The sequence below is a fragment of the Pongo pygmaeus genome, chromosome 3 (genome assembly GCF_028885625.2).
Source record: "Pongo pygmaeus isolate AG05252 chromosome 3, NHGRI_mPonPyg2-v2.0_pri, whole genome shotgun sequence".
NCBI classification, from domain to species: domain Eukaryota; kingdom Metazoa; phylum Chordata; class Mammalia; order Primates; family Hominidae; genus Pongo; species Pongo pygmaeus.
In genome coordinates this window covers 39,717,975-39,789,864 of record NC_072376.2, presented here as the reverse complement: position 1 = coordinate 39,789,864, position 71,890 = coordinate 39,717,975, and the positions used below count along the sequence as shown (strand labels likewise).

Sequence of the window (71,890 nt, the reverse complement as noted above, 5' to 3'; positions counted from 1 at the left end):
GTGTCTCTGGGATTAGTCACTTGTGTCTTATTTAGTTCATTTGGTAAAGTCATGTTTTCCTGGATGATCTTGATGCCTGTAGATGTTCATTAATGTTTGGGCATTGAAGAGTGAGGTATGTATTGTAGTCTTCACAGTCTGGGCTTATTTGTACCCATCCTTCTTCAGAAGGCTTTCCAGGTATGTGAAGGGTCTTGGGTGTTGTGATCCAAGTCTTTGGTCACTGCAGCCTTATCTGCTTTAGTGTGCAGTCCACACTCAGTAATGCTATGGCTCTTGCAGACTAATTGAGGTACACCTTGGTGGTCTTGGGTAAGATCCGGGAGAATTCCCTGGATTACTAGGCAGACATTCTTGTTCTCTTCTCTTACCTTCCTCCAAAAAAATGGAGTCTTTTTCTCTGTGCTGAGTTGCCTGGAGATGGGGGAGGTATGATACAAGCGCCCCTGTGTCCACCACCACTGGGGCTGTGCTGGGTCAGACTCAAAGCCAGCACAGCACTGGGTCTTGCCCAAGGCCTGCAGTGACCACTGCCTGGCTACTGCCTCTGTTCTTCAAGGCCCAAGGGCTCTACAATCAGAATATGGCAAATCCAGCAAGGCTTGTGTTCTTCCCTTCAAGGTGGCGAGTTCCCCTCGGCCCCAGGTGGATCCAGAGGTGCTATCTAAGAGCCAGGCCTGGAGTTGGGAACCTGAGGAATCTACCTGGTACTCTATTTTACTGCAGCTGAGGTATTAACCAAGCCACAGGATAAAGTCCTTCTCACTCTTCCCTTCCCTTTCCTCAAGCAGAGGTGTCTCTCCCCATGGCTGCCGCCTCCCCCGACCCATGGCAAGTACTGCCTGGCTACCACCAATGTTCACTCAAGGCCCAAGGGTTCTTTTTTTTTTTTTGAGATGGAGTCTTGCTCTGTCACCTAGGCTGGAGGGTAGTGGCGTGATCTTGGCTCACTGCAGCCTCCACCTCCCGCGTTCAAGCAATTCTCCTGCCTCAGCCTCCCATAGTGCTGGGATTATAGGTGTGAGCCAACATGCCTGGTCGGCCCAAGGGTTCTTTAGGCAGCTTGTGGTGAATGCTGCCAGTCCTGAGTCTCTCCTTTCAGTTCAGTGGGTTCCCCTCTGGCCCAAGGCAGGTCCGTAAGTGCTACCCAGGAGCCAAGGCCTGGAACTGGGGCCTAGAAGCACCTACTTGGTGCTCTATTCTCCTGTGGCTGAGCTGGTACTTAAGCTTCAAGACAAAGTCACTTTTACATTTCCCCCTCCTTTCCTGAAGCAGAAGGGGTCTCTCCCTGTGGCTACCACAGTTGGGAATGAGCTGGGTTTCACCTGAAGCCAGAATGGCTCTGAGTCTCCCCCCAGGCCTGTGAAGAGTCCTGTCTGGCTACCATTGCTGATTACTCAGGGCCCAAGGGCTCTGTAGCCAGCAGGTGATGAATTCTGCCAGAACTGAGTCCTTGCATTCAAGGTAGTGGGTTCCCTTCTGGCCCAGGGTGTGTCTAGAAATGTTGTCCGGGGGTTAGGGCCTGGAATGGGGGCCTCAGGACTCTGCCTGGTGTCCTACTGGACTGTGGCTGAGCTGGTATCCAACTGGCAAGATGAAGTCCTCTTTACTCTCCCCTCTCCTCAAGCAAGGGGAAGGATCCCTCTTGAATCTGTGAGCTGTGCTACTGGGGCTGGGGGAGGGGTGATAGAAGCACTACCTTGGCTGCCCCAGCTGGTGTCTCACTAGGTTATGTGCATCCCACGTTCACTGGCTCCAAGCCCTGCACAGCAGGAGGACTTGCCCAGGAATTGCAGTCCCTGTGGCCTGCACTGCAAGTTTATTTAGAACCCCAGGGCACTTTAGCCCAGGGTGGCAGGGTTTGCTGGAGCTCAGGTTCCTACCACTGGGATAGATGATTTGCCTCTGCCTAGGGCTAGTCTAAATGCTCCCCTGTGGGCACTAGCAGAGTTCTGCCCCTTGTTTCTTTTTGCTGTGACAGGGCAGCAATGAGTGCCAAAGCAACGTCCCATAATCACTGCACTGTCCTCCCCCAAGCACAGATTCTCTGCACCAAGCAGCTGCTGCCAGCAGATGGGGGTGGGTGGTATAAGTGATTCAAGAATGTCTTTCCTACCGTCTTCAGTCCCTCTTTCCTTAACATGATGTGATTTCCTTAACATATGATTGCTCACCTGATTTTTGGTTCTTATGAAGGTCCTTTTTTGTGTGGATAGTTGTTCAATTTGGTGTTCCTGCCAAGGGGATGATCACTGGAAGCTTCTTTTTGGCCACCTTGCTGCAAGGTTCATTTTATGAGTACATTTTTAGGCACTTAAGAATGCTTCAGAGATCATGATGATGATGATGATGGTAGTGATGTCATTGCTCTGTGCAGCAGTGCCCAACATTGACTGAACATTCCATTCACTCTGCCCAGCCACTGGACACACATGTTATTCTTGTTAGCCCTCACAGCTAGCCTATGGGAGTAGATACCACTATTATACCCATTGCACAGATTAAGGAGATTTATGGGAGGAGGCTTGATTTGGGTCGCTTAATTTGTAAATGTCAGAGCCACACCTAGAGGTCTGTCTGACTCTGAAGATGATGTTCTTAAACCTTCCCCAGTCTTTTCAATGTGTGTGTGCTAAGCATTCCTAACATTTTACTCTTCCAGGCTCACCCATTCCTTTAATAACATAATAATAATGGTAATATCTTGAAACCACATTCTATATATTTGCCGGAAATCTATTTCCCTAACAAAGATTTCTCAAGCTCTTGGGAATGCTGAATCACTGTGACTCCTTGTATAAATGGTGGTTCCCGGTTGCTTCGTGGATTGGTCTTGCCGTCTCATAACTTTTCTCCAGGTGGCGGATTACCCTAAATGCCCGTAACACTGCATCTTTTCAATGTGTACCCAGCTTCACTCTTCCCTCTCACCTTCATGACTCTGCTATACAAAGAGGTGAGTATCAACCTTTCAACCTGTGGTGAGTCATTTATTTCAGCTTTGCTGAAGGCTTAGGAGGAACAGGAAGAGATTCCTCAATGGCACAGGAGAGCTTGAAATTGGCTATCAGGCTTCTCTGCTGTGAAGTCTAGTGATGAGACAGTATAGGGGGATGCATTCAAGAATAGAGGCTGCCAGGCTCCCGGAATAAAGCCTGTTCTTGGTAGCGAAACCATACTGGTCATTCACAGCTGGCCTCTGTTCTGACTGGTTAGAACATACTGGTGTCTGTTCTGATTGGTCAGGCTTTTTTCTTTTTGCTGTGTGTATGTGTGTGTGTCTATTCTGTTTCCTAGCAACATCTTGCTAGTTTTAAGTGTTTTGAATATTGCTCTCTTAATCAGTGTGTAAATTTTAGAACATTGCTTAAACATTTTTGTGCCTGAGTTTCCTCATCTTGTTGCCAGAGGCCAGGAGGTCCAGTGGGATTGGAGTAGAGGAGACTATTAATTTGGTGACTGGCATAGGAGGATAGATGGGAAGCAGCATAGGAAATTAGACAGCCCTGTACATTGCTGCTGAAATAGACCATCAGCCATATAACCCAAGGCCAATCCAGTGGGACTGGGCCCTGGATGGCACCAATAAAACAAATCCTAAACGCACATGACTGTTTGCTGACAATTACAATTTCATGAGGGTAAAATCCATGTGTGGTTACCACTATAAAAACTCACACTCTTTGTGTTACAGCTGTTTTAGAATTTGTCTAGCAGGCTTTCCTGTTTTTACCAGAAAGCCCCCCAAAAATTCTTTAAAAATAAATAAATAAATAAATTGCACTCCGTATAGAAAAACAGCTTACTGTCACCTGTCCCAAGTGAGTGAGTTTCAAATGAACGAGCATCAGAGGAGTCTCTGGAAATAAAATACCGGGAGATTTCTTGGGAAATTGACAGAATTATTAAAAGCTGCTGTTTAAAGACCAACCTCACCTCAGAAAAAGTACTCACAGTAAATTTAACTACATAAAAAATATGAATTATTTTGTTGTAAAAAATCATGAAAAGGCTAACCACAGACTGAAAATATTATGTTATAAAATATGGCAGAGAGAAGGTTTAATCTTTTTAATGCATAACACATACTAGTTAGTAATGTTCTAAGGAGAGGCAGTAGCAATATAGAGAAAGCATTATCTTTGGACCCTAACTTTTTTTTTTTTTTTTTAAGAGACAGGGTCTTGCTCTGCTGCCCAGGCTGGAGTGCAGTGGCACAACTGAACTCCTGGACTCAAGCAATGCTCCAGCCTCAGCCTCCCAAATAGGATTAACAGGCGTATGCCACCACGCTTGGCCAATTTTCTACATTTTTTGTAGAGACGGGGTCTCACTATGTTGCCCAGACTAATCTCTGACTATTGGCCTCAAGCGATCCTCCCACCTCAGTCTCCCAAAAATGCTAGGATTACAGGCGTGAACCACCATGCCTGGCCTGGACCCTAACTTTTAAAATAACTGAAGAACATGAATAGACAAAACCTAGAGTAAAATTACTAAAACATATTTGGAAGAAATGTTCTGCATCATTGATAACTAAATAAATTTAAATTTTCCTGTCAAATCATGTATTCATTTATGCAAAAAAAATTTCAAAGAATTTATTAAAGAACTTCAGCATTAACAAGGAGTGAAGTGAGAAGCCACGGAGGGTTTTTGAGAGACAATGGTATAATCTAATGTACTGGTTTGCTCTGGCTGCCGTAACAAAATACCACATGCTGGGTGGCTTAAACAACAGATATTTGTTTTTTCACAGTTCTGAAATCAAGGTTTCAGAAGGGTCCATTTCTCTGAGGCCTCTCTCTTTGACTTGCAGACTTTACGTACTTTGTGCAAGACACTGTTCAGACCCTGGGACATCTGCAGTGAAAAAGCAGACACAAATCCCACCCTCTTGGAAAAGTCATTCTAGTGCAAGAGACAGACAGTGAAAAATAAATAGTAAAATACATTGTATGTTAGATGGGTGATAGGTGCTAAAAAATGATAATAATAACCAGCCTGGGCAACATAGTGAAACCCGTCTTTACAAAAAAGAATTAGCCGGGCATGGTGGCATAGGCCTGTAGTCTCAGCTAGTTAGGGGCTGAGGTGGGAAGATCACTTGAGCCCAAAAGGTTGAGGCTGCAGTCAGCCATGGTTGTGCCACTGGGCACAATCCAGCCTGGGCAACAAAGTGAGATCCTGCCTCAAAAAAAAAAAAGCCAGAGAGAGGAAGGCATTAGGGTTGGGGAGTGGGGGCGCTCTTTTAGATAGGGTGTCCAGGAATGAGTGAGTGCCTGAAAGAGGTGAGAGAGTGAGCCAGGTGGGTATTTGGGAAAAGGGTATTTGGGAAAAGGTGTCTCTTCTCAGCAGAGACACCAGTGCAAAGGCACTGAGGCAAACATGTGGAGGTTGTGTAAACCAAAAAGTATCTGAGACGGGTCTCAGTCCATTTAGAAATTTATTTTGCCAGGATTAAGTACACGCCTGAAAAAAAGGAACACAAAATCACAGGCACAGTCTGTGGTCCATGCCTTTTTCCAGAGATGATTTTGAGGGCTTCATATTTAAAGGAAATAAGTGGGCTGGAGGGGAAAGAGGATGAGTATGGTCACGTTGCTGAATCCACCTGTTGCAAGAGGAAAGGAGAAGGCAGGGGAATGGCCAATTGTGTATTCATCTCGCCCTCAGTAAATTGGCACTTCAAGGGAAAGTGAGCATACCTGTGGAGATACCTGGCCTTTCATCTGTCGCTATCTGCTTAGGAACAACAGGAAAGGCAGCTTCTTGCATGATTCAACTTTCAGTTTAATTTTTTTCTTTTGGTAGAGTGAGTTGGCGTCCTAAGTTTTATTTTCCTTTCACAGTTGCATGGCTAGTACCGAATGATCCAGAGCAGCAGGAGATAAGGTTAGGGGAAGGGAGTGGGGCTAGATGGCCTAGCGCCCTGAAGGTCATTCAACTTTAACTTCAAAGAACTTATTAAAGAACTTCAAGTTTAGCAAGGAATAAAATGAGAAACCACTGAGGGTTTTTGAGAGAGGATGATGTAATCTAATGTATTAGTTTGCTCTGGCTGCCATAGCAAAATACCACATGCTGGGTGGCTTAAACAGCAGAAATGTATTTTCTCGCAGTTCTGAAGTCTAAGATCAAGATGTCAGAAGGGTCCATTTCTTCTGAGGCCTCTCTCTTTGACTTGCAGACTTTATTTGCCTCCTTGCCGTTCCCTCAAATGGCCTTTCCTCGGTGCACATGAATCCCTGGTTTCCCTTCCTCTTCTTATAAGGACACAAGTCCTCTTGGATTAGGGTCCAACTGCTAGGACCTCGTTTAATTTTTTTTTTTTTTTTTTTTGAGACAGAATCTCACTCTGTCACCCAGACTGGAGTGCAGTGGCGCGATCTCGGCTCATTGCTACTTCCGCCTCCAGGGTTCAAGCGATTCTCCTGCCTCAGGCTCCTGAGTAGCTGGGACTACAGGTGCCAGCCACCACACCCAGCTATTTTTTTTTTTTTTTTTTTTTTTAGTAGAGACAGGGTTTCGCCATGTTGGCCAGGCTGGTCTCAAATTCCTGACCTCAAGTGATCCACCTGCCTCTGTCTCCCAAAGTGCTGGGATTACAGGCACGAGCCCATGCCAGGCCTTCATTTAATCTTAATTACCTCTTTAAAGTTCTTATCTCCAACTATAGTCACATTCTGAGGTACTGGGAGTTAGGGCTTCAACGTAAGAATTTGGGGGAGGGGGTCACAATTTGGTCTCTAACACCTGGTTTACATTTAACAGTATCTCTGGGTTGAGAATAGATTCTAGATTTGCAACAGCAGAAGCCAGGAGACCAGTAACCCCGTAAAGACTTCCAGGTAACAAGAAGCTGAAGGAAGCCTCCAGCCAACAGATAGCAAGGAACTGAAGTCCTCAGTCCAACAACCATGAGGCAAGTGAGCTGGAGCAGCTCCTCTTCTAACTGAGTCTTCAAATTAGACCATGACCCCTGGTGCCTACAGCCTCCTGAGAGCTCAAAAATCAGAGGCATCCAAGCAAGCTGTGCCTGACCCACAGAAATTGTAAGATGATAAATGTTTGTTGATTTAAGCTGCTAAGTTTTAGGATAATTTGTTACTCAGCGATAGAGAACTAACATCACCCAGAACCCAAAATAGTTCTCTGTAAATACTGGTTGAATAAATGAGTGAATAACAAATACATAGAGATATGCAGAGGAAAAAAGAAAGAAGATACTCAAAATCATTGATAGTGATTCTCTCTGGATAGATTCATAGGCACATGACTGATTATTTTTAAGTGTTTATCATTCCCAAATATGGTTCCAGCTTCTTATTGTGAAATATAACAGAGACATAAAATTGCATAAATGAAGAACCTAATGGAATATTACAAAATCAACATCTACATAACCACCATCTGGGTCAAGGAGTAGAGTATTGCCTGCACCCCAGAGTTATGAGATTCTTTATAAAAACACTTTTTTCATATTCTATGCTTCCAAACCCAGGTATTATCTTTCTATTAATTACTTTTTTCATTTTTTATTGTGCTAAAATATACATTGCATAAAATTTACCATTTTAACCTTTTTTTTTTTTTTTTTTTAAGATGCAGTCTCGCTCTGTTGCCCAGGCTGGAGTGCGACGGTGCAATCTCGGCTCACTACAAGCTCCACCTCCCGGGTTCAAGCAATTCTCCCGCCTCAGCCTCCCAAGTAGCTGGGATTGCAGATGCGTGCCACTATACCTAGTTAATTTTTGTAGTTTTAGTAGAGACAGGGTTTCACCTTGTTGGCCAGGCTGGTCTCAAACTCCTGACCTCAGGTGGTCCGCCCACCTCAGCCTCCCAAAGAGCTGGGATTACAGGCGTGAGCCAAAGCGCCTGGCCCATTTTAACCATTTTTAAGTGTACAATTCAGTAGCATTAGGTACATTCACATGGTTGTGCAGCTGTCACCATCATCCATCTCCAGAACTGTTTTCATCTTCTCAAGCTGAAACTCCGCACCCATTAAGCACTAACTCCCCAGCCTCCATTCCCCCAAACCCCAGCAACAACCATTTAACTTTCTGTCTCTATGAAGTTTACTCTAGGTACCACACATAAGTGGAATCACGCGGTATTTATCCTTTCAATGAATTACCTCTTAAATTAAAAAAAAAATTAGTATTTAAAAAATAAGATTAAACTAATGAGAACCAGTTCAGCCTTGTTAAATCCCATGATGCACAACAATAAACAGTTCAGACGTGATTTAAGCAGCTCACTGGATGTCTCGACATGACAAGACTTAGCAATGTCTTGGCAAAGACTTACTTCTTTACATCTTACCATTCCCAAGTTTCCTCAAACCAGTTTGGGTGAGAGTAGAGCAGAAGCTAGAGAACAGGAGGAAGGTTTAGGGATGTCAAAACATCATTCCAGGTGTGCCTGCCACCTCACCCCACTAGCCTTTGCCTGGGAAATGTTTATAGCAGAACAAGAATGACAATGAAACTACTAACGATTAATTATACCAGCTGTCATCTATTAAACACCTTCTGTGGGCTAGGTCCCATTTAAAGTCCATTATGTGTATTATCTCATTCAATCCTCATAGCAGCTCTATGAGTTAGATAGAACTATTACCCTCATTGGGCAGATGGGGAAATTGAGGCACGGGGAAGTTGGATAACTTGCTCAAGTTCACACAGAGAGTGGGAAGGCAAGATGATTTGAACCCTTGGCGGTCTGGTTTATTGCCCATGTTCCTCACCAGTAATTCTCAAACCTGAGTACATGTCAGAATCCCAGGAGGGCCTGTGGAAGCTCTCCCCTCCAGGGTCTCTGATGCAGCGGTCTGAGGTGGAGCCCCAGAATGTGCAGCAGAGCGTTCTCGCTGTGCTGATGCTGCTGGTCCGGGGACCACACATTCAAAACCACTGCTCCTAACAAACTTAAAGTAACTACCATGTCTTGAGGACCTACTACAAATCAAGAACAGAAGGACTCTGAGAGAGGTTGCTTCCATTTTGCAACTGAGGATTTGAGCATTAACAAGACTTAGGACTCGTTCAAGTTCACAGCCTATATTCCAGGCCAGCTTCCTGAATGCCAAAGCCCCTGTCTCTTGCACCCCACTGCCACACTGATAGAACGAGGCTAGGTGCTCTTGGCAGGGTAGCAATAGGGCATCTCTTTAAAGCAATGTTCAGTAAATATTTGTTGTTTATTTTAGTGGAGGCAAGAGAAATTGAATTTCTGTTAAGAAAATTATACATCTCACACATGTATCTTTATGTTCAAAAATAGAATTAGCTGGGAGCAGTGGCACATGCTTGTAGTCCCAGCTACTTGGGAGGCTGAGCAGGAGAGGAATGCTTGAGCCCAGGAGTTTGAGGCCAGCCTGGGCAACATAGTGAGAACCCGTCTGTTAAAAAAAAAAAAAAAGAAAGAAAATAGAACTACTCACTAGCACTCAACATAGCCTAACTTTTTAACCTCTGTAGCAGTGTCTTTTGCTTTATTTTATTTCTGTCACTCATAGTTGAGTAGCATTTGGCCATTCACAGTCACTAAGTTTCAAAGTTTTGTTCAAAATTTACTAAGTTTGCTTTGTCCTTTCTGATTCTGATGTTGGCATAATAGCTCCTTGACTTTTTTTTTTTTCTTTTAGACAGATTCTCTGCCTCCCAGGCTCGAGTGTAGTGGCGCGATCTCGGCTCATTGCAACATCTGCCTCCTGGGTTCAAGAAATTCTCATGCCTCAGCCTCCCAAGAAGCTGGGATTACAGGCGCCCACCACCATGCCCGGCTAATTTTTGTATTTTTTGTAAAGGCGGAGGTTCGCCATGTTTGCCAGGCAGGTCTCAAACTCCTGGCCTCAAGCAATCTGCCTACCTCAGCTTCCCAAAGTGCTGGGATTACAGGCGTGAACCACTGTACCGGCCAACATCTCCTTAATTTCTAAAGTTCTTTTTCTGCCTTCTGTGCTGTTTTACAGTTTATCAAACCAGACAAATTCTGAGGAAAACTAGTAAAAGATTTAAGTTTGAGACTTTCAGCCAGCTCTAGGAACCAACCTTATGTTATTGTTGGCCGCTTGACCTCAGAGTTGATGATGGGGCCTATAATTGTGCTACTTGCAGCATACATGGACCTAGAGAAGAGTTTTTACTCCCCATTCAAGGTTGATGTCTACTTTGGCAAGAGAGGGACAAATTTGCATTTGTCCTGTTACATAAAGAGTCAGGTACAGAGACCTGAATTAAATGATCCCCTATTTTCTGCTTTTTTTTGTTTTTCAGTGTTGTTGGGGTCCATTCTGATGCTACCCATCCAAAGTCTTCCTTGCCTGCAGAGCCCTGCTGTTATTCAGGTATTGGGAGTGCAGCAATGTGATAAGGGAAAGCAGAACCCTTCCCCAACTCCAGGGAATCAATCTGATTGTTCTCAAGCGAGTCATGGTAGTCTACACCTTTGTCAGTGATTGATCTAGGAGTGCACATGTGACCAAACTCTGGCCAATGAGATATAGAAGGAATACTGCTGGGGCCTCTGGGGAAGATTTTGCGCCCTGATAAAAGTAACAAAAGTTATTCTACTTCTTTTTTTTTTTTTTTTTTTGTGATGGAATCTCGCTCTGTCACCCAAGCTGGAGTACAGTGGCACAATCTCGGCTCACTGCAAGCTCCGCCTCTGGGGTTCACGCCATTCTCCTGCCTCAGCCTCCCGAGTAGCTGGGACTACAGGCGCCCGCCACTACGCCCTTCTAATTTTTTGTATTTTTATTAAAGATGGGGTTTCACCGTGTTAGCCAGGATGGTCTCAATCTCCTGACCTCGTGATTCACCCGTCTCGGCCTCCCAAAGTGCTGCAATTACAGGCGTGAGCCACAACGCCCGGCCCTATTCTACTTCTTAATTCTTCCTTATTGCTGATCTTTTTTTATAGCACTTGTTTCTTTTGCAGAACATTTTTCAGGATACTATAAGTTACTACCTACTTCTCCTAGAAAGGATTGAAACAAATGTTGGAACTGGTTACCATGAAAAGAAAAACTCCTGTAGCTTTGACCCTATAACAGTTGCCCAAGATGGGGCCAGAATTGGAATGCTCAGAGTCCATTCTTGGGGACAAAGAACACCTGGATGTCAGCCATCTCTCTCCTACGAGCTGGTCTCTGGACTTTGGCCCAGTTATCTAATGTGAGAATCTCAATTGCTGTATGTTCTACAGCTATATTACCTATGAAGGCTCAGATAGTCTTAAAGCTTAAATTACTTCCTGCAAAACCACCCATTCAGAATTCAATATAGCTGGTGCAGAACAAGACAAATCCCTTTCTGTAGGTAGGGATTTTCTGGGTTACAGGGACACCTGTGGGCTGTATCTGAGCCTTTGCAACTGTCCAATTATTACCAGTCATGTACCACTTATTAATTGAATTAATTAACAAAACATGGATGATGGCATCAACTATGGTCTGGAATTCATTTCAACCTAGCCCAAGACTCTCAGGGGTAGAGATGGACAGCCCTGCTTCAGATCTCCAAGATCAGAAACCAAGGCCATTTACTCACTTTGGGTTTCTGTATCAACCTTCGAACCTTGGGGCCTGCAAGTAGAGTCACTGTTCTGTAAATGACTAAACCCAGAAGGCTCTAACCATAGTCTTTGGGCCAGAGACGGAGTAAAGAAAATCCTTCTTTGGTTTGTAGCCAGAAAGGGGACCCTCCCACCTCCCAGGCAGTATTTGTCAAAATGCTGTTTTTCCAGACCCAAAGAAGAATCAGCCTTTCATTCTTTCTATGAAAATATTGAATTGTTTTACAGTTCACATTTCTGAATTACACCATTGTCTCTTCTTCTTGACTAGAATTTCTCAATTTTTTAAAAACTCAAGTTCCCTTCAAAGCTTTCTCATATTAAAGTCTATATATTTATATTCCTAACAGTCAAGATTGACGCAGCTTCATTTCCTGCGGTTTGGTCAATGAAAACAATCACTACGTAGAATTTATTTTTTGAACCAAAGGCACTTCTCTGGTCTCCTGGGTCCCCTAGACATAGTGACCTTTCCGTGATCTGAGAATGTGTGCTCTAGTCCTGAATAATCCTAATCTTTTTGCACTTTCAACCTGTGGGGAATCATTTATTTCTAAATGTAATTAAGGTACAAACTGTGTAAAGCAGGAATTTTATTTTATTTGAGTTTCTGTAACCTGGATAAGGAAATGTAAAAAGGAATGAGATCTTCTATTACATCTCTCATAACCCCTATATTTACTTATTTTTTAATTATTAATTAATTAATTAATTAATTTTGAGACAGAGTCTCAGTCTGTCACCCAGGCTGGAGTGCAGTGGCGCGATCTCGGCTCACCTCAACCTCTGCCTCCCGGGTTCAAGCGATTCTCCTGCCTCAGCCTCCCAAGTAGCTGGAATTACAAGTGCCCGCCCCCAAGCCCAGCTAATTTTTTGTATTTTTAGTAGAGACGGAGTTTCACCATGTTGCCCAGGCTGGTCGCAAACCCCTGACCTCAGGTGATCCACCCACCTTGGCCTCCCAAAGTGCTAGGATTACAGGTGTGAGCCACCAGGCCCAGCCTACTTATTTTATTATTATTACTTCACTCCCTGCAATTGACATGAATTGTTGGCTACATATTGATGTACATTTTGCTTTTAGTATACTTTCTCTTAGATCACTAAAATTTTGTAGCTTGTGACAAGTTCTATAAATTTTTCTTTTTTCTTTTCTTTCTTTTTTTTAAATTTTTTATTTTTTTGATACAGGGTCTCCCTCTGTCACTCAGGCTGAGTGCAGTGGCACAACCATGGCTCATTGCAGCCTCAACCTTCCCAGACTCAGGGGATCCTCCCACCTCAGCATCCCAAGTGGCTGGGACTACAGGCTCGTGCCATCACATCCCACTGATTTTTGTATTTTTTGTAGAGACAAGGCTTTGCCATGTTGCCCAGACTGGTCTCACACCCCTGGGCTCAAGCAATCCACCCACCTTGGCCTCTCAAAGTGCTGGAATTACAGGCATGAGCCACCGTGCCTGACCTTAAATTTGCAGGTGTATTCAACTTAAAATGAGATAACGCTGTATTAGGGTGGGCCTTATTCAATCCTAATTAGGATTATTCAGGATTAGAACACACATTCTCAAATCAGGGAAGAGGCACTACATCTAGGGGACCCAGGAGACCAGAGAAGCACCTTTGGTACAAAAAGTAATATTCCACATGGCGATTGTTTTCATTAACCAAACTGCAGGAAATGAAGCTTAGTCCATCTTGATTGGTAGAAATATACAGACTTATGAGAAGAGAGAAATTTGAACACATAGAGAGATGCACACATAGGGAAACCCCATGCAGAGACAGAGGCAGAGATTAGAATGTGGAGGAACACCGAGGATTTCAGGCGTTCCCTAGAAGCTGGAAAAGGCAAGGAGGGATTCTCCTCTAGAACCTTTAGAGAGAACACGTCCCTCCCAACAACTTCATTTTGGATTTCTAACCTCTAGAACTGTGAGGCAACGTGTTTCGGTTGTTTCAAGCCACCTTGTTTGTGGCACTTGGTTGCTACAGCCCTTGGACAATGTCCACCGTGATGATGGAATGTGAAGATAAATAAGACACAATTCCTGTCATCACAGTGGCTGCAATCTAGAAGGCACAGCTGTGGACATTTTTGAATTACAGATTTTTAGTGTGTCATAAGTGTGAATATAAAACTCTGTCCACACTATAGAGACAATGCAAAAAAGGGGGTAACTAACACACTGGAAGTATACAGGAGAAGCTTTGAGAAAAAAGATAATTTTTTTTTTTTTTTTTTAAGATGGAGTCTCCCAGGCTGGACTGCAATAACCCAATCTTGGCTCACTGCAACCTCTGCCTCTCGGGTTCAAGAGATTCTCCTGCCTCAGCCTCCTGAGTAGCTGGGACTACAGGAGTATGCCACCACGCCTGGCTAATTGTTGTATTTTTAGTAGCCCGGGGTTTCGCCATGTTGGCCAGGCTGGTCTCGAACTGCTGACCTCAGCTGATCCACCTGCCTCGGCCTCCCAAAGTGTTGGAATTATAGGCATGAGCCAACGCGCCTGGTCAAAAGATGAATTTTTCCAATTCTTTAATTTTTTTCTTTTATTATTTTTTTTTAAGAAACAGGATCTCACTCTGTCACCCAGGCTGGAGTGCAGTAGTGCCATCATAACTCACTGTAATCTCGAACTCCTGGGCTCAAGTGATTGGAACTACAGGCATGTGCTGTCAGGCCCAGCGAACTTTTTAAAATTTTTTTGTAGAGACGAGGTCTCGCTATGTTGCCCAGACTGGTCTTGAATTACTGGCCTCAAGTGATTCTTCCACCTCAGCCTCCCAAAGTGCCGGGATTACAGGCATGAACCTTCATCTCATTGTGAACTACCTTTTAATACTGTTTGCTAGTTATTCTTGATGGGGTTGTTTACTCTTTTGGATCAGTTTGTAAGAGTGTTTTGAATATTAGCAGTATTTATGGTATATTTAAGTCTATCAATTTTCCTTTGGCTTTTTCATTGACTTTTTATATTTTTTTAAAGAGACAGGGTCTCACCATGTTGGCCAGGCTGGCCTCAAACTCCTGGCCTCAAACGATCCTCCCACCTCAGCCTCCTAAATTGCTGGGATTACAGGCATGAGCCACCAGACCCAACTGACCATTTTTAATTATATCTTTTGTCACATGACATTTTGGAGTTTTATGTAGTCAAATATGTCTATCTCTTTTTTTAATAGTGTCTGGTTTCTAGTATTTGATAAGGGAATCTCGTCTGCCTCTTACATGTAGTTTCCTAGATTTTCTCATAGAATTTATATATATTATTTTGTTTTTTACATTGAAGTTTTGATCTATCTTGAATTAATTTTTATATCTTATATAAAACAGGCACCTGAAATTATTTTATTTTTTAATAGACAGCCTTTCCTCACTGATTTCAGCTACTCTCATGACCATATATTAAATTCTCACATGCACTATGAGCCATTTCTGGGTTCTCTGTTTTCTCTATTCATTTCCACTGTTTTTTCTCTTTTTTTTCTTTTCTTTCTTTCTTTCTTTTTTTTTTCTTTTCATGGTAATGGTGAGTCTATTCCTAGCTCTGTCCCAACTTGATTTGCTTACCATGACCTCCAATTTCCTCTCAAGCAAGAACCCCTCACAGCCTTCTTTTGCATATTTTTCTTGGCTATTGGCATTTGGTATTCATCTTTCCATATAAACCATATAAGGCTTAGGGCCTCAGGTGAAGGTCCATGTCTAGCTCAGCAGGAGTTGAGTCACATGCTCAGAGAGGCAAGTCAGCTTTGCTTCTCCTTTTTAAACCATTAAACACCAAAGTTCTTATTTCCATACCCGCTTCCATGCTGAATACCCTGACTGCTCTCAGGGCGTCTCAGACCCTCACAACAGAACAGGTCTGATTACTTTGCCTGAAAGAGATTGAAGGGTGATTGCTCTCTAAGCCAAGGACACGATTTACACTCCTGGGGTCAACAGGGAGTGAAATATGCAAAGGCATCCTAGAACAGCAGAAAAGAAAACACACACACACACACATTTTTAATCTCTGCTGTATCATATTAAGGAAGTTGGATTTTATCCTGTAGGTATTTAGCCATTTTAAAAGTTTTAGGCAAAGGAGTCACAAGATCAGTTTGACTAGGATGGAGTCAAGGGGGAAGCAGCTGGAGGCCCAGTTAGGCTGGCGCTGCAACAGGCCAGGCAAAGAGGATAAAGATCTAGAATAAGGCAATTGTCAGAGAGAAAAGCGGACAGATTTGAAAACCTCTTAGCAAGTAAAATTGTCAGGATCGGTGAGAGGTTTGATTTTAGGTTAGATAATAATCTAGGAAGACTACCCAATTTCTAGGCTGGTTGATGGAGGTGACAGTAATACAGCTAAATGACACAGAAAACACAGCAGGAGGAGGAGACCTGGGTGGCAATATAGATAATAAACTTAGTTTGGGATGTGTTGAGTTTGAAGGTCTGTGAGAAGTGGAGATACTCAGAGGACATGAAGATTCTGTTGGGTTTGGAGCTAAGGGGAGCTCAAGATTGGACAAGCGTTTTTGAGAACCTTCAGGACATACATAATCATCAGGAGAGCTGAGGATGCAACACAGAGGGACGCCAACCTTGACCAGAAGAGGAGGAGTTGGAGCCAGCCAGGGGTTCTGAGAATGTGCCACTTAAGAAGCAGAAAGGGGTAACACAGGCCGGGCGAGTGGCTCTTGCCTATGCCTCTGCGGTGGCAGAGGCGGGTGGAACACTGGCGGTCAGGAGTTCCAGACCATCCTGGCCAACATGGTGAAACCCCATCTTTATTAAAAATACAAAAATTAGCCAGACGTGGTGGCAGGCACCTGTAATCCCAGCTACTCGGGAGGCTAAGTCAGGAGAATTGCTTGAACCCAGGAGGCGGAGATTGCAGTGAGCCAAGATCGTGTCACTGTATTCCAGCTTGGGCGACAGAGTGAGACTCTGTCTCAAACAAAAAAAAAGTAGGGAGGGGGGTAACACAGAAGATAAGACAGAAGTGTTCCAGGAAAGAGAAAGCAGTCAGCTGTGCTGAAGGCAGCAGAGAGGCCTCAGAGGTATCCAGTGGATTTGCAGTTACCAAGTCCATGGTGAATTTGGTCAGAGCAGTTCCAGTTGACTGTGGAGAAAATAAATCGGGTTTTAAACACAGAGTGAGGACAAAGAATGAGGGAATGTGCCAGATGTCTCCCTTTGGTCCTTCCAGATTCATACTCAATGCTTTGCCACTCTGCTGTCTTTCCTGGGCACACAGGCAGCACCAACAGATTCCCATGACTGTTGAGTTTGGCCAACGGCGAGCCCTAGGAGGAGACTGGAGGGAAGGAGTGTGAGATGGGGATATATATATATATCTCCCAACTCCTTCCCTAAGGCTTCTGCCACATTTGCTCAACCAGAAGTCATGGCTTTCCTCCTGGGTCCAGGTAACCACTCCCTCCCACCTCCTCTCAGACCTAGAGTGGTAACAGCTCTGCTTTTCTAGGCCTGGGATTTTCTACTGCCCCTGGTGTTTCTCTGCAACCTGCCCACACCTTTGCAGACAGTCTTTTATTACACCTTCCTCAAATTGTCTTCATATGAACACACCATCTGTGTCCTGCTGGAACCCTGAATGATCCAGGAGGGAAATTTGACTGACAAGAGTAGAGAGACAGAAATACACAAAGGCAAAAGAGGTTTTGTCATGGGGTTTTATTTTTTAAGGGTTGGAGTGGCTTGGATATATTGATAAGCTCATGAAGTTTTAACAGTCAGGTCTTATTTCAAAGGTGTAATCTGAGAGGAAGGAAGAAATAGTCAGAGAGCTCTTTGCTCTCTGGAGTTGGTGACATGTCAAGTGGCCTCACCACAATTGCTTAAGATGTTCTAGAACTTGTGTTACCAGTTTGTCCAAGACAGTCCAGTTGCCAGGTTTGCCCCTGGCTGCATTGGTAAAGTGTTGGTCTGAGCCCTAAGCTGACGGAAAAGGAGACACAGAGGCTAAAGAAGGAGAAAGAACAAAGGTCAGGACCTCAACAAACCCGGACACACCTCAGCGCACTGAGGCAGTCAGACAATAAACAAAGTAGTTGGTGTTTTCTTAAACTTTGCAAGGCTCTGGATCACCCAGCCCTGCTCACCTTGCCAATCTCGACTCTTAAGTCTCTTGGGTCATTGATTTGATTTCACTGCTCTGCCTCAGGGGCCTCCTCTCCCTTTCTCCAACGTCAGGAGCCCTGTTCTGCCCTTGAGCCTGAGCTCCTACCTGCAACCTGGCACTTTACCCACATCTAACCCCGGCCAGCTCTTTCTCACCCTCAGGTCTCATCTGAACCACCACTTTCTCTGCAGGCTGCCCACCCAACCCAAAGCAGTCCCTTGCTTTATTTCCAGAGCACCCTGGCTCATCTTCCATAGTGGCTACCACTTCTTAAAATGCATGGAGGTGAAGAATTTTATTTAGAAAGTCTAATTTTCGGCCGGATGTTGTGGGTCACACCTGTAATCCCAGCATTTTGGGAGGCTGAGGCAGGCGGATCACCTGAGGTCGAGAGTTCAAGACCAGCCTGACCAACATGGAGAAACCCCCTCTCTACTAAAAATACAAAATTAGCCGGGTATGGTGGCACATGTCTGTAATCCTAGATACTTGGGAGGCTGAGGCAGAAGAATTGCTTGAACTCAGTGGGAGGTGGAGGTGGCGGTGAGCCGAGATCACACCATTGCACTCCAGCCTGGGCAACAAGAGCGAAACTCCATCTCAAAAAAAAGAAAGTCTAATTTTCTTACAAGCTTTTTTTGTTTGTTTGTTTCTTTTTGTTTTGACATCTATGTCTTTAATTTGTCTGAAACTTATTTTTGTATACAGTAGTCTGATTGTCTCAATAGCTATACAACATTTACCTTCCCACTTTGCTGTAGTATTTTGTATTTTGTTTGTGTTTTTACTTGCATTGCTTATCCAGCGAACTCCGTACCAAAGCATTGCTAAGAGCAGTTGAATGAAGCATCTCTTCTATTTTTCCCCTTTTCTGTCTTCTTTTGTGTTGGAAATAGTTTACCTTTCCTCGTGTTTCCTTTTTCAATTTAGAAGACACAACTAATATTTCTATACTTTTAAGGCCTTTCCTTAAATTTTTGGCATCCATTCAAATATGATATATTTTACTAATATTAAAAGTAATTTGTGGCTGGGGACAATGGCTCATGCCTGTAATCCCAGCACTTTGGGAGGCCGAGGCAGGCAGATCACTTGAGGTCAGGAGTTCGAGACCAGCCTGGCCAACATGCCAAAACCCCGTCTCTAGGAAAAATACGAAAATTAGCCAGGCATAATGGTGGGCGCCTATAATCCCAGCTACTAAGGAGGCTGAGGCATGAGAATTTCTTAAACCCAAGCGGCGGAGGTTGCAGTGAGCCAAGATTGCACCACTGCACTCCAGCCTGGGTGACAGAGTAAGACCCTATCTCAAAAAAAAATTAAAAAAAAGTAATTTGTTATCTAGACAAAGACCTTAGTGTGGTTTAGGTTCCGTCTTACCTTCCCCTTCTTAATTTCCACATCATTACATAGAGTTTTTGTTCTACCTTATATGAAACATGTCTTTGTATTATTAATAATACTATTGCAATAATTACACTATACACAATCTAGGCTCACTGCAGCCTCTGCCTCCCGGGTTCAAGCAATTCTCACACCTCAGCCTCTAGGGTAGCTGGGATTACAGGGGCACTCCACCATGCCTGGTTATTTTTTGCATTTTTAGTAGAGACAAGGTTTCATGGTGTTGGCCAGGCTGGTCTCAAACACCTGACCTCAGGTGATCCACCCGCCTTGGCCTCCCAAAGTGCTGGGATTACAGGCATAAGCCACTGTGCCCTGCTACAAATTATATTTTATTGATGTTTTTCTCATTGTTTCTTTCTGTATTTTTCTTCCTTCCATTAAGTTCACTTTTGTTCTTATTGAAGTTATTTAAATTAAGGGTCAAGGGTGAGGGCAAGGTAAGTATTGTTATTTTTTTGTACATCTACATTTTTTCTGCAACTGTGAATAGTTCAGCTGAGTGTTCAAATTTTATGTTGACAGTCACTTTTCTTTGGCATTTTGAAGATATTACTCCATGTTTCTTGGCTTCTGTAGTTGCAGATGAGAAGTCTGTTGCCAACTCAATTGCTGTTATTTTGAAGGCAGTCTGTTGCATAATATAGGAGCCTTTTCATGGTCAGCATTTCTGTAGTGATTTGTTGGACTCTCTAACAGCTCTTCCTTTCACCTGGTCATTCATTTAACAATTGTTTGCCGGCTACTGATCGTGTACTAGGCCTGTTATTGTGCACAATGATGGAGAGAATAATGACAGAGCTTCTGGGCCCCAGGCCTGGAGAGGGTCTGAATATATTTGGGGAAGTAGACATGAAAATAAAGAAATGACCGCATAACAAGATAAAGCTTTAATGATGTAGGCTGATTGTGAATTTCTAGAATTCTGGCAAGGAATGTGTTTTTATTCTATTGAGTTTCTCACAGTTTGTAGCACCATGTCTTACCCACTGAAATCACTTAAAAATACTTTAACAATTAACCTGAGTATAACATCTCTTTAATATTTTTCCTTTTCTTTTTTTTTTTTTTTTTAATTGAGACGGAGTCTTGCTCTGTCGCCCAGGCTGGAGTGCAGTGGCATGATCTTGGCTCACTGCAAGCTCCGTTTCCTGGGTTCACGCCATTCTCCTGCCTCAGCCTCCAGAATAGCTGGGACTACAGGCGCCTGCCACCACGCCTGGCTAATTTTTTGTATTTTTAGTAGAGATGGGGTTTCACCGTGTTAGCCAGGATGGTCTCGATCTCCCGACATCGTGATCCACCTGCCTCAGCCTTCCAAAGTGCTGGGATTACAGGCATGAGCCACCGCACCCCGCCTAATATTTTTCATTTTAAAATTATTTTAGCTTTCACTTTTCTCCAGTTTCAAATGCATGGTCGACTACTTACTAGCTATCTCTGCCAGGATTTCCTATGAGAATTTCCAACTCAAGATGCCCTACAAAGAATTCTTTCCTCCAATACCTGGTTCTCTTTTACTCTTCACCTTGATTGTCTGCATTATTCTCAGTGCTATCCTCTCCCTAAGCCTGTATCCAACTAGCCTGTCTATTCTAGGTCATAAATATTTTGTGATCTGTAATCTTAATGCATTTTCTTATTCCCACCATCTTGGGTCAAGCCTTCATTATCACTTCCCTAAACAGGTTAAAAAAAAAAAAATCCCAGTAGATCTCCCTGCCTCTTACCACTTTTCTCTACAGTCTTTTAATTGCCACCATAGTCTTATTTCTTAAACATTGGATACTGAATTGGTTTTCTATTGCTGCTGTAACAAATTACCATAAATTTCGTGTCTTAACCCACATTTGTTATCTTAGAGTTTGGGAGGGTCAGAAGTCTGGAATGGATCTCACTGGGCTAAAATTAAGATATCAGCAGGGCTGCTTTCCTTTTGGAGGCTCTAGGGGACAATCTGTTGCTTTGACTTTTCTGATTTCTAGAGGCTGCTTCTCACACTGTTAGTTCATAGCTCTTTTCCTCCATTTTTCGAAGTCAGCAACATTGGCTGAGTCCTTCTCATGATACCATCTCTTTGGTTCTCTCTCTTCTGCCTCCCTTTTCTACTTAAAAGGATCTTTATCCACCTGGATAATTTAAAATTATCTCCTCACCTCTAGGTCGGTTGATTGGCGACCTTAACTCCTCATTGCCGGGTAACTTAGCACACTCACCAGTCCTTCACATTAGCACTTGGACATCTTTGGTGGACCATTATTCTGCCTACCACAGGTTCAGTACAAATTGAAGATCTCATACCTATAATTCCAGAGTCTTTGGAAGGCTGAGGTGGGAGGATCACTTGAGGCCAGGAGTTCAAGACCAGCCAGGGCAACAAAATGAGACCCCATCTCTACGAAAAATTATTTAAAAATTGAATGCTGGCTGGACAAGTGGCTCACACCTGTAATCCTAGCACTTTGGGAGACTGAGTGGGAGGATTACTTGAGCCTAGGAGTTTGAGACCAACCTGAGCAACATAGTAAAACCCCATCTCTATAAAAAATAAAAAAATTAGCTGGGTGTGGTGATGCATGCATGTAGTCCCAGCTACTCAGGAGGCTGAGATGGGAGGATGACGTGAGCCCAGGAAGTCCAGGCTTCAGTGAGCCATGATTGTGTTACTGCACTCCAGCCTGGATGACAGAGCAAGACCCCATCTCAAAAATGAAAATAAGGCCAGGTGCGGTGGCTCATGTCTGTAATCCCAGCACTTTGGGAGGCCAAGGCAGCCAGATCACCTGAGGTCAGGAGTTCAAGATCAGCCTGACCAACATGGAGAAACCCCATCTCTACTAAAAATACAAAATTAGCCGGGCGTGGTGGTGCATGCCTGTAATCCCAGCTACTCAGGAGGCTGAGGCAGGAGAATCACTTGAACCCGGGAGGCGGATATTGCAGTAAGCTGAGAGAGAGCCACTGCACTCCAGCCTGGGCAACAGAGCAAGACTCTGTCTCAATAAATAAACAAATAAATAAATATAGCAGGACAAAATAGTAAATACATAATGATTATAATTATAGCAAAGAAACTAGACACAGAAATATGATTGAAGGAAAATAATAGTAAATGAATAGTTGTTATTGCTATGATTGTGGAACTTGAGTAATTGTTATTCTTTTTTTTTTTTGAGACAGAGTTTCACTCTTGTTGCCCAGGCTGGAGTGCAAGGGCACTATCTCGGCTCACCACAACCTCTGCCTCCTGGGTTCAAGCGATTCTCCTGCCTCAGCCTCCCGAGTAGCTGAGATTACAGGCATGTGCCACCACACCCGGCTAATTTTGTATTTTTAGTAGAGACGGGGTTTCTCCATGTTGGTCAGGCTGGTTTTGAACTCCTGACCTCAGGTGATCCACCCGCCTCAACTCCCCAAAGTGCTGGGATTACAAGCATGAGCCACCGTGCCTGGCCTGTTATTCTTTTATATCCTGCCCTTACTATAGTGTGGCTGTATAATTAAGGCAGGAACTGCTTGTTATCTACCCAACATCTACTCTCTCCTTCCTTCTTGTAAAGATAGCATTGATTGTCTTTGGGAAGGTAAAACTATTCCAAGATTTTCTTGCATGTGATTCATTTCTAGCTAATGAGCTACAGAAGAAAGTCATAATGTGCTTCTGCTTCTAGGATTTTTTTCTTTTATTTTATTTTATTTTTGATACATAGTCTTGCTGTGTCGCGGAGGCTGGAGTGGAGTGCAGTGACGTGATCTCAGCTCACTGCAACCTCTGCCTCCTGGGTTCAAGCAATTCTCATGTCTCAGCCTCCCAAGTAGCTGGAATTACAGGCACCCACCACCACGCCTGGCTAATTTTTATATTTTTAGTAGAGCTGGGGTTTTGCCATGTTGGCCAGGCTAGTGTCGAACTCCCAACCTCAAGTTGATCTGCCCACCTCGGCCTCCCGAAGTGCTGCTGGTATTATAGGCATGAGCCATTGCGCCCAGCCTAGAATTTTTTTAAATTTTTATTATTATTTATTTTTTTTTTTTTAAGAGGGAAGTTCGGCTGGTATGTCTCTTTGGCCTTCCATTCTTTTTGCTTCCCATTTGGAATGTGGCTGCAAAGCCTACAGATGCAACCGCCTTTCTGTGACGGCGAAGCATCAAGCCTCAGGCTGTTGGGCTTCACTTCCAAATGGAGGAGAGGAAAGATGGAAAGATCCCTGGGCTTTGCAGCTCTGGATTTATTTTTGTGTGAGATGAGCAACCTCTGTTTGCTTAAGTTATGGCTCATAGGGTTTTCTGTTATTCACAGCCAAATACAACTCTAACTGATAAAATTACTTCTGTAATTAAAATAAAATTAAAGAAGAAAAGTTGTCTGATTCCATTCCATGACTAAACAAGGTTTTTGTTCTTCCTTTTTTGTTTTTGTTTGTTTGTTTTGAGATGGAGTTTAGCTCTTGTTGCCCAGGCTGGAGTGCAATGACGCAATCTTGGCCACTGCAACCTCCGCCTCCCAGGTTCAAGCGATTCTCCCAGCTAATTTTGTATTTTTAGTACAAAAATATTTTTGTATTTTTGAGACAGTCAGGTTGGTCTCAAACTCCTGACCTCAGGTGATCTACCTGCCTCACCCTCCCAAAGGGCTGGGATTACAAGTGTGAGCCACCGCACCCAGCCTGGTTTCTCTTCTTCTAAGCTCTGCCCACACTCTTCTTTCACCAATCCCTTCTAATCCTTACCCTCATTTCTTTCTTTGTCTAGCAAACTCTTACTCAACCTTCAAAACTCAGCTTAAGACCGGAAACAGAGGCTCACGCCTGTAATCCCAGTGCTTTGGGAGGCTGAGGCAGGCAGAACATCTGAGGTCAGGAGTTCGAGACCAGCCTGGGCAACACAGCGAAACCTCATCTCTACAAAAATACAAAAATTAGCCAGGCGAGGTGGCACGTGCCTGTAGTCCCAGCTACTCAGGAGGCTGAGGCAGGAGAATTGCTTGAACCCAAGAGGTGGAGGTTGCAGTGAGCCAAGATTACACAGCCTGGGTGATAGAGTGAGACTCCATCTCAAAAGCAAAACAACAAAAAACCTCAACTCAAATGTTAATGTTATACCCTGCAAAGTCTTTCCTAAGCTTTCCCTCAAACAGATTCATCATCATTGTGCCCATGGTGTTTTGTCCGTGATTCTGTGATAGCACGTTTTACACTTGACTATGTTTGCCTATTTCCTTGGTATCTCCTCCACTGAACTGTGAGCAACATGTGAGCAACTGGAGGGTAGAAGCCACGTTTCATACTTGTTCCCTCCAAGGCAGCTAGCATACATAACACTAAGTATATAGTAGGTGCACAACAAATGTTTTCTGGAATGAGTAAACACAAGAATTAAAAAACAATGCCTGCCAGGCGCTTTGGCTCACACCTGTAATCCCAGCACTTTGGGAGGCTGAGGCGGGCGGATCACGAGGTCAGGAGTTCTAGACCAGCCTGGCCAATATGGTGAAACCCCGTCTCTACTAAAAATACAAAAAATTAGCCGGGCGTGGTGGCACGCATCTGTAGTCTCAGCTACTCAGGAGGCTGAAGCAGGAGAGTCACTTGAAACCAGGAAGCGGAGGTTGCAGTGAGCCGAGATTATGCCACTGAACTCCAGCCTGGGTGACAGAGTGAAACTCCATCTAAAAAAAACAAAAAAACAAAAAACAATGTCTATATGTTTAAACCAAACATCATCTTCCCCTTCCTAGGTTGACTCCTGTTTTCTCTCCACCTCTGTTTAACTAGAAAAAGAATAGTTAATGAGTTGGCAGTTAGGGGATGTCTCACACTGTCACCTAGGCTGGAGTGTAGTGGTGCAATCACAGCTCACTGCAGCCTCAGTCTCCTGGGTTCAAGTGATCCTCCCACCTCAGCCTCCCAAGTAGCTGGGACCACAGTTGTCTGTCACCATGCCTGGCTAATTTTTAACTTTTTTGTAGAGACAGGTTTTCTGCATGTTGCCCAGGCTGCTCTGGAACTCCTGGGCTCAGGCAATCTTCCACCTCAGTCTCCCAAAATATTGAGACTATAGGGCTGGGCACAGTGTCATGCCTGTAATCCCAGCACTTTGGGAGGCCAAGGTGGGCAGATCACTTGAGGCCAGGAGTTCCATACCAGCCTGGCCAACATGGCAAAACCCCGTCTCTACAAAAAATACCAAAAAAATTAGCCGGGTGTGGTGGCACACGCCTGTAGTCCCAGCTACTAGGGAGGCTGAAGCAAGATAATTGCCTAAACCTGGGAGGCAGAGATTGCAGTGAGCTAAGATCGTGCCACTGCACTCCAGTCTGGGTGACAGAGTGAGACTCCGTATCAAACAAACAAACAAAACAGAAAAACAGGATTATAGATGTGAGCCACTGCACCCAGCCTTGGATCATTTTAATCTAGGTGGGAATGGGGGGTGGATTTGAAGTCACATTTTATTGAAAGTAGGAAAGAAGTTGAGACATGTAGGAAGTAAATTAGGGCAGAAAGTTCAGAATTAAGAACAAGAATCTCTCAGTCTCTCCTGTGCTAAATCATAATTTGTCATGGCCAAAAGCAGGGTGGCTTTAGCAGATGTAGCCCAACTCCGAGTCCCAGTGCTGAGGGGGGAGTCCCAGCTCCACTTACACCGTGTTGGATGTTAAGGAGGCAGGTCACTTACACCCACCTTTTAAGCCACAGTTTCTTTCTCTGAGAAAGAATAGTAGCACTCGCCTCCCCAACTCACAGAGTCATTGTGAGGATCAAAGTGATCAGGCTTGTGCATAAGAATTGCTGTGACACCCAATGGAAATGTGAATCATGTCGCTTTTATTACATGTAGGAAAAACATAATCCATGTTTGGTGAAAAGTTCAATGAATGAATGGATGAGCCCAGCTTGCTAATCACCTTATTTTAATACAAGACTAAATGCAGGAACAACTTCATCTATCGTATTTTAATCAAGGGTAAATGCAGGAATGACTTCATCTTTTGGGTTTATATAAAACATAACCAACATATACGACATCACCATTATGAAGAAAGCTCTTTTCCCCGTTAAACAGCTGATGCTTAGACTTTCTTTACATGGGACAAAACCTTTTATTCCACTATTTGAGATATGACTTCAAATGCACTATGCCTGAATAAGGTACCATTGAGACTTAAATCATACTGATATATATATGACTATTTCCTTTTTCAAAAGCATGTTTTAATGGGAACTAAGGGGAAAATGAGTTTGGTTTGTTTTGCCTTTTTTGTTTTAAATTTTACCAGTAAAGTGTATTTTGTTATCTGTACTGCCAAGGAGGTAAGTAATTATATAAACTAGAGGTCAGTCACCCACCACTATGATGGGCTATAAAAGGGCTCTTTCCCTATTTCTTCCATCTTCCTACCCTTGAAATTTTGGATCTTTTGCTTAATTTAACAGAGCAGATAGCTTCGACATTGATTTGAAGCTAAAAATAAAAAGCACAGACAACATAACCCCTAAATTATAGATGAACAAAAATCTTGGAAGAACATTGGAATAGATCACAGGGAATTGTATTAATTTCTACCCAGATAGCAAAGCCAATATCTGTGACTAATCCGCTCTTGCTGTGATCAAAATAGTCATCACAAACACCATAATGAAAAAAATCCACATGAAGAATCGGTCTATGACTTTCGCCACCTTCTTCCACTCACTCCCCTTGGAATTGGTGGCCTTGTGGTCTTTGAGGCACTTGGCGATGTACTCAATATTCCTCGTCAGCACTTTGTACTGTGCACAGTAACTCTCGGCCTCCTGAGGGTTCTTACCCTGGCAGCCCAGGTCGTTCTTTAAGCGTTTGTTCATGTCCTTCTTTCTGGAAAGGTCTTTGTTCCTGGCTATTTTCAGGTTAGACTCTGGGAGTTTGCTATAAACTTTCGTGAGGTGGTCTCGCTCTCTACCGTGGTGCAGGCTGAGGCAGCTTTCACCCACATCATAGACAAACAAGACCCTGGACATGTATTTCAGGATGACCACCCTGGCCCAGTGTGGCACCGGCCGGGCCTCAGCCCCACAGAAGTGGATATTCATCACCATGATGGTCAAGGCAGTGGAGGCTGTGATCAGGGCCATCGTGGCTATGTAGTATTTACCTGGAATTAAAATAGCAACAGTAACTGAATTTGCTTTAAAATGGTCCTCATACAGCCACGAGCCACTTAACAACAGGGATACATTCTGAGAAAGGTATTAGTCATTAGGTGATTTTGCTGTTGTGTGAACATCATAGAGTGTACGTACACAAACCTAGATGGTCTAGCCTTCTACAAACCTAGGTTGAACGGTATAGCCTGTTGCTTCTAGGCTACAAACCTGTGCAGCATGTTACTGTATTGAATACCGCAGGCAATTGTACACATGATTATCAAATGGTAAATATTTGTGTATCTAAACATATCTAAACATAGAAAAGATAAAGAAAAATTGACATTATAATCTTAAGGGACCATTGTTGTATACACGGTCTGTCATTTACCAAAACATTGTTATGAGGCACATGACTGTATTTGGCTTAAAAAGAATCAAACACCCTTTCTAAGGAGGTGTTATACCCTAGTGGTTACTAGTATAAACTTTTTTTTTTTTTTTTTGAGACAGAGTCTCGCTCTGTCGCCCACGCTGGAGTGCAGTGGTGCAATCTCAGCTCACTGCAACCTCTGGCTCCCAGGTTCAAGCGATTCTCCTGCCTCAGCCTCCCAAGTAGCTGGGATTACAGGTGCCCACCACTACGCCCAGCTAATTTTTGTATTTTTAGTAGAGAGAGGGTTTCGCCATCTTGGCCAGGCTGGTCTCGAACTCCTGACCTCGAGTGATCTACCTACCCCGGCCTCCCAAAATGCTAGGATTATAGGCGTGAGCCACCACGCCGGGCTATAGTATAGACTTTTGAATCTGACTTCCTGGATTCAAATCCCAGCTTTATCACTCCCTAGACTTTCGGCTTTCAGCAAGGCATATAATCCTGCTAAGCCTCAGTTTCCTACTCTGTAAAGTGGTGGGTGTAATAATAATATCTAACTCGCAGGAATATGAAGAGGCGTAATTGAGATGATACATGTGAAGTTCTCAGCACTGTTCCTGGCTCAAAATTAAAAAGTTTGGAAATGTTTGCTGAGATCATGAGGTGAAAAATTTTTCCACACTCAAAGAACAAACAATTAATGAACTTGACCAGTTCTCAGAATTTGTCTTCAGACCTCATTAATATGAAAGCCAATTACTATTGGGTAAGAAAGGAGACTGTATCCCTATTAGTCTTCAAAATGTGATTATATAAAGCACATGTTGATGAAAAAGTGAAATTAAGGAAGGAAACAATTAAGATAAAGCTACAAATTTATGAAATATAGAACAAAAAGCCAAGAAGATGAATAAAACCAAAAGCAAACTTTTGAAAAGAGTAATAAAATTAATAAACCTTTGATAAGACCACTTACAGGATAGAGAGAGAAATAGAGAAAGGGAAAGAGAGAGAGAGAAGATGGAAAAGACTTATAAAATAGTATAATATTATAAATAACCGTATAGTCGGGCGCGGTGGCTCACACCTGTTATCCCAGCACTTTGGGAGGCCGAGGTGGGTGGATCACTTGAGGTCAGGAGTTGGAGACCAGCCTGGCCAACATGGTGAAACCCGTCTCTACTAAAAACATAAAAAACATTAGCTGGGTGTGGTGGCACGTGCCTGTAATCCCAGCTACTCGGGAGGCTGAGGCAGAAGAATCACTTGAGTCCAGGAGGCAGAGGTTGCAGTGAGCCGAGATTATGCCACTGCACTCCAGTCTGGGCAACAGAGCTAGACTATGTCTCAAAAAATAAAAATAGCTGTATAATAACATATTTGATAATCTAGATGAAACTGCTGGAAAAATGTTAGATGTCAAAATTAGTGCAAGAATAAAGAACACTTTAATAGAAATGGGAATCAATCAAATACCATCCCCCTACCAAAGGTTCCAGGACCAAAAATAATTTATAGGTGAGTTTTACCAAACTTTCAAGGAACAAATAGTTCCCATCTTATGCAACTTGTTCCAGAAATAGAAAAAGAGGGAAAATGCCCAGTTCATTTTGTGAAGTCGATTTGACCTTAATTCCAAAAGTGACAAGAAAAGAAATATTAAAGCCATTTCACTAATCGACATATTTGAGAAAGCTCTACAAAATATTAGCTAACTGAATCCAACAGTGTCTTAAAAGGATAATGTATCATAAGAAAGGAGTTTGGTCCAGTTATACAAAAGAGTTCAGCATCAGAAAACTTACTGATGTAATTCACGACGTTGATGAGTAAAAGAAAACTCACATGATTATCTTAATAGATGAAGACAAAGTATTTGATAATGTTTATCATCTATTTATTATTTGTCAAAAACTCTGAGTTAATATATGAGACCTTTCTTAAAATGGTAAAGGCCATGGGCCAGAAACCTATATCAAGGGCTACATTTGATGCAGAAAACTTAAACATACTTCTATAATATTGTGAGCACACTCCATGGGTACTATGAATAACAAATTATAATTGTTAAATAAATGTTCTCAAGATCTGTGTGCACTTTTCCTAAAAAGATAAATTTCAGCCAGTTGCAGTGGCTCACACCTGTAATCCCAGCACTTTGGGAGGCCGCAGTGGGAGGATCACTTGAGCCCAGGAGTTCAAGACCAGCCTAGCCAACACAGTGAGACCCTATCTTTCTTATTTTTTTCCTTTTTTTTTTTGAGACAAAGTCTCACACTGTCCCGAGGTTGGAGTGCAGTGGTGCAATCTTGGCTCACTGCAACCTTCACTTCCTGTGTTCAAGTGATTCTCCTGTCTCAGCCTCCTAAGTAGCTGGGATTACAGGCATGCACCACCATGCCCAGCTAATTCTTTTTATAGAGATGGGGTCTCACCATGTTGGCCAGGCTGGTCTTGAACTCCTGACCTCAGGTGATCTGCCTGCCTCGGCCTCCCAAAGTGCTAGGATTACAGGCGTGAGCTACCAAGCCCAGCCTTCATTTTTAAATAATAAAAATAAATTAAAATAAAATGTAAAAATACAAATTTAATTTAATTTTAAAAAGATAAATTTCATATTATCATAAAAACAGAACAAGCAATTCCTGTGAGATATCTGTCTTTAGAAATTGTGCCAGCTTGCTATATAATGTCACTACCCAAGAAGAGAATGGGACTGCCCCATGATCTTTCCTCAAACAGGGCTATGATCGGCTGTCATCACTGCCAATCATTTCTGCCTCAGGAGAGGTAATAAAATGCCAATACATCTCCTTTTTATTAGAGGGGGAAAAGCCTTCTGTGTTTAACTCTGAAAAAGAGGGGTGTGTGTGTGTGTGTGTGTGTGTGTGTGTGTGTGTGTGTATGTATTTTGCAAAGAGAGACATAAAAAGGAAGATATCTCCAAATGGAGAAGCCACTGTAGTATCATCTCAATACTGGGTAATTGGACTCAGTAAAGAGTAAAAGGGCAAGGCAACATCTCTTGATATTGGACTCTAAGTTCGTTGGTGTTCTAAAATTTCTCATTATTGCTTACTTTAAGGAACTCAAACTTAGGTCTAGCTTGATTCTGGTAAGCATCTGTTACAGCAGCAAGTCCTTGATATGGAGGTGTTGGATCTCAAGGGTATCCTTGGAGGCAGAAAGTAGATGTTAAAGGGGATAGGAAAGCCCTCAGAACAAGCTAGGCAAGGATAGGGGAGGCAGGGGTGGTATCCTCAGTCTGCACTCCAACCCTTGGAGGGACATTTCATTACTGCAGATTTTTGAAAATGCAGTCTGCTTTGGAATCACCTCAGATTCCCAAATCTTGGCAAAGTTGCTAAATCAAACTCTGTGGGTGTAGGAACTTGCATTTTAATACACTCTCCCACTGCTATTATACCCAGTAAAGATGAGGTTTTTCTGCTAAGGGTAGACGTCAGGCTTAAAAAGCACATCTTTCTGCCATGTTTGCCACTCTTCCCAAGAAGAAAGCCCTTGTCACATGAAATGATAACAGTAGTCACTGTTTACTCAGTACTTACCATATGCCAGGGTGTGCACTAAGCAATGACACAGAAGGAAGCAATCACACAAATTTTCCAGATGATGAAGCAGAGACTAAGAGAACAAGTAACTTGCCTAAGTTTGATCAAGGAGTGAACAGTGAAGTCAGCGTTCAAATGCAGTTTTCTTTGACTTCAAAATCAGGTCTTAACCTCTGGGTCAGTGGATTTCAGACTTCAACAGAAAATGCATCAGAATCACCCAGAAGGCTTGTTAAAACAGGATGCCAGGGCCTTATCTCCAGAACTTCTGATTCAGTAGGCTTTGGGTGGGCCCTGAGGTTTTCTATAAGTTCCCAGGTGATGCCGATGCTGTACATCTGGGGACCACCACTTTGAGAACTACTGCTCTAAAGCATAATGCCTTTCATTGCTCTTTTGTGCAAACCCAGAGACCATAAGACCAGTTTTGATTCCAAAAGGCTTATCTATATTGAAAGATGCTAACTGCAACCACCAGAAAAATTTGAGACAGTCTGTATTGAGTCAAAATTGGCTCCATTTTTTCAAGTTTAAAGGCACACACACAACCTTAAAGGCATGACCCCAGGCACTACAAAGCTGGGCTTGAAGTGGAAGGCACTTGAACTCACCTATCAGGGGCACATTTTCTGAGGCCGGCATGATTTCTGCCACCATTAGCTGAAATACAGTCATGGCCAACAGGATGGTCACTCCCAGGGAGACCTTTTCTCCAGAGGCTGCTGGGAGATAAAAACTCAGAGGAGCCAGAAAAGATATGAGGACACATGGGATGAGGAGGTTGACGATATAGAACGAGGACCTCCTCTTCAGAAGGAGGATGAATGTGACATCCGGGTAAGGCTCAGAGCAGCAGCCATAGGAGATCACATTCTTCACAGCAGGCATGCCGTGGACCTCCCATTCCACATCTTCAATGAAGTCAGAGAGATCTCCGCTGTCCAAGGCATTGAATATGTCCACCTGATTGCCATTGTAGGTCCAGGAACCAAAAGTCAGGTTGCACTGCTGGTTGTCAAAAGGGAAGTAGGTGACATCCACCACACAGGAGCTTTTGGTGATGGCCGGTGCATCCCAGGTGATCAGCCCATCATACCGCAGGACCACATTGGTGTTCACAGGCTCTGAAGATTCATCATCAGCCCTGAAGGTCAGATGAGGAAAATGAAAGCCGCATGCTAGGAGAACTTGCCACCTTCCTTACCCTAGACAGCTCACTGTGCCCATCACTTCAGTGTTTTGGCAATGGACCACCATTTTCCCTGTCACTGTGGCTCGGAAGTCTGGGATCAACTCTAAATTGTCCTTCTCCTCCATCTCCTGTAACTAGTCAGGGCCAAGTTCTCTTGGATTCTTCCTTTAAAGCATCTCTGCTCTCTATCCCTTCCTGTCTATTCCCAGTGCCACTTTCTTGGTCCAGGTGTAATTATTTGAACACACAGACAAAAAGTAAGCCTGTCAATACTAAAATCTGCTTACTCGATTTGTTAACTTTAGGTACTAGAATATTAAAATAAGCTTTTATTGCTATTATAAAAGCTGTACATGTTTATTTGTAACATTTGGAAAACTCAGAGAAAAAAAAGTCATTCACCCATAACTTTAGAGATAGTCACTTATTCCAGATATATCTTATTTTGCTTTATCAATATTTATCCCTTGTATTTTGGGGTACAGAATTTCTATTTTTCTCTAGGGAATTACTCTTTCTCCATTGCCATTGCAAGGCAGAGGAAGTGTTGGTCAAGGTGCCCCAGTGTCCCTGGCCAAAGGCCAGCTGGGTGGCCCAGGCTTGGTCCAACAGATTCACCCTCTCCAGAGTTTAGATCTTAAGCAGAGTGATCCAGAGGCCAAAAGCATCACCCTAGTGATGGCTCCCTGTTCAGAAAAAAACAGACAGTCCCTCCTGTCTTGAACGCTAGAGCAGCCTTGGTTCTGTCCTTTCCAAGAGCTGGTTGTTTACTTTTTCCTTTAATTCAATGAGATGTGCCACATCCTTCTAACAAATTCCTATTTCACAAGGTTGCCAAAGTCAGTTTCTGATGCTTACAACCAAAGAGCCTTAATTGGTACATTTCTGTTAACATTTGGATGCATATTTTTGTAGTCTTCCTTACAATTTTTTCCCCGCAAAGTATATTTTGGCTAAATATGGTGTGGTATTCTGGATTGGATCCTGGAACAGAAAAAGTACATTCATGGAAAAACTGGTGAAATCTGAATAAAGTAGTTTAGTCAATAACATTGTATTAATTTTGGGAAGTATATTATGGTTATGTAAGAGGTAACATTAGGGGGAACTGGGTGAAGGGTATAAGGGAATTCTGCACTATCTTTGCAACTTTTCTATAAATCTAAAAATTATCCCCAAATTTAAAGTTAACTTGCAAAAAAAGAAAAGGAAAAAAAAAAGATGAGACAAAATTTTTAAAAATACGTGGTCACCTGTTCATACTCTTCTACAACATTCTTTTCATGTCTAAATAGCATTCTATTATATTCCACTATATTAGATACACCACAGTTATTTAACCAATCTACTGAGGCTTCACATTATGGTTGGTTCCAGTTTTTGTATTTATAAGCAATGCTGCAGTGGACATCTGTGTAGCTGAGTCTTTACATTTATCCACTGACCCTTTCCTTAAGTTAAATTGGTGAAAAAGGATGTGCTGGGTCAGAACAGGCATGTTTTTGAAGGGAGGTAAGGGATAAAAAACTACATATTGGGCGCAGTGTACACTACTCGGTGACAAGCACACTAAAATCTCAGATTTCACCACTATACAATTCATCCATGTAACTAAAAAATACTTGTACCTCAAAAGCTATTAAAATAAAAAATATATTGGCTGGGCGTGGTGGCTCACACCTGTAATTCCAGCACTTTGGGAGGCCGAGGAAGGCAGATCACTTGAGACCAGGAGTCCGAGACCTGCCTGGCTGACATGGCAAAACCCCATCTCTACTAAAAAAATACAAAAATTAGCCAGGCGTGGTGCCACGTGCCCGTAGTCCCAGCTACTCGGGAGGCTGAGGCAAGAGAATCACTTGAACCCAGGGGGCAGAGGTTGTAGTGAGTTGAGATCGCACCACTGCACTCCAGCCTGGGTGACAGAGTGAGACTCCATCTCAACAACAATAACAACAACAAAAAATAAAATAATGTATGTCTATATATATTTTTTAAAGAACAGGCATGTTTTTAAGGTTTTTATTTTTTCCACTCATTAGAAATTGGGTGCCACAATATTAACTTTAATGGTCTGACTGAGTTCACTCCATACCCCAGAGGAACTTTAATGTGAGTGTTTGTGAAGATAACAAAATGAATTTTTTGAAAATGTGTGAAGCTTCCTCCTGTAACAGTGAGAAATGTGTACAGTTAGCTATCTGAGAAGTGAGAACTAGACGTGGACTGAGAACACTGCTCACCCATCCTACTTCCTTAGTGCAAGAGGAGAGATCTGGGGATCAGAGAGAATCTGTTTGGGGCTAGGACAATTGCATTGGGCAGGATCCCTGTAGGAAATAGATGGCCTACTCCAATTAGATAACCTGAGGAGAGTTTAAGAAAGGGACTGTTCACAAAGGTATGGATACAATGCAGAGAAACCATTCCTGGACATGAAGAGGTGAGGAGAAAGTGCAGTTACCAGAACCTGGAAGGAAAGATTTGCATGAAGAGGGTCACCATGATAGGATTGATGACTTTCTTTCAGGGGACACATCCAGCCAAAGATAACCTCCCAGGAAAAGAGCGAGGGAATCCATACGCTAACCTCACTCTCTCTTCTCCCTGCAGTTGCCCACTGGTGCTCCACATTGGCCAAACCCAACCCCAAGCCAAAGGGCAAGGGAACCTGTTGACCAAAAACGTCACCCCAGCTACTTTGGAGTAGGTTGTGGGTTTTTTTGTTTTTGTTGTTGTTGTTGTTTGTTTGAGATGGAGTCTCACTCTTGTCACCCAGGCTGGGGTACAGTGGCACCATCTCAGTTAACTGCAACATCTGCCTCCTGGGTTCAAGTGATTCTCCTGCCTTAGCCTCCTGAGTAGCTGGGATTACAGGTGGCAGCCACCACGCCTGGCTAATTTTTGTACTTTTAGTAGAGACAGGGTTTCGCCATGTTGGCCAGGTTGGTCTTGAACTCCTGACCTCAGGTGATCCACCCGCCTCAACCTCCCAGAGTGCTGGGATTACAGGAATGAGCCACCGTGCCTGGCCATTTTTTGTTTGTTTGTTTGTTTGTTTGTTTGTTTGTTTTTTGAGATGGAGTATCACCCTGTTGCCCAGGCTTTAGTGCAGTGGCACAATCTTGGTTCACTGCAACCTCCACCTCCCAGGTTTAAGCAATTCTCCTGCCCCAGCCTCCCGAGGTGCTGGAATTATAGGCATGCACCACCATGCCCAACTAATTTTTGTATTTTTAGTAGAAACAGTGTTTCACCATTTTTACCAGGCTGATCCGAAACTCCTGACCTCAGGTAATCCACCTGCCTGGGCCTCCCAAAGTGCTGGGATCACAGGTGTGAGCCACCACACCGGCCTTGAATAATTTAAATACATTATATTAAAAATATTTTTTTTTGTAGAGACAATGTCTCACTATGTTTCCAAGGCTGATATTGAGCTCCTGGCCTCATACGATCCTCCCCAAAGTGCTGGGATTACCAGTACAAGCCACTGCGCCCGGCCAAGACATTATTATTTAATCACTTCATGACCAATATCTTATTGTTTGTCTCCCTAGATTTTTGATCATATCACAGCTCAAAACTTGCAGTGGCTTCCTATAGCCCAAACAATACTTCTGCACCTCCTCAGTTTAGTGTTCTAGATATTCCATGATCTATTCCCACCTCACTTTCTAGCTGTGTGCCTTCTGCTGGTCTCCTTCACTCCTACTCCACCAATCAAGGCTGAAATCCCAACAAACCCTGTGAGTTTCTCTTACTCAAACTCTTTCTTCAACTCATAATAGTCCCCCTCTTCTGCATGTAGCAGTCTAACACATCCTTCAAGACTCTGCTCAGAGGCCACCTCTGTGAAGCCTTCCCTGCCTCTCCAGTCAGATATCTCTCCATCCTTGAAGGACCACAGCACTTCACTTCTGTGTTATAAGGGACTTGCATTTTTATCTTGCATTATAGTTTTTACATATATAGCTTATTAGATTGTTCCTTGAGGTCAGAGACTGGGTCTTAAAATTCTTATTTACTTCTCATAAAAATATCATGGAGATTTGAGTTCAGAACCTGATTCAGGTTTCATAACCTTAGGTGAGTTATATCTCTGTCACTCACCTGTAAAAGTGGGCATTATAATACCTTAAGGCTTCTTTTTAATTTTTATATTAAACAAACTATATATATTAATTTCTATTGCTGCTGTAGCAAACTACCAAAAACCTAAATCTAATGTCTTTTTTTTTTTCTTTTTTTTCTTGAGATGGCATCTCACTCTGTTGCCCAGGCTGGAGTGCAGTGGTGCCATCTTGGCTCACTGAAACCTCCATCTCCTGGATTCAAGCAATTCTCCTGCTTCAGCCTCCCGAGTAGCTGAGATTACAGGCTCCCACCACCACACCTGGCTAATTTTTTTGTATTTTTAGTAGAGACGGGATCTCGCCATGTTGGCCAGGGTGGTCTCAAACTCCTGACCTCAAGTGACCCACCCACCTCAACCTCCCAAAGTGCTGGGATTACAGGCATGAGCCACCGTGCCCAGCCCCTAATGTCTTAAAACAACATAAATTTAGCGTCTTAACAATTCTAGAGGTCAGAAATCCTAAAACCAATGTGAGCAGGGCTGCATTCCTTCTGGAGACTCCAGGGGAAGATCTGTTGCCTTTCCTTTTCCACCTTCTAGAAGCCACCTGCATCCCGTGGCTCAGGGCCCCTTCTTTGCATCACTAACCTCTGCTTCCTTTGTGGCATCGCCTATTCTCATCTCCCTCTTACAAGGACCCTTGTGTTTACAGTAGGCCCACCAGGATAACCTCCCCCATCTCAAATCTTTAATTCAATCATACCTGCAAAGTCTCTTTTGCCATGTAAGATAAATCTTCACAGGTCTTGGGGATTAGGATGTGGACATTTTTAAGGGGGGCATTATTCTATCTGTCACACTTTGTAAAGCCCCAGCTCCATGCAGACACATAGTAAGTGGTCAATATGTATTAAATTCTTCCCCTTCCCTCTGTTTCTAACTGTGTTTTCATGTTCTCAACTAAAACATGAAAAAATTACAGGGACAAAATGTAAGGTGGAGGTTGGGAAGGCATGTTTAATAATATAACCCTCACGGAATATTTAAATTGCTTTCCTCTTACCTTCCCTTTCCTCAGGCACTCAGTGGCCTTCAGGCAATGATATGGTTTGGCTGTGTCTCCACCCAAATCTTATCTGGAAGTGTTGCTCCCATAATTCCTACATGTTGCAGGAGGGACATGGTGGGAGGTAATTGAATCATGGGGGCGGGTTTTTCCTGTGCTGATCTTGTGATAGTGAATAAGTCTCATGAGATCTGATGGTTTTATAAAGGGGAGTTCCCCTGCACACGCTGTCTTGCCTGCCGCCATGTAAGATGTGACTTTGCTCCTCATTCACCTTCAGCCATGATTGTGACGGCTCCCCAGCCATGTGAACTGTGAGTCCATTATATCTCTTTCCTTTATAAGTTACCCAGTCTTGGGTATGTCTTTATTAGCAACATGAAAACAGACCAATACAGGCAGCCCCCTCTCCTCTTCTGTATCTGATCAAAGACTGAGCTAACTTTAGCTGTTTTGCAATTGAGCAAAAATGACTTTCCCAGCCTTGGCTGTAAGAAGCCCATTCCTGGGAACTGGAGAGGAGCAGGCCGGTGAATGAGGGAGCAGGGAGAGTCGCCCAGTGTTTTCAGTCCCCAGAGTGCCTGGAACCTCAGTGTAGACTTGTCTGTTTACTCAGTCCCAGGATCCCTTCTTCGTTCCATCTCCAATGTCTCTTTCACATATTCACTTTTCCTTCCTTTCCATATCAAAAAGAAGTTACCCTCTCTCTCTTCCTGGCTAACTTCCCTTCTGGTCGTGTGAGTCCTCTCCTCCCATGCCTCCTTCAGGATTTTGCCTCCCTTGGTCCCTCTTCTTCTCTCTGGCACCTCTAGCCACTTTCCAACTCTGTTCACGAGTCTCTCCTGCCAAACTCCTTTTCTCCCTGGCCCTTCTACCTCTCATCTCCTTCCACACACTGCTTTCGAAAGTAACTGATACCTGCTGTTGTCCTGTTTCCTCTTGCTTTTATTTATTGACTCCTGCTTTTTGATGTCTTTCTGACAAGTACAACTAGGCAAATCTCAAGACTTCTCCTAAGTCTTCATCTTCTTCAACTCTTCCCAAACATTGGGATTACGGGTTATTCCTAGACATCCTCTCTTCCCTTGGTTTTCATGATATGACTCTCTCACTTCTCCTTCTCTCCCTTTAACCACTAATTCTAAGTTTCCTCTGTAAATTCCTTAAATGTAGAGGTTTTTTCAACTTTATCCTCAGCCATTTTCTTTCCTTCCATGAGTAGTTCTATAGGACTTTAAGGGCTTTTGGCATCTCTATTAGCCCTGACCATTTCTCCAGGTTTCAGATTTGCCTTTGCAATCTCACTATTGGACATTTCCGTGAGGATGTTTCTTTGGTTCCCCAAACTGAACATCAAATTCATCCTTATTTTTCCAAACCTGTTTCTCCTCCCCCTCCTTTATTTCCAGTCTCTTCTGGAAGTCTTGCCATTCTCTAAATCACCTTATAAGGCTAAGGATAGATACATAAGCTGGCCTTAAAGCTAAATTCTAGACAAATTCTTTTGAATACAATAGGGCACCCAGTTCCTCACCAGGTCTAAAATCCAACCATTAAAACTGCTCATTAAAATCCAACCACTGGGGCCAGGCATGGTGGCTTGTGCCTGTAATCCCAGCACTTTAGAAGGCCAAGGCAAGAGGATTGCTTGAGCCCAGGAATTCAAGACCAGCCTGGGCAACAGGCAATATAGTGAGATCTCATCTCTATAAAAATTTTTGTAAAAATTAGCTGTGTGTGGTAGTGCATACCTGTAGTCCCAGCTACTCAGGAGACTGAAGTGAGAGGATCACTTTGTTACCCATGGAGGGTCTCGACTACAGGTCGTCCACGTTCTTGACATTTTGAACAAAGAATTGGACAAAATGCACAAATAAAGCAAGAAAGTACAGAACAATAAAAGAAACAATAAATGCTCAGATTTATTGAAGTGAAACTACACTCCACAGAGTGGGTGTGGGCTTGAGTAGGCAGCTCAAGACCACTGGTTACAAAATCTTCTGGGGTTTAAGTACCCTCTAGACGTTTCCCATTAGTTGCACCCTATGTAAATAAAAACTTGGCCCACAATCAATTGGAGGTGGAAGTGAAGTTACACCCTATGCAAATGAAGATGCGACCTACAACCAATCAGAGGCTGAAGTGAAGTTACACCTCATGCAATGAAGACTTGATCTGTGACCATCTGGAAGCTGAAGTGAAGGCTCCCTGTCTCCAGACCCTATTGAGGAGAATACTGTCTCAACTTGAGTCCAGGAGGTCAAGGCTGCAGTAAGCTACGATCACACCAGGGTACTCTAGCCTAGGTGATAGAGAAAACCACTGCCACCACCCCTGCCAAAAAAAAAAAAAAAAACCTGACCATGAAAACCCTGCCATAATGAATTCAAATTTAAAATTTCTGTAATCCGCATTTTACCTAATCTAAAAATGTCAGGAATCCTTGTAGCCTCTTATACCAGCCACTATACTAACCATACACTAATACTAAACATTCCCACCAGAACTTTGAGTCCCAATTCATTTATTTCTCTACTGATTTACTGAAAGAGCCAGTATCTACTTGAAATGTTACATTGCTAAAAAGCTCACTATTTCTTGGGACAATTCATTGCCGAAGTTATTAGGGAAATGTTCTTTTTTTTTTTTTTTTTTTTTTTGGAGAGCTTATCTTCCCTTTGGCTTCTACTGATTATCTTGGGTTTGTCTTCTGGAACATTTTTCTCTTTTTTCCACCTTACTTTCTCTCTGATTGCCTAAGGTAACCATCATCAAGTCTTCAAGGTCTTCTCTCTTCCAAACTAAGCATCAGCAAATTTTATTGTTCTGTGAAGTGGCATCCAGGCCCATCTCCTTCCTGATCACTCCCTAACCAGTCTAGCCCCATGGATTTGGGCATCAATGGTGACTCTAGATGCTAAGCATCTTCCTGCCTGAGTGTCTTTATCACACTGTACTGACTCACCTACCCCCTACCCCTATTTCTCCTTCTTGCCACAACTCAGGAAGCCCATTTTGTTGCCTATGATGTTCTGTACCTGCTTCTGAGAAGCAATGATATTGTATCTGGCATCAGAAAATTCTACAGAGTCAGGGATTCAGCTAGAAGGACTAAGCTCAGGGAAATAGCCATGACTAAGGGCCCTTCTTTGCCTGATCCTGTAACACTGTTCTGTTTTCATTTCAATTTGTTAAAGGCATGAAGATGTCATCCAACCATAGCTCCATTTAGAGGTTCCTGTACACAGCAAAACTCTGAGAAGTTTTACTGAGAAGGAGAAGGCAAAGGAGAAGAGAGAAGCAGAAACAGAATTGCCCATGACAAGAGCACAGAGATGATTAAAGAGTCAACCAGAGGAACAAAAAGGAGACGATAAATCAGTGTGGTGAAAGGCTCTGTGTAAAGGGGTGGGGAGTGGGGAAGGGAGAATGAGGACAGAACCGACCAAAGCCACAGTAGGCTTGTGTGAGCTCATGAGTACATAACTGGCTTCTCTAATAAGGGAGCAGTGGGGTCAGCTTAATTTAGGGTGCCTTGTAAGCTTGCAAAGAAGCATTTCAGTAAGACAAGGTCACCGCCTCAGCCAATCAAAACAGGAGGGAGAGGAGGACCACCGTTCTGTTTGACTTCCAGAGAGAATTTTTACAACTTACAGAATGCTGGCCGGGCACAGCAGCTCGTGCCTGTAATCCCAACACTTTGGGAGGCTGAGCTGGGTGGATCGCTTGAGCCCAGGAGTTCGAAACCAGCCTGGGCAATATGATGAGACTCTATCTCTACTAAAAATTAAAAAAAAAATAGCTGGGCATGGTAGCATGCACCTGTAGTCCCAGCTGCTCAGGAGGCTGAGGTGGGAGAATAACCTGAGCCCAGGAAGTTGAGGCTGTAGTGAGCCATGATCACACCACTGCACTCTAGCATGGGCGACAGCAGTGAGACCCCGTCTTTTTTTTTTTTTTTGAGACAGAGTCTGGCTCTGTCACCCAGCCTGGAGTACAGTGGCGCGATCTTGCTCACTGCAAGCTCTGCCTCCTGGGTTCACGCCATTCTTCTGCCTCAGCCTCCCGGCGCCCGCCACCACACCCAGCTAATTTTTTTGTATTTTTAGTAGAGATGGGGTTTCACCATGTTAGCCAGGATGGTCTCGATCTCCTGACCTCATGATCCGCCCCCCTCGGCCTCCCAAAGTGCTGGGATTACAGGCGTGAGCCACCGTGCCTGGCCCCCAGAACCCGTCTTAAAAAAAAAAAAAAGAACTTACAGAATGCTATAAGAGATCATCTGTGTCAATGAAATTATCTTTCTTTTTCTTTTTTTTTTTTTGAGATGGAGTCTCACTCTTGTCCCCCAGGCTGGAGTGCAGTGGTGCAATCTTGGTTCATTGCAACCCCTGCCTCCCGGGTTTAAGTGAGTTTCCTGCCTCAGCCTCCCAAGTAGCTGGGATTACAGGCACCCGCCACCACACCCAGCTGATTTTTGTATTTTTAGTAAAGACGGGATTTCACCATGTTAGCAAGGTTGGTCTCGAACTCCTGACCTCAGGTGATCCACCTGCCTTGGCCTCCCAAAGTGCTGGGACTACAGGGGTGAGTCCTCACACCCTGCTGTGTCAATGAAATTATCAGACATTACTCTCCTGCACTCTGCGGACAAGAGCGTGGTAATGGACAATGTGGCTTGTTTCCTTGCTCTGTGTGTGTGTGTGTGTGTGTGTGTGTGAGAGAGAGAGAGACAGAGACAGAGAGAGTGAGCATGGGGAGGGAGGGTAAACTGGAGGAATAAAGCCCAGTATTTGAATGTTATCTTCCAATTATCTTCCTTGGGAAGGGATACAGACGATTCCTCTGGCCACTCAGAGTGGGGAATGGACAGAAAGAACAGGGCTATGATTCCAGAGGTCATGACCCTTAGATGAGCTCTCTGAGTAAGGAGTGAGACTAAAATCCAGGCTGCAACCCACCCATGTTGCTTCCTTAAAGGAAATCCATGCCCACTGGAAGCCTCCACCCAGGGGAGCCCCCTGAGCTGCCCCTCATTCACATAGTTCTGAGCCACAGAGGAACTTTTCCCACCCACAGAAACTTGGGTTCCAGAATAAAAAGAGAGAGAAGCTCTTTCAACAACAGGCAGGGCCACTGAGCTTGAACTGTGAGCAGAGATCTGGTATTTTTCTCAAAATGCAGCCCATGGATCCACAGTGTCCACGTCTTCTGGAGCTTGTAGAAATGCAGAATCACAGGCCCGCCCCACACCCACGGGATCACAATCTGTATTTTAACAAACTCCCTGGGCGATTCATATGCACCTTACAGCTTTCGAAACATAAACCTTACCTACCCGTTATACAAGGCCCCTTGCTCTGAGACTGGGAAAATGTCACTTTGTATCCTGTAAACTGGTTCATCCTCCACTGCACACAAAGCCCCAAATCCACAGGTCAGTTTCTAGATGGCCCATTCCGGTTTAATTAGTTATTGATACATGATCTTGGATGGTGAGTGTCACTGTTAAGGGTTGAATTGTGTCCCTGAAAAATTCACATATTGAAGTCTTAGCCCCCAACACTCGGAATGTGACTGGATTTGAGAATAGCATCATGGAAGATGTAATTAGTTAGGTTAAGATGAAGTAGGGTGGAGTAGGGTGGGCATCTAATCCAATAGGGCTGGTGTCCTTATAGAAAGGGGAAATTTGGACACAGGGAACACACAGGAGAATGCCATGTGAAGATGAAGGCAGAGCTCAGAGTGACGCTTCTACAATGCTAGGAACACCAAAGACTGCCGGCAAACCACCATTAGCTGGAAGAGAGGCCTGATACAGATCCTCCCTCACTGCCCTCAGAGGAAACCACGCTGTCATCACCTTCATCTCAGGCATCTCAACTCCAGAACTGTGAGACAACACGTTTTTGTTAAGTCACCTAATTTGTGCTACTCTGTTATGGCAAAGTTAGCCCTAGCAAACTAGTGCAGCCTCCACTTTCCCACCTGAAAAAGGGGCATGTAGATGGATGGTTTCCTTCCAGCTCTAAGCTTTTGTGACATATTATTTCCTGATCCAAGATTCTATGACCGTTATTTCAGTAAGTCCTAGGAACATGAATTAATATTTAATTTCATGCATGTTTTAAACATTCCTTTTTCATTATGTTTAAATTCTATGAAATCAACACGTTCATGCCCGAAAAGCCTCAGTTCTGAGCTGCACTTACTTGTTATATAAGACGATGTCCGGCCTCCACACGAGGTCACTGGGGATCCTGATGGAGTCTAGGCCATCGTACTGATCTCGGTCCCACGTGAGATAGGCATCGTGCCAGATTTGGCGGATCCACAAATAGGCAGTCAGAATTTGATTTCTTTCATCCTACACAATGAATCCAGATGTCACTTTACCTAGCAGACACTTGAAATGTCTTCCATTGATAGGACACTTGTTCTTCACAATAGGAATTTCACAAACACTCATCAATTTTCAATAAGTAAGTGAGAGCTTTATTCTTTATTTATTCTATCCCCTTGATTGACTGCCAAGATCATATTTTTTTTCCTCCTAGATTTAGTGTTCAGAATGTAAAGTGGACAAATATTTTAGTCTTGATATCTTTGCATGGATCAACTGCCTATATTTCCTGAAAATTGATCAATGACTGATGTACTTGAAAGCAAAAGTCAGGAAATAACAACGTGCGGAAGGAAAATCTTTCAAGTTTCATAACATTGTGTAATTAAACATAGATAAGCACTAATAAGCTATGCCATCTTGAAATACTACCTTTTTTAAAAAATTCAGATTGGCCGGGCGCGGTGGCTCATGCCTGTTATCCCAGCACTTTGGGAGGCCGAGGTGGGCGAATCATGAGGTCAGGAGATTGAGACCTTCCTGGCTAACATGGTAAAACCCCGTCTCTACTAAAAATACAAAAAAAATTAGCCAGATGTGGTTGCGGGCGCCTGTAGTCTCAGCTACTCAGGAGGCTGAGGCAGGAGAATGGCGTGAACTCAGGAGGCAGAGCTTGCAGTGGGCGGAGATTGTGCCACTGCACTCCAGCGTAGGTGACAGCAAGACTCCGTCTCAAAAAAAAAAAAAAAATTAAGATCAAATTCACATTAAAACTCACCATTTTAATCATTTTCGAAGGAAACAATGCACTGGCATCCAATATATTCACAATGTTGTGCAACCATCACCACTGCCTAATTCAAGATCATTTCTTCCCCCCGAAAAGAAATGCCGTAATCATTAAGAACTCACTGGCCATTTTCCCCTTCCTCCCCACAGACCCTGGCAACCTCTATGCCGTTTTCTGTCTCTATGGATTTACCTATTTTGGACATTTTATATAAATGGCTGCATACAGTATGTAACCCCATCTTTCTTTAGATTATCTAAGACTGTTACAGTTAATGACCAGGATTAGATAACATTTCATGAAATTAATTAGTTTTGTAAAAGCTTCCTTTTCCCGGTGTTCTCTTCTCCCACCAGCTTGCTTACAGAGCTATCATTCCCTCTCAAATTCCCAGTTAAGACATTCTCTTCAGAAAGCGTGGTTGTTTATCCTCTAAGAATCATTCCACAGAGTCAGCACCGTGTGTTACTCACCATATCCTTAATCTGAGAGAGCGTAATCTGCAGGGTGACATTCAGGACTTTATCTGTATCTTCCACCGGACGAAGAGCATTGGAATAATCTTCAAAAAGGTCATTAAACAACTTCTTAGCATATTTTCCATCTGCCGTCTCTGCAGCTACTCAACAAGAGGGATCTGGATTAACATTCAGAGTGTTGTGTGTATTTCAAGACAAACAACACAGGACTGAAGTCTAAAATGGGGGATGGCCCAACACTGGCGAGGGACAAGCTTTGGGTGGATGGATGAGTTGTTTTTCTGGCATGCCCTACCAAGATCAGAGTCAGTAGGAAGCACGGAACACTTCTGTGCGGTTGAATCATCTGTTTTGTCTTCCCTGCGCTGCCCCACCTCCCACCAAAGCAATAGCCCCAGATGAGACAAGATGGGTTACATGTCACCAGCCTCTCACCTCTCAGTCTGGAAGCAGCAAAGTAAATCCAGCAAAAGGAGATGCAGGAATGGAACCAGTTCATCTTTTTCCTGAGCCTCTATAATAAAGTCTCAGTCAGGCAGAGTGGTCTTCCGCTTCCCCCTATGAATACGAAGGATCTGGGCACAAGGAGCCCACACCGCCGCAGCCTTATGGCGGGAGAGCTCAGGCTTGCTTTGCACGCAGGACCGAGATCCTGAGATCCAGGCCTGCCCTCCCTCCCCTCCGGTAATTTGAGACTGGCAGCTCCAGTGGCTGAGATGCTGGGAACCCAGGGTGTGTTAGGTCCAACAGTGCTGTTGTGGGGGGCCATCTCAGTTGAGGGTCCCTAGCCACCCTCAGCAGAAACAACCAGACAGAAGAGGAGGTAGATGCAGGCAGCAGGGGTATGCCTGACATCCCAGAGACTCCATCTAAGCAGAATGGGAGCTTTCTACACCCACCATGAGCAGATGCAGCCTGAGTCCAGGGACTAAGGGAAGCCTAAAAGATTGAGCCATGGGACGGCTGTCCAGAAAGACTCTACGTGCTTTTAGCAGCATTTGAAGAGGGAAAGAGACACGGTTCTATGATCTCCAGAATATACTGGCATTTCAGTTTTTTCTCTGCCTCAGCTTCTGATCCCTCCTGCAGCTGTCCCACTGGGCACGGATCTTGCATAGTAAATGTTTGTGAGTATATGTGTGAGGGGGTGTGCTGGATTGGTGGATATTCACTTGCTTAAGAAGCAGCAACACTGTGAGTTGGATTTGGACTTGACCACCTGGGTTTCACTGCCAGCCCAAACCCTGATGAGCTCTATTATTCTGGATAAGTCACCTAATCTCTCTGAGCCTTCCAGAACTACAGACTGGGGAAAATAATATTTCCTCTCTCTAGAACTACTGAGATAACTGTATGTGAAAGTACTTTCTAAATATCAGTAATTTTCATCTTTGATCAGCTTTGCAGATCCAGAATTTCTATACTTACCAAGTCACCCAGGATTTACCAGCTCAAAAAAAAAAAAAAAAAAAAATGAAAAACTGGTTCAAAGGCTGACTAAATCAGCATGAGAATAATAACCAATGGTGATATTACTAATGATGACACCCTTTGCATTTGAATGCTACTTCATATAAAATTTCAGTCATTTCTCGTATGTGATATAATTTTACTCCTATAAAAAAATGTCAATTTTCAATTGCTGCTTAGTCTGGAAACTCATGTCTGTCCCTCCTCTTGCCTGGGGAAAATGCTTTGGAAAACCATATTAAGATAATTTGGTTGCCTGGAATTGGAGCGAGGAAATTGGATAGCTCTGTTTCATCAGGTTACAGCCGCCTGATGAGTCATCCCATCCCTCTTCGGGAATGTATCCTCTGAGTGGAACAGACACTCAAGCCATCGGCAAAGTGTTTCTTAATTGCCTATCCCATTGTGTTGATTGTGAAGACATTATTTTTCTGACACCCCTAGTCTGACTCATTCATCAAATGACACAATTCCGGGTGCCCACGCTCAGTCCTCCTTCAACAAACCATCCACTCCAGAATCTCAGAAGCGGAAGGTACTTTTGAAATTGAGTTTAATGCCTCACTTCCATATGAGGAAACTGGGGCCCAGGGATGCAGAGTGGCTTCCCTCCAGCAGTGATTGGCCAGAGACAGGATCCAGGCCACCTGCCCCAATCCACTGTGCTCCCCGCAACACTAACAATGCATCTCTTCCTTCTCGTCGTCTTTCATCAATATGGCTTTTGATGCCAGCTGGGTGGTGACTTCCTTGTGTGTAGAGGATCTTTACTTCATATGTCTTTGATTCCTTACAGCACTCACAGGGTTGAATTGTAGTTGACACAGGGCCTACCTTGAATGTTGTCCCTTCCCTTCCTATCCCACTCCCCTCCCTTCAGGGTCCCTTCTGCCCTCAGGGTCCTCTTTCAGGTTGAAGCTACTGAGAACCTTTGCCCATTGGGGTCCAGTGTCCTGGGGGGCATCCCTGACTCCATTCCAGGAGGATGATGGCAGTGCTCCCATTCCTTGGAATAGAGTCCTGTCTGACAAAGAATCCTAGTGAATTCTATGGCTAAAAGATCCTCTGCTCAGCAGCAGAGTGGGGATGGGAAGAACAGATACCTTCATTCTGCTACATGTGTTTTTTAAAACAAAAATTACAAGAGTCAAATTCATGTTTTGCAAAGGATTTTTTCCCCACAAATGAATATGGCATGAATATTTTCTCCATTTCATTAAATACAGGATCAGAGCATTTCTAACCTGTAAAGAGCTCTTTGAGGACCATCTAGCTAAGGTCACTCATGTTACAAATAAAGAAACTGAGGACTGGAGAGGTCAGAAGCCTTCGCAAAGACATAACCCATTGTCCTGACTCTCAATACAGTGCTCCTTACACAACACCAGTTCATCTGGTGAGGAAGCTCAGAGGAAATCAAGGTCAAATGTGCCTTTAGGAGGCTTGGGAATGTGCTTCCTTTCAGCCAAGTACAGGTGGGACCTCGATCTGCCCCACAGGAGGATGGGTAAAGGATGCTGACTCTCCACCAAGAACCATACCAGAGACCCTCAACCTCTCCAGGAGCCTGGGCTCTTCGCAGAGGAGTGCTGTCCTAGGTACTCAGAGCCATGACGCCTGCTAACCAGTGCTTCACAACTCACTGAAATGGCAGGAGATACCTCAATGGGATGCCATCCCCAAGGACCTATTTCACTGCTACTTTCTAAGTTTGCTGGATTTATCCTGGATATGTGTCTTGAAAAACAAACAAACAAACAAACAAAAACCTCAAAGCTCCTTTAAAAGAGAGCTACGTGAATTCCTTCACCTTGCACCAGAGTTTAGGATAAGGTTGGTAGTTAGGATGCAAAGTCATGCCAAAAGGGCTGCCCATGGCACCACTCTTCAAACATTTTAGGGTTTACTTCTGTCTTTGTTTTCTTCTTCTTTTTTTTTTTTTTTTTTTGAGATGGAGTCTTGCTCTGTTGCCCAGGCAACAGAGCAGTGGCACGATCTCAGCTCACTGCAACCTCCACGTCCTGGGTTCAAGCAATTCTCTGCCTCAGCCTCCCAAGTAGCTGGGATTACAGGCACCTGCCATCACGCCCGGCTTTTTTTTTTTTTTTTTTTTTTTTTTTTTGTAGTTTTAGTAGAGATGGGGTTTCACCATCTTGGCCAGGCTGGTCTTGAACTCTTGACCTCGTGATTCACCTGCCTCAGCCTCCCAAAGTGCTGGGATTACAGGTGAGTCACCGTGCCCAGCCACTTTGTATTCTTGATCAAAAGCAGTATAATGTAGAGTTTAAGAGCACAGACCCTGGAGTCGAACTGCTTGGATTCAAGTCCAGCCCCACCACTTACTAGCTGTGTAAGCTCAGCCAGATTATTCGACCTCAGTTTCTTCATCTATAAAATGGGGACAATTATAAATAGTGCCTACCTCTTGGGGTTGTTTTGAGGACTGAATCAGTTAATGCATGTGGAACCCTAAAAATAGTGCTTGACCATAAAATTGCTGGATAAATGATCATTAAAGGGGAAAATGACATGCTAAGCATGTCACTTGTAGCTCAATGCCACTATTTGTTTATTTGTATATTTATTTATTTAATTTGTTTATTTTTCCTCCCCTCTTCCTCTCCCCCTTCCATCTCTCTCACTCACCCAATCTCTCTCCCAACTTCTTGATAGATCTAGTTAGAGGATAATTGTTTTATGTGACAAGCAGTTTGTACTGTGGGTGGAAGAATATCAGTCCTACTATTTTCTTGTTGTCCTTTTTTATTGTGATGTTAATATTATTGTCAGTCCACTGTGGATTTATTTACTTACTTACTTATTTCTGCAGTAGTCTTTTTAATCCTCTTATCCATTTTGTGAGAGTTACCCAATCTAACTCCGTCACAGAGATTGGCAAACTCTCTGCAAAGAGCTAGATAGTAAATATTTTCATCTTGGCAGGCCATATGGTCTCTGTACCAACTACTCTTCTCTGCCATTGTACTATGAAAGCAGCCTATGGCAAAATGAATGTGTGGCTGTGTTCCAATAAAACTTTATTTACAAAAATAGGTGGCAGGGCATAGTTTGTTGACCCCTGACATAGATAAACAGATCCATAAATCCACTTTGCTCATGAAAATTGCAATAGGGAACAGTGTTCCAGATGAAGAAGGGGCAAAGCCTGCAGGGAAAAGAGCTTGATGGGCGCAGATGCATGGCAGGGCCAGGGCTGACTCCGACTGCAGCTCAGCCAGTGAGACTCAAACTGCCTTCCAGCGGAGGCTCTGGGCATGGAAGAACCCTTTCTAATAAGGAGTCAGAAATATAAGAGAACTGGAAAGAGTAGGAAAAAACCCTGTTGGATGTCTGGAGGCTGGGCAAGCCTCCTCACTTCCACAGGGTGACCGTGATAGTGTTGTGGATGAGGAATTAGAGTTTCCAGATATAGGTGATGGTGGGAACTGTGGCTACAGCCAGGCCAGGGGCTGGCAGGGTGAGCAGCAGGGGAATGGGTCAGAAGTTCAAGTGAGTCTCTCTGGAGTCCCCATGAATAAGGACAGGCCTGGAGGGCAGAGCTCTGGCAGTTTCACTGAGAAGTACAGAGTCCCAGAACACTGTTTTGTTTCTAGATTGCTAGAAATCCTAGCAACTCCCTTCCCCAGCTGTACTGAAATCCATTGGCCTGGGGGCGTGCAGGTTAGATCAGAACAAAAGAGATTCAGGAAGGGGAGGAAGGGGGACCTCTGGGCCAACAGGAACGTCAGCCCAGAGCTCATTATGGTGTGGGCACCAAAAGGTGATCACACTGGGCGTGGAGCCGATTCTCCTTTTGTGACTGCACATGCCTGTGTCTCACTCTTGTCCCACTGTGTTCTGGCTCTGTCAGTGGTGTGTAGTGGACTGGAAAACTCTTCTGAGTGAAACCCAGCGGGACAATCTCTCTTGGTGCTTCTGGGCATCTTGAAGGAAATGAACTTTCCTAACCATGATTGCAAACAGATCCAACTCCTGCACATCATCCTTGCTTCTTCTCTCTCAAACCCCATGTATTAGTCTACTTGGACTCCCACAACAAAATACCATAGACCAGGTGAATTAAAAACAAATTTATTTTCTCACAGTCCTGCCTCCGCGCCTAAGGACCAGCTCATCCAAGAATCAGCTGGAAGTCCAGACCAAGGTGTGGGCAGGGCTGGTTTCTCCCAAGGCCTTTCTTCTTGGCTTGTAGATGGCTGTCTTCTCCTTGTGTCCTTACAGGGTCTCCTCTGTGCATGTGTGGGTCCTAATCTCTTCTTCTCAGATCCCCATGAATAAGGACAGGCCTGGAGGGCAGGGCTCTGGCAATTTCCCTAAGAGATACAGAGTCCCAGAGTTCTGTTTGGTTTCTAGGTTGTGACCCCATTCCCCGATTGTACCCAAACCCATTGTTTCCTCAGATGAAATTAGTTCCACCCCAGTGACCTCAGTTAACCTTAATTACCTCTTTAAAGACCATATCTCTAAATATGGTCACATTCTTCAGTACTGGGGGTTAGGACTTCAGCGTGTGAATTCTGTAGGATGCAATTCAACCTGGAACACCCCACATCCAATCAGTGAATGAATCCCAGCAGTTCCGCCTTCACACCATATCAGGAATCCAGCCACCTCTCCCCACCTGCCCTCCTGTCTTTCTGGTCCAAGCCGTTGCTGACTGCCATCTGCACCAACCGCACTTGCCTCCTAGCAGCCAACGGTGCTCCTGAATTCCCTTCTCCAGGTAGGAGCCAGACGGTCATTTTATTTCATTTCATCTATTTTTTATTTCTATTTTTATTTATTTTATTTTATTTATTTATTTATTTATTTATTTATTTTTTGGAGATGGAGTCTCACTCTGTCACCCAGGCTGGAGTGCAGTGGCACGATCTCAGCTCACTGCCTCCCGGGTTCAAGCAATTCTCCTGCCTCAGCCTCCCAAGTAGCTGGGATTACAGGCTCCTGCCACCACGCCTGGCTAATTTTTGTATTTTTAGTAGAGACAGGGTTTCACCATGTTGGCCAAGCTGGTCACAAACTCCTGACCTCAGGCGATCCACCTGCCTCAGAGTCCCAAAGTGCTGGGATTACAGGCATAAGCCACCGTGCCCGGCCTATTTTTAAATAATTTGTAAGATGGGGGTCTCACTGTGTTGCCCAGGTTGGGGTGCAGCAGCTATTCACTGCACTCCTTCGTTATCATTGTGCACTGTGGCCTCCAATTCCCAGGCTCAAGAGATCCTCCCGTCTCAGCCTCCCAGATAGCTGGGACTGCAAGTGCATGCCACCAAGCCCAGCCAGGTGGTCATCTTAAAACACAAATCTGATCATGTCACCCCTCTGCCCAGTGGATTCTCTCCAGTGGATTCTCACCTTATTTGGAATAAAAGCCAAAATCCTTACTGGCAACTACAAGGCCGTAAGTGATATCTCCCCTGACTTTCCTTCTCCAACACTCTCTCCCTCGCTCACGTAGCTCCAGCCGTGCTGGCCTCCTTGCATTCCACATGCACACTGCGCCCCTCCTTCTGGTCCCTCTGCCTGGGGCACCATTAGCATCTCCTCCTGACTCCCCTTCTTCTTCCTGGGTTCTGCCCAGTGCCCCCTTATCAGAAGCCCTTCCCTGATGACGCTACATAGAGTAACATCCCAGCCCTCTCTCCATCTCTGGGATCCACCCTTCCTTGCACTTAGGACCAGCTGACCTGCATGTATGCATTGCACTTGGTAGTTGTAGTCTGTCTCCCTACTAGAAATTAAGTTCCACAAAAGTGGGGGCTTTGTGATGTTCTGTGCTGTTCTCCCAGATACAGAGAGGATATTAGAGGATATTTGTTGATTGCATAAATGAGTAATATCTAGAATGAGAAATCTAAGGAATTAAGAAGTAAGGGAAAGGCCAGCTTTCAAAGAATGGTGGGTATATTTCCTATGATTCATAAGTTTACCTGATTTTTTTATCACTCATGGCCAGGGTGTTATTTACAGCCTTACATTGTCAGTCTACTGCTGTGTTATATTTTAACCTACGTCAAAGCAAAATTCCTTGAGAACATGGACCATAATTTTTCCCTTATACATAGTCCTAGCTCAAGGGAAACAACCACCAAGTCCAGTTAGCAGCATGTGCCACAGATGCAGGGGGAGGGTGTGGAGGCATCTCCCCATGTCTCTGCTGACCTAATGCAACAGAAAGGACCTAAGGACACAGGAGGAGTCTTATGCCCCGGTTCAAGTCCTAGGACCACCACTTACTAGTTATGTGAGTAGTAATTATTTCTCAGAGTCTCATTTTCTCATTTGTATAAATGAAGATTATAATATTTTACCCAAAAGGGTTATTGTGAGGATTCAAGAGAAAGCAGATAAAGTACCAAGCACACACCTGGCACAAAGCAAGACTCTCAGTGAATGCCACTATGATTCCCCTTGCCACACCACACAGGCTACGGTAGTTAGAAAGCACCCACTGGTAAAAAAGAAACTCATAAAGTTGCCAACAGAAGAGCCAAGTTCATAAAGAGACATGAGTGGGTGATAAGAGACATGCAGTTTTCTGGGTCAGGAGAGCAGCTGATATATGATCCAGGGTATCCGGTATGTCCAAGTGAGCGATCTGGGGACTGTAGCGGGCTCTGATGTCTGTGCTTTGTCAAAGGGTGCATACTATTCTCCCTGAAATCCCCTGAGGGAATATATTTGAAAGCTATAAAACTGTACGGTGTGGTATAGGGCGAGTATCTCCTGGCTTCCTCTTGTTTCTGGGGTCTTTCTTTGCTGCGCAGAGGAGACCTCATCCATGGGAAATTTCTGTCCTCAACGGTAGCCCACTTGCTCCTTGGGACTTTTCGGACATTTTCCTTTGTTCTTGAGTTTCCGACCCCTTCTCATTCCAGGAGGATCTCACCCCACTGGCTCTGCTTCCTCTTCTCATAGCAGACCCTGCAGTCACAATTGTGCAATATTTCCCTGCTCATTGCAATCACCGTCTCTCTGCTAACATTGTAAGAGTCAGGCAAATGACAAGCCTGGGAAAAGGCAGAAGGGGCACCCTCTGCTCTTCTGTTAACAGTAGCACACTGCTTTAAGGACGCTAATCATAGAGAAGGGGAGCTGGGAGATTCGGAGACAACACCGTGCAAACCCAGCGGATACCCTTCCCAGGCTATTCTGAGAGCTACCAGCCCCCAACCTCTCCCACAGCTTCTGCCCCCTGAGAAGCAGCATGGCCCCATGGCCCCAAGACCTCACTCATCTCCCGCTCCCCCATCCTCTGCCCTGTCCTGGAAAGCGGGCACTAAAGGGACACGTTAAAACTGAAAAGAGGCAAGGAGGTGCTTTCTCCCAGGAAGCAACGCGCTGCTCCATCTCCCACCCCACCTGCCCTCAGCCGAGAGCAGCTCCACGGGTATGAATGGCCTAGTCGCCTGCTTCTGGAAGCATGTTTGGAAGGAAGCAGGGAGGGTAGTGAAAGGTAAAGCAGGAGAACTGGAAGATTTTATTCCCGAGTGTTTTCCTCGAAGACACTTTTTAACTTTCTCCATTTCTTCTTGTCACTTACCTCACCATTGCCATTGACATAGGCTGTGTACACCAAGGAGCTGAACGAGAAGAATCCAGGAGAGCCACAGAAAAGACAAGGGAAACCAGTGCAGGGGGGATGGACGCACATCCACTGACCACGTAAAAGCCAGGCCAGAAGCTAGGCCCTTAGATACGTTAGGTTTTCTCAGTGCCTTTCAGAGCCGTATTGGAGCCTGAAAAAAAAAAAAAGATTGAGAGAAAACATTGGCAATACTAATCCTGTTTGCTGTTGTTGTTGTTGCTGTTATTCGTTTGTGTGTTTGTGTTGTTAGACAGAATTTCTCTCTGTCTCCCAGGCTGGAGTGCAATGGCGTGATCTCAGTTCACTGCAAGCTCCACCTCTCAGGTTCAAGCAATTCTCCTCCCTCAGCCTCCCAAGTAGCTGGGACTACAGGCATGCATCACCACACCCAGCTAATTTTTATATTTTTAGTAGAGATGGGGTTTTGCCATGTTGGCCAGGCTGGTCTTGAACTCTTGACCCCAGGCGATCCACCTGCCTCAGCCTCCCAAAGTGCTGGGATTACAGGCGTGAGCCACCATGCCCAGCCACTAATCCTGTTTTTAAACTTTGGTATTCTTATTTATAATGAAATATTTTGCATTAATTTTGATGTTTAGAAATATCGTATTAAGGCCAAGCATGGTGGCTTATGCTTGTAATCCCAACACTTTGAGAGGTTGAGGTGGGAGGATCACTTAAGGCCAGGACTTCAAGACCAGCCTGGGCAACATAATGAGACCTCATCTCTACCAAAAAAAAAAGTTATTTTAAATTAGCCGGGCATGGTGACGCGTACCTGCAGGCCCCTCTACATGGGGGAGGCTGAGGCGGGAGGGTCACTTGAGCCCAGGAGTTTAAAGCTGTGGTAAGCTATGATCACACCACTGCACTCTGATCTAGGTGACAGATAGAGATCCTGTCTCAAAAAGAATTATCTATATTCATTACTAATATTTTTGGCTCCCCCTTAAATGTGCACTGGAAGAAAATGCCTCTCCTGCCTCACTCTGGTCCTGGCCCTGATGAGATTCAGCCCAGCTGACGGAACTGGTCAATTCACCTGGTTGATGATTTTTTTCAGAAAGAAAGAGTGAAAGCTCTAAAAATAATCTTTAAAAATCAAAGTCTATTTTTTTAAATGTGCAATTCTACTAAAATAATTAAGAAAGGAGTGAAATTCTCAGCCACAAAAATAAACCAAATTTAGACACAATTCAAATCCTTTATCTTCTGACAAAGCCAAGGTACTTCACCTTCTCAGCCACCAGGTGTCTCTGTAAACTCCCTGCAGGCCTCTGCACAGGGCACTGCAGATAACGTCATATGTGAAATCTGCTGTTTTTAACCAGCTCTAAAGAGATAGCACATACAAAGAAAAAAAAACAGTTTGAAATGTAACAGCTTCAAATACCAAATTTACAGTGATCCATCAATTTATCCAGGATTTCTGGCTAATAGCCAAGTGCTTATGATAATAAAATCTATTAACAGATTTAAGCTAAGAAATAGATTATTAGAGTCAAGTTGTCTTAATCAATACACTTTCTAGAATGTTCCTGCTTTATTGTTTTCTCGTATCTTATCTGGATTAATTTCTAACAGAGTATAATTCTGCCAGATCAAAATAGAGTATTCCAGGAACTAACTCTTCGCCTGGTTTGGAGGACTGGATTTTACCCAATTCTTTAGGGTAGAGAATTTTTTGTTGTTTTTGTTTTTGTTGAGGCAGAGTCTCACTCTGTTGCCCAGGCTGGAGTGCAGTGGCTTGATCTTGGCTCACTGCAACCTCCACCTCCCGGGTTCAAGCGATTCTCCTGCTTCAGCCTCTGGAGTAGCCGAGACTGCAGGCGCGCACCACCATGCCAGGCTAATTTTTTTTATTTTTTGTATTTTTAGTAGAGACAAGGTTTCACCATGTTGGCCAGGCTGGTTTTGAACTCTTGACCTCAAGTGATCCATCCACCTTGGCCTCCCAAAGTGCTGGGATTACAGGCGTGAGCCACCGCGCCCAGCCTAGGGTAGGGAATTTTGAAAACAATATTTAAACCATTTGTTTATGTTTAAAAAAAATCAATGCATGAAGTGCTATGGGAGGCCCAGAAAACAAAGTAGTGGGAAGGTTGTACTATTCTTTCAAAGTAAGTTTACCTCGGCTTGTTGTCTTCCTTTCCCTTCACATCCTCACCTCACCCCTCAGAAGAAAATGTAACACTTCAGTGAACAGACCATTTCCTCTGAATTTAACTTGTTTGTGAGTTAATTCTGCAAATAAGCACTTTGTTCAACACCGTGGGGGGCCATCGATCCTTCTTCCAAAGGTCCGGGAAAATGACTCTTGGGAGAGACCTCTGTGATGAGACTCCATGAGCTTCTCTACCTCATCTAAGATAGCATTTGTTCTTCATTTTAAAATTGCTACTCTTAACAATCACAATAGGAACATGGCTAATGTTCACAATGAGGTGCTCACTACTTATTTTAGTACAGTCATTTCTCTGGGTTTCCACGGCAGGAAAACTCCAGCTTTTCTCTTAACTTCCTAGGCAATTCCTCCTCATCTGCTTCTTCCCTCAATGTTGGATTTCTCAGGATTCAGTCCCAAGCCTTCTTCTCTTGGTCAAGGTAGAAGAAAATCTTAGCAGTTATAATGAAACCTCAAACTATAAGAAAAGAGGGAGTAATAGTGGATTCCATGATGCCAAATTAGTTGCATGTCCTGAGGAGGCTTGCCAGCCACAGGCTCCATCCCTCATATCTAGGTAGCTGCATCCTTTCTATGAGTCATCTGGGCTTTAAATGGCCATCAGATCACAGGAGGTTTTGTTCAAATGCAGATTCTGAGTCAGGAGGCCTGACTGAGGCTGAGATTCTGCATCCCACGTGATATAGATGCTGCTGGCCCATGGACCACACTTTGAGTAGCAAGGTTTAGATGATCATATAATTATAATGAGATATTGATAAAACATACCTAAATTATCAATCAGACCAACAGATCAAATCAATATATAATAATGGCTGAACTGGGATAGGGAAGCTGATTTTGAAAAATTTAAAGAATATATGCTTCTGGTTTCCAAAACTCAAAATCTATTCGAAGAGGAAAGGGACCTAAAAGTTCCATGAAATCAGAAACAAGATTCTGTTTTTTCAAAGGGCCCAACCTAAAGATTGATTGTGGCCGGGCGTGATGGCTCACGCCTGTAATCCCAACACTTTGGGAGGCCGAGGCGGGCGGATCACCTGAGGTCAGGAGTTCAAGACAAGCCTCAACATGGAGAAACCTTGTCTCTACTAAAAATACAAAATTAGCCAGGTGTGGTGGTGCATGCCCGTAATCCCAGCTACTCAGGAGGCTGAGGCAGGAGAATTGCTTGAACCTGGGAGGCAAAGGTTGCAGTGAGCCGAGGTGGCGCCGTTGCACTCCAGCTTGGGCAACAAAAGTGAAACTCTGTCTCAAAAAAAAAAAAAAAAGATTGTGCAGCTTTGAACGACTAGGTCCAGTACCAAGAATCAATTCTTTTGTAACTCAGAATCTGCAACTTGAGCCAGTCTAAATTTGGGCAGAGGGGGAGAGGTAGAAGGATGATCATATTATTTTTGCAATCCTAAACTGATATAGAAATAGGAAACCCAGAAAGGTATAAAATAAAATGAGAATTAAATTTATGCATATTTATCATCAATGTAGATGATGAACAATCTTAAATCCATGATATTAGCAATTTTAAAAATCAATGATGGGCCGGGTATGGTGGTTCATGCCTGTAATCCCAGCACTTTGGGAGGCCGAGGTGAGCAGATCATCTAAGGTCAGGAGTTCGAGACCAGCCTGGCCAACATGGTGAAACCCCACATTTACTAAAATACAAAAAATTAGCTGGGTTTGGTGGTGCACGCCTGTAATCCCAGTCACTCGGGAGGCTGACAGGAGAATCACTTGAACTCAGGAGGTGGAGGTTGCAGTGAGCTGAGATCACACCACTGCACTCTAGCCTGGGCTACAGAGCAAGACTCCATCTCAAAAAAAACAAACAAATCAAAAAACAAATAACAAAATCAATGATGGGCCGAGTGCGGTGACTCACGCCTGTAATTCAGGTACTTTAGGAGGCTGAGGCAGGCAGATTGCTTGAGGCCAGATGTTTGAGACCAGCCAGGCCAACATGGTGAAACCCCGTCTCTACTAAAAAATACAAAAATTAGCTGGGCGTGGTGGCGCACACCAGTATTCCCAGCTACTTGGAGCCTGAGGCAGGAGAATCGCTTGAACCCGGGAAGCAGAGGCTGCAGTGAGCCGAGATTGCCCCACTGCACTCCAGCCTGGGCAACAGAGCAAGACTCTGTCTGAAAAAAAAAAAAAAAAAAGCAATGTTATGTCATAATTTCTGTAATCTTTGTGATAACTAGTATGTTTTGCCAGTTTTTAAAGGTTTTTAATGTATTTAAGATCCAATGGACTTGTGTTGTGATTTTAATTAAGCAAAAAACCAAAAAAACGAACTTAATTTTGGCATGCAATTAACACTTAAATGTTTGGGAAAAAATATTTTCTTAAAAGCATAAGTTTTACTTTATTAGTTATAAATATACTACATACATAGAGAAATGCTGACTGTTGACTAAAAGAATGCTAATTGCTTCACAAATTTATGAGAAGGGCTTGCTGACCTTGTAGCATATCAAACGTGTCAAGTTCCTGCCAGCACAAGATTTCTGCAGTTCCTTTCTCCTAGAATGTGCTTCTCCAACCTTTGCTTGCCTATTTGTGTGTCTGTGTGCTTAATGACTCTTTTATCTTGGATTGTGAATTCCGTGACCATGGAAACAGTTTACCATGGTAATCTTTATACGCCTGCAAAGGTTGCTGGTATTATCCCATTTACAGAAGGCAGGCTTGGAGAGTTTTAAGTAGCATGTCCAAGTTGCAGTGCTGGGATAGAACCGAGGTCTCTCTTACTTGTGAGTCCATGAACATTATGGTGACACTGAGTTCAATAAACAGTGATCACTGATTGAATGCTGCTCGGGTCATCTGCTGTGTTCTGCAAACGCAAAGTCACAGAATTATGGGACCTTCCAGAGCTCTCCTTGAAAAGAACATTTGGGGCAAAACTTTAAACACTACTCCCTTGAAGAGCCAATCATAGAGAACACAATGAAAATATACATCTGTCTTTTAGGCCTTAATATAAATTATGCCCCTTGCTCTTTACAAAAATCCATGGACTGATAAGAAAATGAAGGCTGTGCAAAGTGGTATTTCCTAGCTTTTTGCAAGGAAAGGCAGCATAGCATAGTCAGGGGTAGTGAAGGGTCCCTGAAAGGATTCTGGGTTCAGGCTGTCTGGGTTCAAATCATCGAACTGCCACGTTTTAGCTGGTGGCCTAGGGAAAGTTGTTTAAACTCTCTGCATTCAGTTTACTCATCTCTAAAGGGGGCAGAACAAAGGCTCTACCATGAGGTTGTTCTGAGGATTGAATGAGGTGATACACATAAAAAGCTTACAACATTGACGACATCTCTAAAAGCAGATAGCAAACATTTGCTTCATGTCTGATACTCTATGACAGACGCTCAACTCATACTTGAACCCAGGACATTAGACTTGCATTTCTTTTCCACCAGATCAGACTATACTTCACCATCCATTTTGGCTAGAATGTGCTAACATTTTTGCCCTGCGGGCACGATCTGCCCTCTGCGTAGCTCTCTTCCTCGTTTCCATGGCTGCATTTCTTTTTCCTGCGTAACTGAAAACCCCAACTGCAGAGGCAGGTTTATTTATAGCTGAAAAATTAGTGTTATTTAGCTTGAGCTTTTCTGCAACCATCAGTCCATTACTGTAAGAGCATCCACATTTACATTGCAACATCCTTCTGTTTTCCCAGTGCCCTGTAATTCTTAATTAGCTACTCAAAACAATGTTTATTGAATGTCTATATATAGAGAGAAACCTGATCCAGCCTTTTTACGTCCGAAACCAGTATCTACCCAGAGCTCAGACTCTCACATACCAACCACTTCCTGGACAGCTCTGCTTGGAGATTCCATAGCATTTCAGATATGGCCAAAGTGGAACTCACTATCTTCCCCTGGCCTGCCATGGGTTCCTGGTTTTGATGAAGGAAGCCACCATTTCCCAGTCCCCCATGCCAGATACTGGGAGTTGTCCCAGATTCCCCTCACATACTACTACATCCCATCCACCACCAGGCTCCATCAATCCTGTCTGCCAAACCCACGCCATCCCTCTCATCACCCCAACCCCCTACAAAGTAGTATTTCCTGGACTATTGAAAACCATCTTGGGGCTGGTCCTTCTTCCTTCAGTCTCCTTTTCCTCTAGTCCCCACTCACACTGCTGTTACTTCAATGTTTGGGACTCTGACCATGTTACACTCCCCTGTCTGTCTGAAATCCTCGCATGTTCCCCATCACCCACAGGATGAAGGCCCTGCTCTAAATCATGGCATAGGAGACCCTTCACGCTCTCTGCCCCGCCTTCCTCACCAGATGCATCGCCTGCCATCCCACATAGCTTTTTTTCTTTTTTCTTTTCTTTTTTTTTTTTTTTCCTATTTATTTATTTATTTAAGACAAGGTCTGGCTCTCTCGCCCAAGCTGGAGTATACTGGCATGATCTCGGCTCACTGCAACCTCCACTTCCCAGGTTCAAGTGATTCTCCTGCCTCATCCTCCTGAGTAGCTGGGATTACAGGTATGCATCACCACACCTGGCTAATTTTTGTATTTTCAGTAGAGATGGGGTTTCCCTATGTTGGCCAGGCTAGTCTCAAACTCCTGACCTCAGGTGATCTGCCCACCTCGGCCTCCCAAAGTGCTGGGATTACAGGCATGAGCCACTGCATCCGGCCCCACATAGCTCTAATAGCAAGGTGATTTGCTGCACTCTCTCGGGCCTCCATGCTGTTTCCATGTTGTCCCTCAGCCTGGAATAAAGTTGTCCCCTCCATGCCCAACCAGTGAACAGCTTCTAAGTCTCATCTTGAAAATCACCTAATCGAGAAAGCCCTTTCCAACCTCCCAGGCAGAATTCTGTGCTTCCTCTCCTATGTTCTTGTGGTTTCTGGTACATACTTCTATCACAGTGCCCATCCCATTACTCAACTGTTTACCTATTGTCTCCCGGCCAGACTGAGCATCTCTCAGATGCTCCATTTGTCTTGGTATCCCCAGTATTTGATATACAAGAGGTGTCCAGTAAGTGCTCATGAAATACATGATTGTAGTGGTGAGAGCCAGGCCTGACAGAGATCTCTTGATTGGCAGTCACCCTCCTCCCATGCCACAATTCCCCAGGCAGTCTTGGCTGGCCTTCCCTGGGCAGTGACGCTTCTGGTGTCCATGGTGAGAGGATGGTGGCAGCTGAGTGTCTTAACCTTACTGCGCACACACCTGTGCCAAGAATGGCTCCCTAAAGGGCAGCCTTAAGAGCAAGATGAAACAACCCTGGATGTAAATGCGCCTGGCAGAGAAACTAGCTCCACTGTGACCCAGCTTGTCAGAGTGGATCCCCATTGCGGAAGGGATGTGCTGTGTTTGGGAGCTGACAGATTCCAGTCAAAATGGAAGGACCTAAATGAATTTAGATTCCACCTTTGACCTAGCCTGGATGCAGAGGCTCATGCCTGTAATCCCAGCACTTTGGGAGGCCGAGGCAGGCAGATCACTTGAGATCAGGAATTTGAGACCAGCCTGGCCAACATGGCAAAACCCCACCTCTACAAAGATATAAAAATTAGCTGGGCATGGTGGCAGGCACCTGTAATCCCAGATTCTCGGGAGGCTGAGGCAGGAGAATGGTGTGAACCCAGGGGGCGGAGCTTGCAGTGAGCCGAGATCGTGCCACTGCACTCCAGCCTCGACAACAGAGCGAGACTCCGTCTCAAAAACAAAAAACAAAAAAACTCTACCTTTGACCTAAATCCAGTGTAGTAATAGCCAAGATAAGTAAGATAACTACAAGCTCAAGAGTTAAGCTTCTGGAGAAAAGAGAACTGTATTTAACTTACCTTAGGTTGTAAGCCCCTCAGCAGAGGGGAGTGGATCACCTTTTTGATGAGAATACATGTTTTAAGATAAATATTAAAACCACTTCCAGCCAGGCATGGTGGCTCACACCTGTAATCCCAGCACTTTGAGAGGCCAAGGCGGGTGGATCACAAGGTCAGGAGTTCGAGACCAGCCTGGCCAATATGGTGAAACTCCATCTCTACTAAAAATACAAACATCAGCCGGGCATGGTGGTGGGCGCCTGTAGTCCCAGCTACTTGGGAAGCTGAGGCAGGAGAATCGCTTGAACCCGGAATGCAGAGGTTGCAGTGAGCCGAGATCTGGCCACTGCACTCCAGCCTGGGTGACAGAGCGAGACTCCGTCTCAAACAACACCAAACAAAAGAAAAAACATTTCCTAGTTTCCCAGTAGAAACGGGCACTGAGAGGTGAGTTTTGATCAGAATAGTGCTGCAAAATCCACTCATACTGCAAATATTTACTGAATGCTGAGCAGAGAGTTCACGAGAATTAACTACACATCATCTTGTCCTTCAAGGTGATTATGGAATATTTAGAGGAAAAAGACAAATTTCTAAGAAAAGTTGAATAACAATAAAAGTTAATTAAGTAATGCAAGCAAGAAGACTATTTTTTTTTTTTTTTTTTTTTTTGAGAGAAGTCTTGCTCTTGTTCCCCAGGCTGGAGTTCAATGGCACAATCTCGGCTCACTGCAACCTCCATCTCCCGGGTTCAAAAGATTCTCCTGCCTCAGCCTCCCAAGTAGCTGGGATTACAGGCGCCTGCCACCAGGTCCGGCTAATTTTTTTGTATTTTTAGTAGAGACGGGGTTTCACCATGTTGGCCAGGCTGGTCTCAAACTCCTGAACTGAGGAGATCCGCCTGCCTCGGCCTCCCAAAGTGCTGGGATTACAGGCGTGAGCCACTGCACCTGACCTTTTTTTTTTTTTTTTTTTTTCCTGACAGAGTCTTGCTTTGTCACCCACTGGAGTGCAATGGTGCAATCTCAGCTCATTGCAACCTCTGCCTCCTGGACTCAAGCGATCCTCCCACCTCGGCCTCCAGAGAGCTGTGACCACAGGCACCGCCACCACATTCAGCTACTTTTTTTTATTTTTTATTTTTAGTGGAGACAGGGATTTCGAACCCTCATGTTGCCCGGGCTAGTCCCAAACTCCTAAGCTCAAGCGATCTGCCCACATCAGCCTCCCACAGTGCTGGGATTATAGGCGTGAGCTACCGCACCCTGCCAACTATTCCTTAAAGGCGTGACTCGCTGCCAAATGAGAGGTCTGAACCAGAAGTTCAGAGAAGGGAAAGAAGGCTGCGCCTCCAGGGTGGACTGATCCATAGGAGGCAGAGACCAAAAACGAGGCTCTCACTTGACGGACTGGACCAGCAAGGTGGAGTGCATGGTGGAGGCGTGGGGGTGCATCTTGGTAGAAAAAAAGCCTTTCGGATTTGGGACTGGAGTTTCTGTTCTGTCATTTATTAGTGAGAGATCTCAGGCATTTTTTAAAAATCTTCTTTGCACCTCAGTTTCCTCATGGGTGAAAGGAATAATATTACCTACCCCACTGGGCTCCACATATCATTCAGACCACAAGCATCTGTGGAGTCTACTTATACTAAGCCCTTTTGATAAGCCCTGGAGTACAAGATGAAAAGAGAAGGGCCTGCCCTCAAGAGCTACCAGATAAGGAGGGGCAGTCACTGTTGGTCCCTGTCTTCATTTACCTTCCAGGGGTCTGTCTTTTTTTTTTTTTCTTTTTTTTTTTGTGAGATGGAGTCTCGCTCTGTCACCCAGGCTGGAGTGCAGTGGCACGATCTCGGCTCACTGCAAGCTTCGCCTCCTGGGTTCAAGCAATTCTACTGCCTCAGCCTCCGGAGTAGCTGGGACTGGGACTAGAGGCGCCCGCCACCAAGCCCGGCTAATTTTTTTTTTTTTTTTTTTTGTATTTTTAGTAGAGACAGGGGTTTCACCGTGTTAGCCAGGATGGTCTCGATCTCCTGACCTCGTAATCTGCCCGCCTCGGCCTCCCAAAGTGCTGAGATTACAGACAGGCGTGAGCCACCACGCCCGGCCCAGGGGTCTGTCATTTTAAAGCAGCAGTGGTCAGAACCATGAGCCACATACATGGAATGCAGGACATTGGTTCAGAAGTTTGAAGACAGAACAAGTTTTTCACCATCCACAACGGAAGGTTCCCGCCTTCCTGTCCCGCGTTCTGTGAGGAAATGCGTCTGTCCCTCTGGAGTTCCTGATTTTCAAGGCTTCTCCCCTGAGCTTTGATGAAGTCTGGGGGAGCCAGCCTCAAAAGCAGCACACTCTAGTCACCTGCGATCGTTACCCAAAGAGGCTGCTGTTGACCTCAAGTCACTTCATTTTTTTAATTGCAAAAGACAACCACTAGGGGGCCTAGGAGCAAGACGCTGAGCTCCGATTCCATTTATCAGGCAAAATGCCTTTCCTTCTTGCTGAAAAACGCAGTCAAGGTCAACAAAACACACACCGCGGGCTGAGAACAATACCTTCTGCACCTTCTGCAAACCCTTAGTGAAGAATGCATCTCCCTTGAGGCTAAAAAATATTCTTAACTCAGCCCATCCTCCACAGCCCATCAGGCTGGGCCAAGCGTTTCTTAGCCCTGATTCCATTTTTCAGTGTTTCCTTCTGATTAAAAGCCCTTTGGCACAGCAGGATTGTCTATAATAATGGTAAATGACTCACATGATGATGAGGCAATCTTTTCACATCCTGAGCGACAATCCATCTTGTAAAGCCTTGCAACGGCCTGAATTACAGCCCTGGATTCTCAGTAAAGGCACAGAGTGGGGGTTTTTGCTTGATCCTCTCTCCCGTCTCAGTTTCCCACACCTTATGCAGAGGCTTGAATGTCTAATGTACCGTACCTACCTATAGCAATCCTCATTAAAATCAATCACTCATTTGAAAAAAAAAAAAGCAAGCAAGAAAAAGGAAGAAAGAAAGAAAGAAAAGAAAAGATGGAGGAAGAAAGAAAGAAAGAAAAAAAAATGATCAGGCCCCGGCCTCTGAGGTCACAGTAACTCAAGTCCCCATGACCAAAACTGGGTGGCAAAGCTTGTTTTTCCTTAGCAGGAGTCTGCTTTTGCAAAGGTTCGTCTATTACATTTTCTTTGAGACACTCACGCACACTCCAGCAACAATGGAAATGAACATAATTTCCCAAGTGGGTTGCCTAGAAACCACTCCTGTGTTTCTGAAACTAATTTAAACATGAAAATTCAGCTCCTGACTCATGCCAGGAATGTACGTCATAATTTTCTCAGTATTTTACTTTCTTTTTCTCTCACATTACAAAATAATGCATGCTTATTGCAGAAAAAAGTGAAAAGAATATGAAAATATAGAGGTTCAGAAAGTAAAGAATCTCCTGTAATCTCACTACCAGAGGCAACTTCTGTTGTCATTTGGGAATATTTTCTTCTAGGGTTTTTATTTTTCTATGCATTTTTAACATCATGGAGATTAACACAGATTTTACATTGAGCTTAATACTGAATTTAATTAGCATATTGTCAGCATTTCTCCATCTGGTGAAATTTTCAGAAACTTGATTTTTAAAAGACTGCATTATATTACAGTTCATTTTCCCAATATTAACCATTCTCTAAATGCTAGATGTTTAGGTTATTTCTAGTTTTTCACCATTATAATGTTGCAATGATCAACTTAGTAAAAAATAGTTATTATATCTTTATTTCTTCAGGATAACATCATAAAAGGAGTTTCAAAGAGGATAAACATTTCAAAACTTTTTAAATATTGAACTAATACATGTTTATGTTTTTTTAATTAAACTACATTAAAAACAAATTTCTTTCTCCACTCTACAGGTAGCCCCTGTTTCTGTGAATACACAGCACATGTGTATGATTTGTCTATTTGACACTGTACATTGTTCTATCACTTGCTTTTTTGACTTATTGTATCTCAGACATCTTTCCATATCAATTCAAATTGATCCATTCTTTTTAGAATTTGCAGAATATTCCGTTAGATGATGTATTATCACTTATTTGCCCTAGACAAAACCTCTTAATGCACTGGATACATATGCAGTGAGCTGGGGTTCCTAGCAATGGGTCTGAATCTATACTGTTCCATCCACACCATACCTTTACTGGGAGGGAACAGATGATGGCAAAGGTAACCGCCTTATCTGGCTGGAATTAGTATTATATTCTAACCCAGAGGTCTCCAAACTTTTCTGATCTCTCCATTTATTGATTCAAATTTTGAGCATGCCCCCTATTTATGTATTTTTTAGATTTATAGATTACATACATATATATGACTTTATAAAATACAGTCACGTGCTACAAAACATTTCAGTCAATGTCAAGTGGCCACATATACTGTGATCCCATATACTGTGTAACCATTGTGTTATAACTGCCTACAATATTCAGTATGATCACATACTGTGCAAGTTGATAGCCTAGGAGCAAAGGCTATACCATTTAGGTTTGGGTAAGTACACTTTATGATGTCCACGTGATGATGAAATCACCTAACAATGCATTTCTCACAAAATGTCCACATTGTTAAGTGACATGACTAAATTATTGTTCATATCACAGGACAGACACCAAAAAGGATATCTTAGTGAATATCCATTTTGAATTAAAGATGAAATAAATATATTAAATTATTTATTTCCATAATAACAATTGTATACAATATAATAAAAGAATTTTGCTCTTTTTGACAAGCACAATGTGACTGAATATGCTTCATTATATTTTAAAATATTGGCTTAACATCTTGTATTACAGTTATTCTGGGGTCTGATTTTGAATTCAGCATATTTTAATTGTCAATGTAAGGTTGTCATCACAGGAAGAGACCCCTCACAAATATACATAGATCTAAACAAAGAAGAGTATTGTTCACCAATCTTACTATCTCACCAACCAAAAATGCAGTATTTTGGAAATTCACCTTCATTTACAGTATTCAGTTTATCTTTGATTTGTGGTTACTTTGTAGAAATCTTTTAAAGCTAAGTATCCATTTTATGCACTTTAGCTTAATTAAAATTAGATAACATGTTCCCTGAATCCACTTACCCAGGCTCATGTCCAAAAGCGGACTCTCAATCTCCCACTTCAAATCTGCATTTCCTTCCACTTCATCCCAGTTACTGACAACTCCAGGCTCCAGTTGCTCGGGCCAGAAAACTTGGGGCTCTCCATTGCCTCTTCCCTTTCTCTCAACTCCACATGGAATTAATCAAAAAATCCTAATAGCTGTACCTTCAAGACATATCCAGAACCGGAATGCCCCCTGTCCCTTTTCCTGTCACTGTCCTGGTCTAAGCCACCATCTTCTCTCACCTGAAATACCGCAATGACAGCCTGACCATGCGGCCGGTTCCTGCTCATTCCCCTCCATGGTCTGTGCATCACAGCAGCATGTGTGTGTCCTTTAAGAGTTGTATTCTTTTTAATTATTTTTTATTAGGAAAAGATTTAAACTTACAGAAAGTTACAAGTATAAAAATATTACAAAAAATATCCTGTTCCCTTACACCATAGCCACCTATATAGTTAGCATTTTGCATGTCTTTTATCTACCTACCCAGCTCTCTCTCTCTCTCTCCTCTCTAAATACTAATATTTCACGGCCCTTTACTCCTAAACACTTAAGTGTGTATTTCTTAAGAATATTCTCTTCCATAACCATAGTCCAGTTACAAACCTCAGTAAATGTAACATTGATAAGGCCGGGTGCAGTGGCTCACGCCTGTACTCCCAGCACTTTGGGAGGCCAAGGCAGGTGGATCACTTGAGGTCAGGAGTTCGAGACCAGCCTGGTCAGCAGGGTGAAATCCCATCTCTTTTAAAAATACAAAAATTATCTGGGCGTGGTGGCGCATGCCTATAATCCTAGCTACTCGGGAGGCTGAGGCAGGAGAATCGCTTGAATCCAGGAGGTGGAGGTTGGAGTGAGCGGTGATCATGCCACTGCACTCCAGCCTAGGCAGCAGAGAGAGACTCTATATTTTAAAAAAAAAAATTGATATAGTAATTTTATCTAGCCTACCATCTGTTTTCTCGTTTTCTGGTTGACCCAATGATGTCCTGTATATCATTTTTTCTCTTTTAGTACAGAATACAGTCTAAGATCAGGGTTACATACCGTATTTAGCTGCCGCAACTGTTGTCTACTTTAACTTGGAAGATTTTACACTGCCTTTCTTTGTCTTTTACAATACTATCATTTTTGGAGAATACTAGTCCCCTCTTTTGTATTTTTAAATAGAATTTTCTCATTTGGGGTTTTTTGATGTTTCCCATCATTAAATTTAGGTTATGCATTCCTGGACAGAACATTAAATACGTGATACTCTGTCCTTTTTGGAGCATCACATCTGGAGGCACACAAGGGCCATCTGCCCCTTATTGGTGACATAAATTTTGATCACCCAATCAACATGTTGTTTGACTTCTCCACTGTAGAATTACTATTTTTTCTCTTGTAACCAATAAGCAATCTTTGAATAGGTACTTTAAAAATCATGCAAATATCCTGCTCCTCATCAGAATTTCCACTTAAATTTAGCAACTGTTAATGATCCTTGCCTGAGCCAGTTTTCACTTGGATGGTGGCAAATGATGATTTTCTAACTCCAGCTCACCCTGCATATTTACCAGTTAGCACTTTGCAGCATTCCACTGTGAGCAAGATCCTCCCACCTCCTCCTTAACTATTTATTATCAGTATGCACATGTAGATTTCCATTTTTCTTCCCCCGCCCCCTTTTCTTTTTGAGACAGTCTCCCTCTGTCACCTAGGCTGGAGTGCAGTGGCATAATCACAGCTCACTGCAGCCTCGACCTCCCAGGTTCAAGTGATCGTCCCACCTCAGCCGCCCAAGTAGCTGGGACTACAAGCATGCGCCACAACACCTGGCTAATTTCTTAAATTTTTTGTAGAGATGGGGTCTAGTGATATAGCCCAGGCTGGAGATTCCTATTTTTCAATAGCTCACATCCCACTGCTGTCCTTAATTACTTTGGTGCTCAAATTGTGTCCAATTTGGCCAGGGGTAGCCGCTTCACACTGGCTCCTGTGTCCTTGCTTTAAAATCAGATCATGTAACTTTCTGGATCCCTTCTCCTTTGATTCAGGCTTGGTCTGCCTGAAGCTGAAGGTCATCCTAGGAAGAGGGAAGATGGTACCCCAGATGCTGCAACCGGGCGTACCTGTCCTCCTCGTCACAAGGCCAGTCTCCGGGGAGTCTCTGTCAAAACAGGAGCAAGGCTCAGCTTGGGATGGAGACGTGCCACCCAGTGCCCCATTTCCTAGTTGGATGTTTGATTTGTCTTCTTCCTGCCACCACCCTGTTCAGCCACTGTATCACACAGAACTAGAAAAGTCACATCTTGTAGCCATGGTGACCAACTAGCACACAGGTTCGCTCTCTGGCCACAAGAAGCAGACAAGGTAGCTTTTCTGTTTGCAGTTTAGCTCTTTATTAAGGCCCAGATGCTAGGGTTTGCTGGCTATCTGTAAGGAATTGAGCAATTGCAGGTTATGTTTTTCTTTCTTGGGTGTGGTTGGGGGTGTTTTTTCAAACATAGCGTGTCTTAGCAACTGAAAGGAACTGTAAGAGGGCTCCTTTGGTCTGTGGCTAATCCAGGTGGCTTTGGGATCCCCATTTCCTTGAGATTAGTGTGCTCACAGCTGATACCCTCTTTATCAGCTGGCTCCATATGCTTCCTGTCCCCGCAGTTTGAGACCGGCAAAGGCAGCCGCTACTGCTCGGTATAAACAGAGATTTCACAACTACGAGGGTCTTTGTCAGTCCCTTCAGACCTTCTGCTTCCAAAGCTCAATAGGAACATGAAGTGGATCTCCCAGCCAAAGACTCCATATCTAGCCAAAAGGAAGGAGTTCTGCAAGGTTAAAAGGATAACTGGGGGCCAGAAATTGGTTATCTATATTCTCTTTTTTTTTTTTTTTTTTTTTGAGATGGAGTTTCACTCTTGTTGCCCAGGCTGGAGTGCAGTGGCACAGTCTCAGCTCACTGCAACCTCCAGATTTAAGAAATTCTCCTGCCTCAGCCTCCCGAGTAGCTGGGACTACAGGTGCTCGCCACCACGCCCTCCTAATTTTTTTGTATTTTTAGTAGAGATGGGGTTTCACCTTGTTAGCCAGGATGGTCTCTATCTCCTGACCTCATAATCCGCCCCCGCCCGGCCTCCCAAAGTGCTGGGATTACAGGCGTGAGCCACCTCGCCCAGCCAGTTATGTATATTCTTAATTATCCACAACATTTAATGTTCACGATTGAAAGGAAAAAAAAAAACATTCATTGTCTATTTAACTGCCTGATGCCATGACAAGTATATACAGTCATCATTGTAGAGCAGGAAGTAACCTCATTTGAGAGAAACTGAGCTCTGGAATGTTAGGTAACTCTCTCAAGGCCATGACAGTGGCGACAGGCAGAGCCAGACTACAATCTCCGCGTCCCAGCTGAGGCTTAGAGTATTAGCCCTTGTTCCAGCAGCATTTCCTCGATGGCAGGAGAGAAATGCTAGGCTTCTTTTTAGTTCTGGGATCTGATCCTTCCTGGGTCCGAACACCTTTCACAACGCCAGCCATCGGCTGATGGAGGAGATTGCTGATTGTCTCCAAAATCCATTCTCTAATTCTTCAGTAATAAAATGTCAAATGTTACCAGCGCCCCTGGTTGCTCTGCCTCATTCCCCAGTATACCTGACAGTGAACTCATGTCTGAGGCCTGGTCAGCAGGATGTAAGGGAGAGTGGTGAGCACTTCTCTTTCTTTTTTCCTTTTTTTTTTTTTTTTTTTGAGACAGAGTCACGCTTTGTTGCTGGGGACTGGAGTGCAGTGGTACCATCTCAGCTCACCACAACCTCCGTCTTCCAGGTTCGAGTGATTCTCCTGCCTCAGCCTCCCAAGTAGCTGAAACTGCAGGTATGTGTTATCACGCCTGGCTGATTTTTTTATTTTTAGTACAGATGGGGTTTCACTGTGTTGTCCAGGCTGGTCCCAAACTCCTGACCTCTGGCGATCCTCCCACTTTGGCCTCTGAAAGTGCTGAGATTACAGGCATGTGCCACCGCACCTGGCCGGTGAGCACTTTAAAGAACTAGAATGTACACTTCTCTGGTCCCTTCCTCCTGACCAGTGACTGAAACGCTGAACCAAGCTTGGAGCTGGAGCAGCCATTTTGGGCCACGAGGTAGAAGCCACGTGCTGAAGACAATGAAACAAGATGGAAGAAACCTGGTGATCAGGGAGCCACCATAACAGTCTTGGGTTGTCTCTGTTTACATGAGCGGTAAATACATTTTTAGTATTTATTATTTTTTTTTTGAGATGCAGTATCGCTCTGTCACCCATGCTGGAGTGCAGTGGCACGATCTCAGCTCACTACAACCTCCACCTAAGCGATTCGCTTGCCTCAGCCTCCCGAGTAGCTGGGACTATGGGTACCTGCCACCAGGCCTGGCTAATTTTTGTATTTTTGGTAGAGATGGGCTTTCACCATGTTGACCAGGCTGGTCTCGAACTCCTGGCCTCACGTGATCCACCCACCTTGGCCTCCCAAAGTGCTGGGATTGC

General features: G+C 43.9%; 1 protein-coding gene and 1 non-coding gene across 2 annotated transcripts; one reads left to right on the top strand and one right to left on the bottom strand.

Moving 5' to 3' along the window:
- The first annotated feature begins 3,683 nt into the window (after positions 1–3,683).
- On the top strand, positions 3,684–3,745 carry LOC129035943 (U7 small nuclear RNA). Its single transcript, XR_008502423.1, has one exon. It is a non-coding gene; the product is annotated as a U7 small nuclear RNA (small nuclear RNA).
- A 22,272-nt stretch (positions 3,746–26,017) lies between these two features.
- CHRNA9 (cholinergic receptor nicotinic alpha 9 subunit) lies at positions 26,018–54,256 on the bottom strand. The gene is made up of 6 exons (XM_054485221.1): positions 54,181–54,256; positions 45,582–45,704; positions 45,141–45,286; positions 43,747–43,901; positions 31,807–32,339; positions 26,018–27,255 (listed from the first exon to the last, which is right to left on the bottom strand). The coding sequence occupies exons 2-6, from the start codon at positions 45,643–45,645 to the stop codon at positions 26,714–26,716; spliced, it is 1,440 nt and encodes a 479-aa protein (XP_054341196.1). The 5' UTR covers positions 45,646–45,704; positions 54,181–54,256; the 3' UTR covers positions 26,018–26,713.
- Between the last annotated feature and the right edge of the window lie 17,634 nt (positions 54,257–71,890).

What these genes read in the sequence shown, in the direction of transcription:
- CHRNA9 (XM_054485221.1), bottom strand. Translation starts at nt 45,645, where the DNA reads ATGAACTGGTTCCATTCCTGCATCTCCTTTTGCTGGATTTACTTTGCT. An exon ending in TCTCTCAGATTAAGGATATG is followed by an intron (nt 43,902 to 45,140) that starts GTGAGTAACACA and finishes TTCATTGTGTAG; the next exon opens with GATGAAAGAAATCAAATTCT. An exon ending in GACATCGTCTTATATAACAA is followed by an intron (nt 32,340 to 43,746) that starts GTAAGTGCAGCT and finishes TCTGACCTTCAG; the next exon opens with GGCTGATGATGAATCTTCAG.